At 46.4% G+C, this 50,716-nt stretch overlaps 2 protein-coding genes across 5 annotated transcripts; one reads left to right on the top strand and one right to left on the bottom strand.

Annotated features, from left to right (window-relative positions):
* Nucleotides 1-13,534: 13,534 nt before the first annotated feature.
* Nucleotides 13,535-19,700, bottom strand: LOC128782118 (serine/threonine-protein kinase PAK 1-like). Of its 3 annotated transcripts, XR_008428652.1 has the most exons (5): nt 18,814-19,695; nt 17,877-17,976; nt 17,234-17,430; nt 14,955-15,091; nt 13,535-13,594 (listed from the first exon to the last, which is right to left on the bottom strand). XR_008428652.1 is itself a non-coding variant. In XM_053932280.1 (4 exons), the coding sequence occupies exons 1-4, from the start codon at nt 18,967-18,969 to the stop codon at nt 15,080-15,082; spliced, it is 465 nt and encodes a 154-aa protein (XP_053788255.1). In that variant the 5' UTR covers nt 18,970-19,695; the 3' UTR covers nt 13,603-15,079. The 3 variants fall into 3 exon arrangements, 2 of the variants coding, with proteins under 2 accessions (XP_053788255.1, XP_053788254.1); XM_053932280.1 differs by lacking the exon at nt 13,535-13,594 and having other exon boundaries at nt 13,603-15,091; XM_053932279.1 differs by lacking the exons at nt 13,535-13,594; nt 14,955-15,091 and adding an exon at nt 16,729-17,100 and having other exon boundaries at nt 18,814-19,700.
* Nucleotides 19,701-38,965: 19,265 nt separating this feature from the next.
* LOC128782107 (serine/threonine-protein kinase PAK 3-like) lies at nt 38,966-48,879 on the top strand. Of its 2 annotated transcripts, none has more exons than XM_053932264.1 (11): nt 38,966-39,298; nt 39,717-39,833; nt 40,207-40,372; nt 40,673-40,736; nt 41,444-41,492; nt 42,222-42,334; nt 42,961-43,078; nt 43,916-44,015; nt 44,462-44,658; nt 47,138-47,275; nt 48,651-48,879. In XM_053932264.1, the coding sequence occupies exons 1-11, from the start codon at nt 39,044-39,046 to the stop codon at nt 48,738-48,740; spliced, it is 1,407 nt and encodes a 468-aa protein (XP_053788239.1). In that variant the 5' UTR covers nt 38,966-39,043; the 3' UTR covers nt 48,741-48,879. The 2 variants fall into 2 exon arrangements, with proteins under 2 accessions (XP_053788239.1, XP_053788240.1); XM_053932265.1 differs by having other exon boundaries at nt 39,717-39,824.
* Nucleotides 48,880-50,716: the final 1,837 nt, after the last annotated feature.

The raw sequence follows: 50,716 nt of genomic DNA on the forward strand, positions 1-50,716 counted from the left end.
TATGGTATACCCCAGAAACAGCGGGCTGATTGGACATAAAACCCTTTGAAGTAATGTTAAGGAATCCTGAAGTCCCAGTTAGAGTTAAGCAATACCCAATTCCAAATGAAGGAAGGAAAGGGGTCAAACCTGAAATCGAAAGATTAAAAACACAAGGGTTATTAGAACCCTGCATGTCCCCTTAATAATCCTATCCTTCCATCGTGTTAAAAAACCCAATGGGAAATACTTTTTCGTACGTGATTTACGAGAAATTAACAAAAGGGCTGTAGAAAGATTCCCGGTAGTAGCTAACCCTTATATTTTATTAAGTCAGTTAGGCCCCGAAAATCAGTGGTATAGTGCTATAGATTTAAAGGATGCATTTTGGGCATGTCCCCTCAAAGAGAGCTGTAGGGACTATTTTTGCCTTTGAATGGGAAGACCCAGACACCCACAGGGTACTCCCACAAGGGTTTACAGAGTCCCCTGATTTATTCGGCCAGGCACTGGAGCAGCTACTTACAGGTTTTCAATTGAGAGAAGGGGCTGTCCTGATTCAGTATGTAGATGACTTGTTAATAGCTGGAAAAGAAGAGGAAGTTGTCAGGGAAGAGAGTATGAGATTACTCAATTTTCTAAGTCTGAAAGGACTCAAAGTGTCAAAATCCAAACTACAATTTGTGGAAAAAGAGGTGAAGTATCTCAGACATAGACTGAGTCAAGGAATGAAGAAATTAGACCTGGAAAGGGTTAAGAGAATCTTGGCTATGCCAAAGCCAAGGACGAAGCGGGAGGTTAGACAGCTGCTAGGATTGTTTGGGTACTGTAGACAATGGATAGTGGGATTTAGCGGGAAAGTAAAATTCCTATATGAGAAACTAACTAAAGAAGGCTTGCTTAGGTGGACTCAGGAAGATGAGGAAAAACTACAGGACCTTAAGGCAGAATTAGTAAATGCACCGGTTCTCAGTCTTCCTGATTTAAAAAGGCCCTTTTATCTTTTTGTAAATATTAAGGGTGGTACAGCATACAGAGTATTAGCTCAAGATTGGGCAGGGAGTAAAAAACCGGTGGCTTCTTTATCAAAACTGCTAGACCCAGTATCTAGGGGTTGGCCCACTTGTTTACAAACAATAGTTGCAGCAGTACTGTTAGTAGAGGAAACAGTAAAAATAACCTTTGGAGGGGAATTACATGTACTATCTCCCCACAACATTCGAGGAGTGTTAAAGCAAAAAGCAGAGAAATGGATCACAGATGCTAGGCTCCTAAAATATGAGGGAATCCTGATTGCTTCACCAAAATTAAGCTTAGAAACCACTTCCCTCCAAAACCCTACTCAATTTCTGTACGGAGAACCTAACAAAAACTTGACACACGATTGCCTAAAAGTTCTTGAAGAACAGACAAAGATAAGGCCTGATTTGGAGGAAGAAGAACTAGAAGATGGTGAGAAATTATTTTTGGATGGGTCGTCTTGAGTAATGGATGGAAAAAGAAAATCAGGTTACTCTGTAATTGATGGAAAAAACTTGAAGGTAATAGAATCAGGGCCATTAAGCTCAGGGTGGCCGGCACAGGCCTGTGAGTTACATGCAGTATTACGGGCATTAGAGCAGTTGAAAGGAAAGGTTGGAACCATTTATACAGACTCAAAATATGCTTATGGGGTAATACACACATTTGGAAAGATATGGGAAGAAAGGGGCTTGATTAATTCACAGGGAAAGGAATTAATTAATGAAGATTTAATTGAGAGAGTACTGAGAGCTTTAAGGTTTCCTGAAGGAATCGCTGTAGTTCATGTAAAAGGCCACTAGAGGGGGATATGTAACCAAATAAGGGGAAACAATGTCGCTGATCAAGAGGCCAAAAATGCGGCTCTTAGAGTGTTAAAAGAAACTGTAATTACCAAAAGGGTTAGGGAAGACTGCCCCTATTGTGCAGCTGATTTAGAGAGCGAACCTTGTCACGACTGTTGGAAAGATTTTGGGATGTGTGGAATAAATTGTGCTTGCGAGAATCCCAACAAGAAGTATTGTATACTACACGGACCAATCCAGATATTGGTGTTCACCGAAAAGGAGCAGGAAAAACTAAGAGAAATGGGGATCATAGAAAAGGCAAATAGAAAAGAATTACCAGATGGCCGTGAGGTACTCCCCAAGTCAGTGGCTCGAAAAATCCTGGAAGCAATTCACACAAAAACACATTGGGGTACCCAGGCATTAACAGACCAATTTGCAATTAAGTACACTTGTATGGAGATGCACACCTTAGCTAAACAAATAACACAACAATGCCTAACCTGTCAACGGGTCAACAAGAGGCAATGGAGACAAAGGGAAATGGGGGGACGGGAATTGGCACATAGACCGTTTTCCCACATTCAAATCGATTTTACTGATTTGCCTGAAGTAGGAAGGTATAAACCCTTATTGGTGATAATAGATCACTTGACTCACTTTGTAGAGGCATTCCCTACCTCCAGGCCAACTACACAAACAGTAGTAAAAATACTATTAGAAGAGATAATCCCCCACTACAGACTAGCAGAAGTAATAGACTCAGACAGAGTGCCACACTTTGCCTCCAAAACAATTAAAGAAGTAGTTACAGCTCTAAGAACAAAGTGGCAATATCATACTCCCTGGCATCCAAAAAGCTCAAGTAAAGTGGGAAGGGTAAATGGGGAAATTAAGAAACAACTAACTAAATTGATGTGTGAAACACAGTTATCTTGGGTAAAATGTTTACCTTTAGCCTTGTTAAATATACTAACTCAGCCCAGAACCAATATTGGAATTTCTCCATTTGAAATGCTTTATGGGATGCCTTATGACATGGATTCTCCTATAGATCACCCTGAAATAAGTAATCAACAAATTAACCAGTATGTCATGCAACTTATGAAGGCTCGGGAAGGGCTTAGAAGAGCTGGGTTACTAGTGCAACAACCTCCTTTAGACCTAGCAATCCATAATAAAAACCGGGTGATAAGGTGTTAATAAAACCCTGGAAAGAAACCTCACTGACTCCAAATTGGGAAGGCCCCTATGTTGTTTTACTCATTACAGAAACTACATCGCGCGCCCCCCACGAACTGGCCAGTCGAGGGTCACCCTTCTGGACCGGAGCCACAGGTAGCGGCGCCAAAGTACAATTGGCACCTGAACACGCTGATCACTGCCCTGGCCAGTGAGAACGTCTCCTCAAAGCTCCCGGATCTTTGACTCGGATCTTCAGGATTTCAAGCATCATTTGGATCCAATTCCAGGAACAGTTCTACTTCTGTTCAGAGAAGACCTCTGCTTCCTGGCTTGGCCGACACCTTGTAGAGATCCTACTCTGCAGCTTCAGGGGAAGCTTTGGATTCTACAAGACTGGCAGAACTCCACCACCCTGCCAAGGCTCCCTTCTTTTTGCCTGTGTTTTTCTTCGGTGTGGTGAGTTTTAGCTGCTCTGTGATAGCAGCCGACACAGGCTCTTTGCTTTTCTTGTCTCCTTGGCTTTGGCTGGGATTTTTATCTGCAGTGGGAAACATGGGCAATCGGCTTTCCCCTGCGAGACGGGAGTTTTATTCCCAAGTTAAATCCTCCCTTGTACTGGGAAATATTCCTTATAACAAGAGGGTTCTTAAATCTTTTGTTAATTTTATTTTTCAGCATTTTCCGGATGTAACAAAGGAAGATGCTTTATCTGTTTCTTTTTGGGAAAAAGTTGGGAGACACATTTATGACATTCAAGTTTCGGGGAATTTTAAATTGGGATTTTTTTTCCTATTTACGATTCTATTTTTAATTTAGTAAAATCAAAGGGGAGGGTTGGGCCCCCGGTTCTCCTACCCCTCATTCCTCCTCCCTCATTCCTAATCCCATTTCCCCTAAGGGTGAGTTGGGAGACAGATCCTGCCACCAAGAGGCACAGGGCTGCTGCCGTCTCCCTGCTGCTTCCCGTCCCACTCTGTCCCTTTCTTGTGCTGGGACTGGTCACCCCAGCATGAGCTCTACCCACGCCCTCGCTCCAAAAACCCGTGATCCCAGTTCTATGCCCAGTTGTTCAGTTAGTTCTAATATGGTTCACCCGACTCAAAATGGTGAGGGCCGCGTGGCCGATTGCCATGGTCCACAAAATGGCGCCTGTACCTCATCATCATTCCCTCAAGTCCCCGCCACTTTAGTGTCACCTCCCTCCTCGCCAGTTGCCGCCCCTGCGTTGGGTCCCTCCCTCACCCTCGCATCGACTTCCATGTCGTCGGGACCCTCCAGTCCGACCTCCCTGACCACACCCCTGGGTGGGCCCCTGGTGGGTGGGACAGGCCTACCAAAGTCCACACCCCAGTGGGTAGGTCAGGCCACGCCCCCTCTCCTGCCACTTCCGGTTCCCACGCAACCAGAACCGGAAGTAGGCCTGGCCGGAAGCAGGCCATCTTGGCCTGCAGGGTCTCCCATCACCAGGACCCGCCGGTCAAGGAGAGGCTCCGTACCCTAGCCCGTCCTGCTTCATCTTTGGAAGAGGATGAGGGCAGTGACAGCCTCCGACCTACCACCAAGTCAGGAGGAAGCTGGGCTCGGATATGGGCTGAAGCCATCAAGGATAGGGACCTAGATCCCACAAGGGGTCTAGGATTGTTCGTGGCACCGGTCACCCATAGGAGGGGAAAAGGGCCGAGGTGGGAACAACTACCATACACTGAGGTGAAAGAACTAAGGAAGGCTGCCAAGGACTATGGGCAGAATTCACCATTTTTAAAAAATGTACTAGATTTGACTTTTTCCGGACATACCCTAGTTCAACATAACCTAAGATATATTGCCAAGGCCATGTTTTCTCCCATGGAATTTCTTCTGTGGGAGATGCATTGGAAAAAACTAATAAAGCCACTCCTACAAAAATATGATCTAAAAGAGGTACTGGGAGATGGCACTGAGGGCCTTGAAGCTCTAGCTGGCGAGGGGGAATTTAGTAAACTGGAAGATCAAATTTTACTGCCAGAAAACTTATTAATTGAAATCTGTGATGCCGGCAAGGAGGCATTGCTGAAGATACCAGATGGCACGATCCCTCTCCAGAACTTTTCATCTGTTCTTCAGGGCCCAGAGGAAATATTTATAAAATTTGTGGACAGACTAAAGGAGGCCATAGATAGACAAATAGATAACATTGAGGCTAGGGATGAACTCCTCCGAAAAATTGCCGTGATCAATACAAACATGGAGACAAAAAAGATTTTGCAAGCACTGCCTCAAGACCCTGAGCCCACCATTTTGAAAATGGTCGAGGCGTGCTCAAAAGCAACCTCTATGGAACAGACAGTGGCATTTGCGGTTAGCAAAGGGGTAGGGGAAACAGTGGTGGACTTAATCAACACCCTTTGTTTTGGATGCAGTCAGTTGGGCCACATACAAGCAAACTGCCCACACTGGCTGCCAGAACGGTTTTACCATCAGTATACCCCCTCCCCAAGACCCTTTTACAGGAATCTCCAGCACCTACAGCCATTTTGGTCAGGAAACGGACAGCGGAGTGACGACAGGCTGCACGATGACATCAAATGGTCTGTCCCAACATCCTGCGCTTCCTACCATCCCAGAAAACCACTGCCCCAGCGGCATGTTTCCCTGGATGGCTGCAGCCATGAGGACGGACTCCGGCTCCCCCGCAGGACAAAACATCTAAGTCATAACAACTGCCAAGTCCTCTGCAGTAACATCCACATCCTTTTCCCCAATGAGGACTTGGTCCGTGTCCCTGCGGGATTCCTTCTACCGCCCTACTGCCACCGATCCACCACTGTCCTCCTTCTTGGTGACACCACACACACGCTGGATGACATCACCATCATTCCAGAGGTTGTGTGTTTTGATCCAGGTACTGAGATTACTGTCTCCGTAGTTTGCACCAATCCACCGTTTACTCTGTGCAAGTGGTCTCCGTTCGCGTCACTTTACATCCTAGATGCGCAAGAGGACAATCAAACTGATAAGGACAAACACGTTTTCTTCACCCAGAACGTGTGTCACAAAAGGCCTTTAATAACATCAACCATCTCGTTTCAGGGGAAGTGTATCACATTGAAACTGATGGCAGACACCGGAGCGGACATTACCATCCTCCCTCAGACAGAGTGGCCCCGTGACTGGGAGTTGGTGTCCCCTTGCGGCACGATCTCCAGAGTGGGAGGAGCTGTCAATTTCCTTCGCAGTAAACAACTGGTATGTGTGGAGGGACCAGAGGGACAAGTAACAACAATTAGACCATTCGTTGTTTCTTCTAATATCATGTTGCTAGGAAGGGACGTTTTGTCCCAGTGGGGTGCCAGACTCAACATCCCTAATCCTGCATGGGATTTTTAGTATGGGCCACTGCAGAGCGCACCTCCCCGCCCTTGAATTGGACAACTGATACACTGGTGTGGGTGGACCGGTGGCCCCTACTGGTAGAGAAATTACATGTGCTCAATGAACTAGTAGAGGAGCAGGTGCGCCTGGGGCATTTAATACCTTCCACCAGCCCCTGGAACACACCTCTTTTTGTTATTAAAAAACCCGGCAAAGACAGGTGGCGCCTGCGCCAGGATCTCCGCAGGATCAATGACGTCATCAAAGATATGGGCCCCCTTCAACCAGGCCTTCCCTCCCCCTCCATGCTTCCCAGGGATTGGCAGCTTGCGGTCCTTGACATCAGAGACTGTTTTTTCAACATCCCACTGTATCCTGAAGATGCTCCCAGGTTCGCTTTCTCAGTTCCATCAATTAATCAAGGAGAACCTTATAAGAGATATCAGTGGACCACTCTGCCCCAGGGAATGAAGAATTCCCCGGTGCTTTGCCAAACATTTGTGGCCCAGGTTCTTTCCCCTATATGAACACTTTTCCCCGAGGCCATATTTCTTCACTATATGGATGACATTCTCATCTGTGCTGCTAATAACAACTATTTAAAAGCAGCCCTAGACAAGACCATTAAGACAATAAAAGCTGTGGGGTTCCAGATCATTGACGAGAAGATCCAGCTATCACCCCCCTGGAAGTACTTAGGTTTCCTAATAACTGGAAGGACCGTCATGCCCCAGACCCTTACCATCAAGGAAAACCCACAGACATTGCGGGACATACAACAGCTTTGCAGTACCATCACCTGGATTTGACTTCTCCTGGGACTCACTATGGAGGAGCTGTCGCCTCTGTTCAGCCTTCTCAAAGGCGATGGCGACTTGGCGTCACCCCGTGAGCTGACATCAGACACCTGTGGAGCCTTGGAGAGAGTCACAGACGCCCTCAAGTCCCACCAGGCGCATTGTGTGGTATGGTCCCTCCCACTTACCTGTGCCATCTTAGGTAAGTGCCCGGACCTACACAGCCTGATCTTCCAGTGGGATGCCAGCCAAAAAAACCCACTCATTATCATCGAGTGGCTGTTCCTGCCTCATCAGCCAGCAAAAACAGTAACAACCCCTGCAGAACTCATGTCCAAACTGATTATGAAAGCTCGCTAATGCCTCCAAACCCTCGCTGGGTGTGATCCGGCGTGCATTTTTCTTCCCTTAAATTTGGAACAATTGGAATCCTTACTGCAAACAAATGAAAACCTACAGATTGCGTTAGACAGCTATCCAGGCCAACTTTCCATACATTATCCTAAACACAAATTGTTTAAAGATGCACTAATTTGGCTCCAAAATCTTTTAAAAGCAAAATTCCCATAAAAAATGCTCTCACAGTCTTCACCAATGGTTTGGGTAAATCCCATAAATCGGTGATCACTTGGAAGGACCCAGACAGCCAGAGGTGGGAGTCTGACGTCCAGTTGGTTCAGGGTTCCCCCCAGAGAGCAGAACTTGCTGCGGTCATGAGAGAATTTAGAAAATTTCAACAGCCATTCAATTTGGTTACTGATTCAGCATATGTGGCCGGCATAGCAGAGTGGGCAGAGCATGCCCTGCTCAAAGAAATCCAAAATAAAACCTTATATGACTTGCTCTCGGAATTAATCTGGCTAATCTCCCACAGAGAGCAACTCTACCATATAATGCACATCCGATCACACACAGATTTACCAGGAGAAATCACAGAGGGTAACCGGAAGGCGGATATGTTGGCGATGATGGCCCATACCATAAATTCAACACTACTGAAACCTATGCTGCCATATGTACATACCCAGGCCAAGCTCAGTCACACATTCTCCCACCAGAATGCTCCAGCACTTAGCTGGCAATTTAAGATCTCCAGAGAGCAGGCCAGAGCTATAGTAGCTACATGCCCCAATTGCCAATCATTTGCACTACCAACAGTTGCTACTGGGGTTAATCCCCGAGGATTGAGGGCACTGGAGATCTGGCAGATGGATATCACCCACTTTAATTCATTTGGACGACTGAAATATATCCACGTGTCCGTTGATACATTCTCGGGAGTAGGTTTTGCTTCACTACATACAGGGGAGAAAACAAAAGATATTATTAAACACCTGTATATGGCTTTCTCCACCTTGGGTGTCCCAAAGTCACTAAAAACAGATAATGGATCAGGGTTCACATCCAAGCAGTTTAATGATTTTATGCAACAGTGGGGAATAGCCCATAACACCGGTATTCCCCACAACCCTACAGGGCAATCCCTTGTAGAAAGAACACACAAGGAAATAAAGAGACTATTAGAACAGCAACACGATTCAGCACTATGAGCCCTGTAGAAAGGTTATGCAAAGCCCTTTATGTTATTAATTTCATTAACTGCTCGGACAAAGAGCCAAATCCTCCCATCTTATATCATTTCCACAATAACACCAGAGCGCTGCTCAAAGAAAGACCTCCTGTGCTCTTTAGAGACCCTGAGTCCAAAGCCATCAAAGGTCCATATCATCTTGTAACCTGGGGGAGAGGGTATGGATGTGTTTCCACAGAATAGGGCCCCAAGTGGATCCCAGGAAAATACATCAAGCCATATCTGGACAACACCTCCAATGGAGACAACCCCCCAGACCACTGCCCCGAGTCCATTCCAGCAGAAGACACCGTAGCCTGGAGCCACAGAAAAAAGAAGAAAGGCGTGCCTGCCAACACCGCCATGCGTGCACTCTTCAATTACAAATATTTCCCACCAGCTAATACTCTACACCCCCTTACCCCATCCCCTTCTGTTCCCTATCCTTTTCCCTCTTACCACTTCCCTCGACCTTCTACCCCTCATCCTTAGCTCAAAGTTCTCATTTATTTTATAACCTTTAATAAAATGGGGGAGAAGGGAGCGAAGGAAAAGCCATTCTTTTTAATGCATGTTTTGTTTCATTGCTAAACCAGAACCACCAAAACAACAACCACCCAGATGTCACCAGCTGGAACACCCCACCACTACCAGATTGCCACAACCACCGTTGCTTTCATCATATGGATTCAAGCGGCAAGAAGCTGGATTGTACCACAGCCCAAAGAAAACATGTGGGTCATGCTGGCGAAATCCATCAACCAAGACCACTTTTGTATGGCCACGGGCAACATAGACAACCCATTGTCTACGTGTCTGGTGGGAGTCCCTCTGTCCGAAAATTAATATCCTTACGCAGGGATGAAACCTAACTCGGCAGACTCCTGGCTTTGGTGGGCGAGGACCCTTCCACAGGCACCACAGGAACCCCAGGAATTAGACCTACTGGGGTCCACAAGAGCCCATTTTTGTATCTGATTTTAATATAAGGCTCCACAAGTAAACCCTCATAACACCATTAGGGATATCTCTCCAACAGACGAAAGATACAAAGATGATTGGTGCAATTATACCAGTATTGTATGGTCCAAGTCCTACCCATATCCCAAGGAGTTTCCCAGGGGAGTGTTTCTGATCTGCGGGGACAGAGTGTGGGCTGGGATCCCCTCCAAGATCAAAGGGGGTCCCTGTAGCCTTGGCAAACTTACCACGCTGACACCCAACAAAACCCAAATTTTAGATTGGAAAAAAGAAAGTCAATTGGCTCACCAGAAACGATCATATGGAGAATTTGATCCAAACCATGATTCAGAAATTAACGACAGGGGTAAGGGCAAGAGGCTCACCGCATCCATTTTTCTACCATGGTATGCGGCAGCAAAGGCCCTTGGTGATTTCTCACCTGGGGTATTGGCTGAGTAAGCAAGCCAATGCTACGTCCGCCACCCTATCAGACCTGCTGGCAGATGAAGAAACCACCAGACACGCTACCCTACAAAACAGAGCAGCCATAGACTTTTTACTGCTCGCCCATGGCCACAGCTGTGAGGATTTCGAGGGATGTGCTGCTTCAACTTGTCATCTAGAAGCACATCCATCCAGGCAAACATCCAGTGGATCCAAGCGCAGGTCAAAGACCTGAAGACAGAGACTCGGGCTGTGGACACGGTGAACAAAATGCTTATGCAATGGGGCATTCCTGGATGGGTGGTTCCAATTTTAAAAGGGATAATTTGGATTCTGATTATTATTTTCATGATTTCACTAGCTTTAGCCATTTTTAAGAGGACATTGACTAAAACTTTAGGAAATGTTTATTTAATTAACAAAAAGGGGGGAGATGTGGGAGGGACCCCTGCACTCCCATGGGAGGTGATGTTGTACCCTCCCTTGTTAATGTAAATCAGTGTTTAATCTACCCCCTTGTTCTAGCAAGTTATTGATTTCTGTTACCTTCATTGGCTCCTTCTGTAAGACCACTCCTTCCCCATGCCCTCATTGGTTTTGTGTATATCACCCCATCCCTGCTCCTCCCCTTAGCTTTTTCCCTATTGGCTTGTTTATACCCCAACCACTCCCACTCCTCCACAGTTATAAACCCAGCCCCGCCTTTCCTCGGGGCTCTCAGAGCCTGCTCCCTTCCCAAGTGGTTGTCTCCCTGCACCTTTCTCTTCTCCCTCATCCTCTGCCTTACCCCCAATAAACCCTCGAGGATCATAGCAGCCTGAGCGTCCTCTCGTCCTTTTGGTGGAGCTACCTGTACCCCATTGTGAGCCCCCCGCAGACCGGCCAGTTGAGGGTCACCCTGCCGGACTGGAGCCGCGGGTAGCGGCGCCAAAATACAGACTATAAAAACAAAAAGGGCAAAGGGGAGAGCGCGCCGTGGTAGACCAGAGACTCTCCGGCCGCCCAGCGCTGTCTTTTGCTCACTACCGCTTGCTTAATAAATTCTTGTTAATTGATTTCTCTATAATTGGCCTCCCCAATTGAATTTGTCCATTAAACAATATGCTTTTCTTCATTCTCTTGTCAACCTGCTCAAAGATGGATCAAATATGGCAGGACCTTGGACACGACTCCAGTTCCTGACTCAGGCATTTGGGAAATATTCCATTCCTCAAAGTCTCCATTGCTGGTCAAGAGCCTCCTAAAAACACCTCCTTCCCTTTGAATGCATTCCAGCTACCTTCTTACCAGGACCACTCTCTTTATTCTCAAGGCTAAAACAGCCACTTGCACACACTAAGCACTGCAAGGGGGCAATACAGGGTTCAGTGCTGCCTGTTAAAGCTAAAGGAATTCACAAGACTAAGCCCTATTTGTTACACTTAACGCCTCTCCTTCCCATTCTTGGAATCAAACACAAGCCTTTCATCAATACACCCTGTGAGTACTCTTGCTGAGTGAAGCCACATTGCTGTGTCAATAAAGTAGACGGGACTCAGTTTCTTCATGCAGGGAAAGCCAACTCTTTATTCACATAACTCATTTTTATACCATTTTCACGGACCTCATATTCAACTCCAATTGCCTGGTCATTTTCTTGCCACACAATTCATTGCTGAGAAGGTGTTTTAGTGTGGAAGTGCTAAGACTCTCTCTTTTACTCAGGTGTTTACATTTTTCCTTTGTGGACTCTCATGGGACAGATTTCTTGTTTTTTCCAGATGCAAACTGTAATAACTGCAGTCATTTTTATGATTTTTCACATGGGAAGTTAGCTAGCTGCATGTAGAAGACATAACAGGCCAGCTGGTCATTTTAGCAGAGCAAAGCCTGATTTTTTTATAAGGCCTTTCTTTGACAATACCCCTACCTGTGTGCAACACATTGTGACTTTCTTTCAGAAATTAACGAAAAAAACACAGATTGCCTACTGCAATTATTCTGCTCTCTTTCAAATCAGTTCACTACTCAAGCAAAACCCTCTGGCACATCCCCAATTCCCTCTCTCCCAGCAGCTCAGAGCTGCATTGCACAGCGCTTGCTGTGCGCCAGACAGCACAAAGCAGGCTGGCCTGCTGGCCCTGAGTATTTCTGCAAAACACTCTGCATTTCCCACTTTTGCTCTGGCTCAGTGCAGAACTGCAGGACTGCAGGCGCTTCCTCCCAGAGCTGTGGGAGGCACCGGCTCCTGCAGACGGGAGCTGACAAGCTGTCACTGCCTCCCGCTGGCCTCGGCTCCCCTGGCAGAAGTGCCGTGCCTGAAGGACGCTGCCCTGGGCTCCAGCCTGCCCAGCAGCCCGGCTCCCTCCCCCGGTGCCCAGAGTGCTGCACATACTGCTAACCTTTCCCAGGAGTCACAGGGCAGCCGGCAGAAGAGTAGGAATGCTCAGCCAGGCCACCGGCCCTCGGCTGCCCTTCCCCTTTCTCTCGCCCGGGGCAGACTCCAGACGGCCAATGCCTCCGGGCTGGGCTGTGCCCAGCAGGGCTCCGCTTCCCCTCGGCAGCAGCCAGCTGCCGCTTGGCCTCTGAGAGCGGAGGATGCAGCCGGGGCCAGGAAGAGTCACGCAGGGCCGGGCTGCTGCCTCCTGCAGCTACAAGGGCCTCCTGGCAGCCTGCCTCTGCCGAGGCTCAGGCTGCTCCGGGCTCTGCCGGGGCTCTGCTGTGGCTCCAGCCCGGGCAGGGCCGGGCCCGCTCTCACCTCACAGTCGCTGACAGCTCTGCACCGCAGGAGACCTTTCAGAGCACCCTCTCTGATCTTGCTGCTTTCTCAGCTGAGCAAGGCTCTCCTCCAGCCAAAGACATTGCACTTAGGGATACAAATCCAAGTGCAGGCGCCCAAGTGCTCTGGAGTCACAGCTGAAGGCCTGCATCTGCACAGGATGTTTGGGCTTCCCCACTCCCCCTTTGGTTTTTCCTGCTAATGCCATTGCCCTTTCTGCCTCAACTAGAAGTGCCCCAGATGTGCCAAAAGGGACCAGTGTGCTGTATTCCAAAGGCAGTGTGGTCTGAAGAGGATGAATGAAGAAGAGCCTTCCCCACTTTCACACTGTGCCAAAGACTCTGTAAGTGTCACTTTCCACCTTCTGGAAACTGACAATTCAGAAGGAAATGTCGAGGTTATTCACAGAGTGAGGAAGAAGGGAATCTTCAAGGTGAGTTGTGGTTTCAGAAACTTTATTCATTTCCAATCCTACTGTTCCAAGTCCGATTAGACAATCCTACCTAAGGCTAAGCCTAAGCCTAAGCCTAAACCTAAGCCTAAGCCTAAGCCTAAACCTAACCCTAAGCCTAACCCTAATCCTAACCCTAACCCTAATCCTAACCCCTAACCCTAATCTACAGTCCTACTCTAAGTCAATGGTAATGGTCCTGATGTGATTATCACATTCTTGTCTCCTTCCTCTTCTTCACTGTGGCACCAGGCTGGACGCAGGCTCAGCAAGTGTTACAAATGGATGCTGCCCAAAGGAAAAGAAACCAACAAAAACCAATGAACCGTGACATTCCAAGCTCAGTATTTCAGAGGATTCCTCTGGCTCCTAGAAAGATGCAGAAAGAGGACCAATGGGACCATCTGCACCTCCATCTTTATGTGCAGGACCTTGCCATCACAGGCAAACCTGGCCCAGAATCCCATTCATCTCTTTATTGTGTTGTCTTCATCTAGCTGGGATTTTTGCCCTGCCAGTGCTCTAGAAATGGTGCTTTCTGTCCCTGCGGTTTCTTCCTTTCAGGAAACTCCAATGACCCACATAGGTCCCTGTCTTTGAGAGACAGGCACCGTGCTAATTTCCACAAGGAGACAGAGCAGTGTCTACCTTTCCATGCCCTGCCCCTCCGGTGCTGGATGGCACCTTCCTTCCCAGAAGGGCCAGCCGAGTGGCGCTGGCTGCTGCAGTTCCCTCTCTGCCACACAGCCTGGCAGTAAGCCTGGGCCAGTTCCCCTCTGCCTGAGCGTGCCAGGCAGCAGATGGGGCTGGGACAAGTGCCTCTCAGCTGCCACTGTCTGCGTGCCAGAAACCTCTAAGGGTGGGGAGCACAAACCGGGGCCCCTCAGAGGCTCACAGTGAGCCCCCCACAGCCCCTCCTGCCCACAGCCAAATCTCTCCAGACTGCTCTGCCAGGACTGGCTTCCTTGGGTTCCTCCACCACCATTTCATGGCTGTGTACCCTGCATTGCTGTACTTCAGTTCTTTTGCCATTAGATAAAACGGAACAACCCACCAAATTACAAAACAGGGTGACAGAAACAGCCAGAAAACAGAGCACCTGTCCTCTGAGGAAATGCGGAGAGAGGTGGAGTTATTCAGCTTTGTGAAGAACAGGCCCCAGGGGGACTTTATTGCCACTTTCCAAGACTTCAGAGTGGCTTTGAAGAAAATGGGGGACATCTTTTTTTAACATGGCCAATTACAATAGAATGTGGGCAAATATTTTTAAGCAAAATTGGGATTGAGTCAGATTAGTTCTAAGGAAGAACTTGTTTCCTCGGAGCATGGTCCAACACTGGCACAGGTTGTCCCAAGAGCTTGTAGGTGCCCCATCCCTGCAGGTATTCCAGGTCAGGTGGGAAAAGGCTCTGAGCAACCTGATCTCTTTAAAGATGTCCCTGCTCATTGCAGGACACTTGGACCAAATGACCTTTACAGGGCCCTCCCAGCCCAGCCCAGCCCAGACTAGAATTCCTCACTGTTTTCATTTGAAAAGCACCAGGAGTGGAGGTGAGGAGGAAGGGGGCTCATCTGATGCCTTGGACCTCAGTGGAGGAGGAGCCCATCCCTCAGACACTCTTTCACCTGCAGCCCCTTTGCATTTTACCTGCAGGAGCTCCTTGGCAGACCAGCGCCGCGCCTCGTCTGTCTGCAGGCAGCAGCTCAGGAAGTCACACAGGCAAGGCGAGAATCGGTTGGGCTGCTGCAGCTTTGGTGTCCCTTGTATGGCTATCAGGAGTTGTGCTGGGGAAAAAGGAAACATAAGGCTCCAGCTGCTTCTTTCCTACCTGTAGCTGCTCTCTCAGATCCCATTGTTTAAGCTCCACTCTGCAGGGCAGTTTCTGCCCTGGCAGAGACCCAGAGATTACTTTCCTTTACCAACCAAAAACCCAAACCCTAATGCAGCCACAGCTTTTCCAGCATTCATCAGATCTTGCCTTGGCAGCTGATTTCATTGACTGACCTAGTTAGTGGAACTACATCAGCAAAGGAAAAATGTTTCCTTCTTGGAGGATTCGCACCAGCTTGACGGGCTTTTGAGAAGACGGACTCTGCTATACTAACTAACTCTACTGTTTCCAAGGATTAGTACATGAAAGGCATCTCTGCAGTGCTTGTTGGTCCCTTAAGCACAGTGGTCATAAACCAAAACTCATCAAGCTTCTTGTCCTGTTCTAGAAAACAGCGGTACGTGGAAGGCAAGAAAGGAAATCTGCCAGGTATTCCTCAGGTAAGGAAACAAACATTTGGAATCTCATATTCAACACAGACAGTTTAAGATGCCTGCACAAATGTATTGGGATGGAAAGGCCTGTTTGGGCACACTGGAGCCACCTGCAGCTCTGTCTCTCAGCTGCAAGTTTCAACCAGTGTCAACCGCCCATGTTGGATCCCAGCCCCGGGCACCTGGCTGCGAGCTCATCAACTTGTTAAAGTACCCAGAAACAGCCAAGAGTTTAGTGTACAATTCTAACTGCACTCGGAGAAAAACACATCCTAAACTTATCCAGGCCACCCACACGCATGACAGATTATTTGAAAGTGTGAAAGTTCTGAAGACCCACAGGATTGGGAAAAGATGGTACAGTTTGGAGGAAAATTGATGTGCTGTGGTTAAAAAAAAGAACAAGAAAGCAAAACTGTTGGGGAAGATGAAACAGGAAAACCTTCTAAATATGATTACCTGGCAAAAGATTTTTAGAATATGGAAACTATACGTGAGATTGAAATGAAAGTAAGCTTTGAGATAGTTACTCGCCTTAGTTACTGAGCAACTGGAAAACAATGGTATGGCTGGCTGATGGTAATCCCCTTCAGGGTCCAAAGAGTAGTTTTTAGGATTTAAAATGTAACACAGTATGGTAATGTAATGATTCCTATAGGCTGTAGGTAAATGCTATAGGATCTGTATCTTGTACTAGATTGGTTAGTGACAATTAGAATTTTCAGCACAGAAGAAGATTTATTGGGTTGTAACGAGAACTTCCTCGCTCTTTCAGGTCTCTCTTTTGGGCTCCTCTTTCGGGTCTGCTCCGAGCTGTGGCTGGCAGCTCCAAACAGGGCCCCTGCAGCCACGCCCTTTGCAATAAACCAAAAGTTCCAAGACCTGGCTTCAAAGATCTCTCGTCTCCGTCCACCCTGACCGTCCTACCCACCATCGCTCCTACACAAAACTACTGGGGCATTGCTTTGGTGGTTGTTTTTTCTTTTTCTTTTTCTTTTTCTTTTTCTTTTTTTTTTTTTTTCTTTTTCTTTTTTCTTTTTCTTTTTCTTTTTCTTTTTCTTTTTCTTTTTCTTTTTCTTTTTCTCTTTTTCTTTTTCTTTTTCTTTTCCTTTTTTTTTCATTTTTCTTTTTCTTTCTTTTTCTCCCTTGTCCTTTTCCTTTTTTTCTTTTTATTTTCTCTTCCTTTTCCTCTTCCTTTCCCTTTTTCTCTTACTTTTTCTTTTTTTCTTTTCCCTTTTCTCTTCCTCTTCCTTTTCCATTTTCTTTTTTTCTTTTTTCTTTTTCTATAAAATTGAAACTAGGAAGATTCAATCTCCATTTTGAAGGATATTTATCACACATCCAACCATTCCACTGAAAAATTCCTTTTCTTCAGAGACAGAGCTCCAACATTGTTCAAAAAGCAAGTGAAAAATGTCAGGCACGGCTGGAGGCCAAAATGGCAGGTTTCTGAGCTGGTTACGTTTCTGAACTGGTTACCTTCCTCTTCCCTTCTGATGCAACCAAATCGACAGCAGATGCTGATGTGCTGCAGGGACATTTTTAGAAGGGGACCTTGGTGGAAGTGGTGCCAGCAGATGGCAATGGGATTTTGTCCAATGGCACACTGACCATGGGGCAGGTGAGAAAGACAGCGGGATCAGTGAGTATTTGCACCTTACCAAAACAGGAGTTTCATTCTGGTAAGGAACTTCTCGTTCCACCATTTCGATGCCCACGATTCCAACAGACCATATGTCCACTTTGGGGCCATATGGTTGACCTGTCACCACTTCAGGCGCCATCCACCCAGAAGTGCTGGCCACTGAGCTCCGTTGACTCTGCTCAGGGGTGAGCTGAGCAAAGAGGCCAGAGTCAGCTGTGGAGGAAAAAACATACCATGAAAGCCAGCTCAAGTTAGGAAATCAAGCAAAAGAATTCCCCACTCTCAGTCTAAGAATGTGCTGTTGAGTCTCCTGAAAATCTGTCCCTGCTCTGTTTCCTCAGGGCTTTAGACAGGAAAATATGGAATTGGCCACTTAAAAAAAAAAAAAAAAAGTCATTTTTTAGACTACCTCCAGCCTTTTATTTTTCTGATGCTTTAGATTTGTAGCTCCCTCCCTCTGGAATAGACACACACAGAGCAATGCCACTCTTGACTCCTTGTTCCTTTCATACTTCTGTGCATGTTGCAACTGTGCCCACAGTTTGTGGCAGGGTTCCCTGCACTGCCACCAGCACCATTTTTGGGGAGCTGGCAGTCACTCAAAGCAGCCCCACAGCCCACATCCTTGGAATGCTGCACCTGACCAAGAATATACTGACCCAGCTTGACAGAGCCGTCGGTTCTGAGAAGGATGTTGCTGCTCTTCACATCTCGGTGGATCACGAGGTTCGAGTGAAGAAATTCCAGGCCTTGCAGGCACTGAGAGAGAAAACAGAAACAGGAGGGCAAAAATTAGTGATGTGATTTCACCACACAAGAAAGGAAACAGCTCTAAAGATTGCCTCTGCAGGGGAATGGCAAGTAATGGCAGAACACAGTGCCATTGAGAGGAAGAGCTTGCTGCTCCACCACTTGCAGAGCAGGACCTTTCTAAGGAAAGACATGTCAGCTTTTGAAAAAGCAACAGCACCTGCTGTTGTTGTAGACTGTCCCCTGCAAACCAGCCAGGATGGCTGCTGCTGCTGTGGATGTGCTCTCTCCAAACTAGGGTTTGCCAAGAAAGAAAAAGTCCCTCCCTTTGGTGTGAAGTGGATCACTTTGGGGTGGGAGGCGGCATGACAAAGGTGCATGACAATTGGTGGCCTCAGCACGGGCTTGGAAGTATCATATCAGTTCCCTGCCTGAAGCAAACACTGTGTTGTGTGACTACTGTCCTTTTCAGCTAAGGACTGTGTGAAATGAGTCTCTTTTTCTTTGCCATTAGTTTCAAATCCTGCCACCAGCACCTTTGCTTTTACAAGCAAGGAATGCAGTGCAGACAGGCTCGAGGCAAATGTTTAGAGAGGCAAGGTGGAGAACAGCAAATACAAATACACAAGAGAGAGTGAGAATGCAACAGCAGAAGGTAAGAGTACAGGAACAGAGTACAGTGAGTGCAGGGGCACTGGCAGGCATTTCACTTGAGATGCTTTTGCTTGCCCATAGCATACCAGCAACACAGAAACAAAGCTTGGCACATGAAATCTCTCCAGGTCTGAGCCCTGTTCCCCAGACAATCCTGCCCAAGCCCTGGGCAGCACAGGTGGGATTGCTGACCTCCCGACTGATGGCTGCCATCTCTCTTTCAGACATGTGAGTCTCGCTGATGACATCGCTCAGAGTGCCTCTGTCCATGTACTCCATGACCAGCCAGAGCTGCTCATCCAAAAGGTAGCTGAAAGAAGGAAACAAGGGGTGGAGATGAACGTGCATGTTTGAAAACAACAACGTTGCTGTTGGAAAACACCAAGGGTTGTTTCCGGGTGCCTTTGTGACAAGGACAGAATAAAAGGAATAGACATTCTCTCTCAGCTGTGCCTTGTTTGCAATCTGTGCAGTCTCAAGGAGAAAGGTACAGCTGTGAAAAAGGAGATGTCTTAGATGGCCAGCAAGCAAAAAGTGCAGTTTAGTAACAGCCTAGATAAAAGACGTGTCACACATGCTATTTCTGGAAATAAACAGCTTATCTTCCTGGCATGCAAAGCAATGGAAAAGGGACAACAATCCAAGGGAAATCCTCTCTAGGATGGTTTATCAGAGTTAAAAGGTGCTGAGAAAAATTTGAAAAACTCAAGCCTCAAAACAATGTGGAGGCAGTGAACTTACAGGGTATTGAATTAGTAAGATAGGGCTGATCCAGGGTTTTGAAAAATTTTCAAACTGCATTTGCCAGGGTGGTTTAATGCAGACCAAATGCACTCTCTTCCCATCCACTGGAGAGAAGTAGAGAAATAATAATTAACCAATAATTACCAGCTCTATTTTCTGCCAATGACCAAAGTGGGTTTTTAACTTTGCATGCTTGCAGTATGTAAACAAACATTGCTGGGACAACAAAACAACAACCACTCACCTCTTTAAATAATTCACAATGTTTGGGTGCTTATTCATTTTCATGACCAGGAGTTCATTAAAGGTTACTTCCTTCCTGATCAGTCCTTGAAGATTTATTTTCTTTATGGCCACTTAAAATGATGTTGAAAATCAGTAACATTAAAAGCTGGTGGAGTGAGAACAATTTCTCACATGGAGTGAGTGATTTTGGAATAACACAGCCAAACTGTGCCAAACTGCCTTGTGATTAGACATTGGAATGGGAACAGAGTTCCAACAGCCCATTTCTCTGCTCCTTGGGGCCAGTTACAGGACATGTGGCCGCTGACATTTTGCCTTGACCATTTGGTAACAGTGATGTCTCAACTATCACCCACAAAGCTCTGAGCACACTCCCTGCTGCTTTGTATGGGATTCAGAAGAAGTAATCCATGCCTTAATACTCTGTGGATACATCTTGGGCTATGGGCAGGGCTTAGGGCTTTTAGGGACACCATGCAGATCTCTCCCTACGTGCAGTTCCCAAGTGCAGCACTGCAGGTGGCTAAGGAACTACCAGTAACTTTCAGATGCATTTGCTGGCAACCAGAAGTGAGAATTCTGAAGCTGTAGCTCCAAAGAGCAGTGAGATGCTCAAAGGCACCACCTTTGTTTTAGCAATGGAGGGCGAGTGAGCGCGTCCTTCTCTGAAAGGAACCGCTGCCCTCTGTGCCTTCCTTCTGGCAGCTGAGAAGGACAAAGACTGTCCCAGCTGCAATTTGCACACTGGCACCAGTCTGTGCTTCTTGTGCCTTTTCAGCACAGCTCTACGCAAAGCTCCAGCCCCAGCTTATCAAAACACAGGGGAGAGCCCTTGAGTGCAGCAGAGTCTGTGGCAGCTGTTGACATTTACCTCTCCTCCTGTGGCAGTGTCGAGCGCTCTACAAACATCTCCAAAAGTCCTAGAAACAAAATAGTAGCAAAGGAAGGAGAAGCCATTTAGATCTTGCAGTGAAAGCCAGCCCACAGAGATCTCTGCTGTAAATGCCTAAGACCTGCAGGACACTGGAAGCATAGACATGTCTTTGGCAATGCCTTCTGACCACACTTACAAATTCTGATCAGCACTGACAATCTAACCCCAGCGTCTGAATATGTTTGCAGCTTGTCTGACTTCACACTTGATGGATATTCTACCAGCAAGACACCTGGTGCATAGTTTTGTAAAATTAACATTGGTTGGACTCACACACTGCCAATATTTTCCAGTTCAATGTATTTTATAATGGGATTTTCCATCTTCACTGTTCTCCCTGAGGGAAAGAAAATGCAAGATGCTCACTTTAATGCAGAGATCCCAGCTTCCAGGAGATACAAAAGGCAGCCCCACTGTCTGGAGCTCTGAGCCCTTTGTGGTCAGCTGGCTGACGACAAGAACAACAACAGGAACAACAACAAGAAGAAAGGCAGCTCCGCAGCACAAGTGGCTGGCACAGAGACTGATTTTCTAGAGTCCTTTGAAGAGAGAGAGCTCTTGAGAGCAGATACACAGGGAAGTACAGGGAGAAACATTCAGAGACCCGAAGAGAACAGCTACTAAGGCAAGTAAGTTTGTCATCTAAAAACATTAAGGAGAGCTGGAAATAAGAGAGCCTTTGCTTTCTTGGGAATAAACACTGTGAGATTCAACAAAAGGTTTCCTACTTGCTAAGATGAAATGCACCTTGATGTCTAGAATCAATTCCTCTGAACAGATGCCAAGTTCAGAACAGGAGGAATATTGCCAAGTGTTCCCATCTTCTCCACCTTGCAGCAGTTTGCCAGAAGAATGCCTCTGTGTTTGTAAACCAGAGCAGCTCATGCTCTAACCAATCCCAATGGGGCTTTCAGGACCAGGACCCTCACTCTTTATGAGCAGGGTGAGTTCAAAGATGCCCTTGCCTGTGCCCCACATGAAGAACCACACTGCTTCTCTTCACCCTGACAGCAGGCATCAGTCACTCCCATTGGACTCGCCCTCTCGGCACCACACACGTCCCCATCTTCCCAACTCGGCACGGCAGGCAAGGGCAGAGAGGACAGCAGTGCTCCTCAGGTGCCAGTGTGACACAGACAGCTGCCCAGAGGAGATGCTGACCCTCTCGTGGGCCCAGGCCATGCGACGCAGAAACCGTCCCAGGCAAAGGGCTGCTGGCTCAGGCAGCTCCGCGCTGCAGTGGCTGGGCGGCATCGGGACTCTCCCGGCTAAGGAAGGCTCCAGCCTCTGCAGTCCCACCAGCCCTCAGGGCCAGGGCAGCTACCACAACAAGGCTGGCAAAGCCCAAGATGAGCACTGACAGGCACTGATGGGAAGAAGCCAGAGCGAGCCTTTTTGTCCCAACAGGTGATGACAGACACAGCATCAACTAGGCTGTGTTCTCAACCCTACCAGGTCTTATCTGAGAGCACAGCACTGGCAGCTGTTATGGGCAAGAAGCAGAATAAATGCCCTGTGCTGCAGAATCACAAAGGGCTTGATGTCTTCTCCTAGAGACTGCTCTGAGCAGGGGTTGTGCCAATGGCTAGGACTCAAGCGGTCACATCCTTCTGCTGATCCAGGAGCAATCCCTGCTTCTGCCTTTGGCACAGAGAAGCCCAGGCAAACTCCAGCCAGTCCAAGCTGCCCTCAGAGGTAGCAGGAACACCCAGAGTGCTCTCTCGCTGCCTCAGAGCATTGCCAGCACTTCCTGCAGGGAGTCCTAAATGTCCCTGTGACACCAAACTGAAGAGGACCATCTGGTAGAGCTGTGCTGACACGTGCACACATGACACTGTCCCTCAGGTAAGAAAGGCACCAGACGTACTCTGTTGCTCCAGGGAGGCATCGTCGATCTCCTGTTGCTGAGCAGCAGCTGGGTCAGCACGGGAGGTGAACCAAGTGCCCCGGCTCCACTTCTCCGGCTGGGGAGCAAAGGCTCCTTGGGATGGCGCCGCTGCTGCTGCAGCAGGTTCAGTGACAGAGCCTGTGTAAATCCGGGACAAGAAACGAGTTTGTGTCAGGAAGGTGGCTGGCAGAGATTGCCCTGAGATCCCATTTCAAATGCAAGCCCTTAGGAAGCTGCTGTCAGCCACATGCAGAGCTCTTCAACTGAACTGGTTTGGGTGTCCACTTGTGAAACCACATGGTCAAAACCAAAGGCTGGTTTTACTCGAGTTCATAGCCAGTTTCCTGTTCTGAAGGATGACTGCAGCAATGACCGCTCCACTTCCTCCCAAGGACTCTTTCCCTGCTTCTAGGCCTGCAGATGCCTTGCAGCTCCTCGTTCTAACATTCTCCCTCCTTCCATGGAATTCTCTTTTCCTGCACCATCCTCGGGATGTGCTTATCTGTGGAAATGCCCCTGTTCCTAAGAGACAGGAATTTGATCCTACCCCTCTTATGTTGCTCCCTCCCTTGACACGAACCCGAACTCCACCCCGCGATACCCTAGAAAAACCCCACGGTCCTGCCTTAGCCTGGTCTTTTCTCTCCATCCCATCCCTCCTTCTCAGGGGTAATAAATGGATTCTCAAGCTTTCTGAAACGACGATCCGTCTCGTTTGTTCCCATGGCCGGTGCCGGCAGCTGCACCCTCCCTGACACGAGGAACCCAGTTGCAACATACTGCAACAGTCCATATCAAATAATTCATAAATTTGAAAGAAGTCAACCAGAAAAGATGCCTTTTCTCCCCCTGAATTTACAAATTTTGCAAAAATGTAAAAAAAAAAAAAAAAAAACCTACAATAACTAAATAATTGTAATCTCTACATTCTCTGGCCTTTTTCATCCTTTATTCATGAATCTGTAGTTCCCACAGTTTAAGCTTTTCTCTGGTAGAACATCACCACCTAGCGATCATGTCTGCTTACAGAAGCTTCCTGAAAGCTGATTAGAACCTGAAAACAGAAGGCTAATAGGGAAGAGAAAAAGAAAATTTAAGTGAGGAAAAATCCTTTTTTTTAATTTACGTTGGAAACAGATCCTAAGGAAGATTAAATAGGATGTTCAATAGAAATGTAGGAAGATTTTTAAAGACTGATTAATTGATTAAGAATTAAGTAACAATATTATTTGGGTAAGAAAATTTATCCTTTTAATCGACATTCGCTCAGATCAATTTGTTTCATTGGTATCAGATAAAATTAGAATTAAATTTACATGTAAAATATTAAGAAAGAGGAAATTCAGACATTTTCAGGAAAACCCTCCCAGTAGAGAGAGCTATTAAGTGGAAATAGCGTCTTGATTACAGTTCTCTCCTAAAACTAGGCTAGTACACATCATAGAATTAAACCCCATATTTACCAGCATCTCATATAATCCAATGGATATGTTTCTTCAGAATTTTTTTTTCTTCTGATATACCTATGAATCAAGATGGAGGTCTCATTTGTAGATAAGCTTCTCCCAAACAAATCACTTAGTACTGCAATCACTATTAAATTGTCTCTTTCTGTAAGACCATGCCGCCACTCCAGTTATATTCTGTTGAAGTAATTTTATAAGGCAGAAACACAAAATAAAGACTAACTCAGTATATATTTTCTAAATATTAAAAAAAAAAAAGGAAACATACCAAATTTTTGAAGATGTGTTCAGAGACTTGTAAAATTAAATGCCATTACTATTTTGAGCGAAATGTAAGTAAAAGATAAGACACATTTAAAAGCCAGCCACATTGAACTGTTCCCTGGAACATTTCTCAAAAGTGGACATACCTGGAGTTTTCAGCTTGTTCAAACAATGAACACAGCTAAAACTAACACAGAGGAGCCACACAAATTGGTCTCAAAAGCAAGAAAGTATTCAGACAATGAAACTACATTGCAGTTAGTTTAACCAGGGAAGAGTCACCTCAAAAGAATTGTCTCTTTTCAGGAAGTTCACTTCAAAATATTCATAAATGCTTTGCCTCTTTAAATACTTGCTAAAACTTATTCTCCCAAATTCTTCTGCTTAGAAGTGCATTGGAAGGATCGTATTTATACCTGTCCTGCCAATAAAGTTCAGTTCCAGGCCTCATCCTGGAGTTCTGTCATTATATTTTCTACACCTGTAAAGGGGAATCTCAAGCAAGAGCTGTAGCAAGGGAAGGTTACAGAGTCCACGACTGTCCTAAGCAGGAGGTGACAAAGGACTGTCCAAAAGGGAAGACAAGACACACCATGCCAAGGTGCAAAGGGAGAGAGGGCAAAGCTTCCAGTACTGCTGCATGAGAGGGGCTCACCCCTTGTGAGGCATAGGCCTTTGGCAAGGTGCCAGTGCAGGGCTGCCAGAGGGCAGCCCATGGCCTCAGCAGGGCTCAGGCCGTCCTCCAGCCCACTTCAGGCAGGCACTCGGGGCTCTGAGGAAGGCCCCACTGCCAGCACTGGGTCAGGCCCCAGAGATGCTGGCTGGCCCTGAGCCTGCTCAGCATCCCACGGGAGCAACACAGGTGGAGAATGCCAGAGGAGAAGAGGCCAGCGTGTGTGTCTCAAACGCTGATAGCCGCGTGGCTGTGGAGGGCGCCAAGGACTCCTGGTAAAAACATGCCAGAGATGCTGGGAGGAACCCAGCACTGTTGGTAATAACTGCACATGAGAAAGAACAAGTTGTGACTGGAGAAGGGGACCATGCCGAGGCAGGACACCACTCCTCTGGGACAAACATCCTTGTTTAGTCACTGGAGGTAAACACAATGCAGTACAGCAAAAGGGCAGGAATGAAGCCAAGATGTGAGCACGGGCTGTAGAGCAGAGTCAAGACCATGCAAGAACCTACCACAAAGCCTCTGACCCATTTCCAGAAAGGTCTGAAAAAATGGACTGTGCATGACAACTAATTGGCATACAAAGCAAGAAACCTGGCTTCCGAGCAGGGAAACCCATCCATAAAAAGGAACCCCATTGAATCCTGGGCAGTGCTCCCAGGACCGTGGACATCTATCTCATCGTCTGCATCAACAATGGAACCAGGAATGACATCTCATCATCTGGATTGATGCGGAACCAGTACTGCTGATCTCTCTTTCTCTCCCCTTTTCTCTCTCTCTCCCTCCCTCTCTTTAACTCACCTCTCCTTTTCTCCCACCTCTTTCACCATACCCCTTTCTCCCAAACCCTCTGCCATGTGTACATAGGGTAGGCTAGGGACTGACGTAGCAATTTCCATGCCAAGTGTGTAGTTTAGAACCAGGGCTAGCAGTCTCTCATGCACTTTTTTTCCCCCTTTCTCTTTCTCTCCCTCTCTTTAATTCATGTTTTCTTTTCTCCTTTCCCTTTCACCCTGCCATTTCTCCCAAACCTTCTGCCTTGTGTGTATAGGGAAGGCTATGGACTAATACAGCACTTTACATGCCAAGTGTGTAGGTTATTAATAAAATTTGGCGAGGTCTTGCAGACTCTGTCACTTTTGCGGTTCCTTTTGATCACAAACATTTACGAGTCTTGGCTGCTTCCTTCCCCGTAACGGGGGATTCACAAGGGGGTGGTTTCACCGTGGACACACTAATATAAGTTCTGTCTCAAGAAGTTTTCCTGCCATTTTTGGTCATCTCCTGGACCAGTCCTGCAGGAGAGGACCACAGAGATGCCAGTGGAGGAGAAGATGATCCCCAGCTGTTGGGGCAACCGCAGTGAGCAGGGAAGAGCCACAAGCTCTCCGAGCTTGGGGGCTGCTCTGTGCCGCACCTCATCCCATGGCACATACACAGTGCACAGGAGCCGTATTCCTGTACGAGTCTCCCGTGTGGTCTCCACTGGGATCCAAAGGCCCAGCCAGCAGTCAGCTGCCACACAGGACCAGGCACAGAGCGTGCCTGTGGCAGTTCCCCTGGGCAAGAAGGACCCAGAAATGCCTTTGCCCAACGTGGAGGAGAACATCAGCAGGACACGTCTGCCAGGCCCTGAGAAGAATGAGAAGAATCTGAGTGTCATCTCCCAGACAGAACCTTCTCATGTGCTGAAGGCCAGCAGCCAGGTAGGCTGTTGTGCATCCCAGGAGACCTATATCAAATACTGGAGCTGTATCACAGAAAATATTCCTCACAAGAAACTACCAGGATCAAATTATTTGGACTACCTCCCAGACATTACTTCCCAGTTGGATCTGGCACCCTTTTCTACACCTGATACATCCTGAGGAACCTTTAGCAGGCATTTTTTAAGCTTTCACCACACCTCTCTAAGAAGGTCTGCTTGTTTTGCCTGACACAGTAGGCCACTTCTCACATTACACTTCATTTAGGCCTTGGATCACCACCAAATAGTAGACAGCTGATTTTTTTCCTCTAATTTAAGACCTCCAGAAGCAGTGTATCAGCCAGATTCACCCCTTCTGTATTTGGTACTAATTACCTGTAATCCAGCAAAACAGAGTATAAAAGCTCAGCTGCAGCAGGAGTCACAGACTACAGGCAGGGCAAGGAAAGACAGAGAAATCTATTTTAATGAACACAACAAGCAGGAACCATTGTGAAACTCAGCTTCTCTCCAGCTTGGATCTAGATCTTAGCTCCATGCTGTACTTATCCTCACTTGCAATTAAAGCAAGGAGGTCCTTATGATCTTCCAAATTCAGAGATACTATCTTGTTTTAGCTATGTTACTCAGCACCTTCTCTCCACCAGTAGATGTGAACCAAACCCAAACTTTAACGGTTGCCTTAAACAGTAAATAGATGCATCCCAGGTGTCCCAGAGGCACTGGGAAAGCGCCAGGAGACTGCAGAGTAACTGCAGAGCCACTTCAGGCAAGATCAATACAAAAGCTTATCTTTACTCTTTTTATATAAATTAGAGTGCTAAACAAGTAATAAATGGCTCCCAAGGAAAAAAAAAAAAGAGAGAGAGAGAGAGATGACTTTAAAGAACACTACTTGGTGCAAATGAGTCTTCAGTATTGGATTCAAGATGAAAACATATTTTATATATATATATATATATATATATATATATATATATATATATATATATATATATATATTTGAATGTTTGTTTGGTTTTTTTAATGCCTGAATATCCCTCTTCTTTTAAATCTCTGGCTACCTTTTTCATCTCCTCTTTCACAGCCATTCATATCCTTGGCAGCTTTTTTATTGACTGCACCAGGTCCTGCAGTAGCCTGTTTCAGGTCTAACTTAAATTTCTAGCGATGTTGTGCCAGAGTTAACAAACACATGGGATAGTCTGAACTATGAGAACAACCTGAGAGGACATGAGAAACCAAGCAGAAGCTCAGAAGCAGAAAAAGCTCTCGGTTTAACCTAAGAATGAGCAACATTGCTGACAGTGAGCAGACTGAATTTGTAACAGCCCTACATTACAGTATGTTAATGACTAAGGAAAAACCCAATAAACCAAAACAACAGTAGTACAGAAGAAAGACATGAACTTGAAAGATGACGTATGGAAAGAAAAATTGAAAACCACATGGAAAGATGAAGCAAGTTGTACTGGTAATTATTTTGTATTTTTTACAAAAGAAGTAGAAATCTTACAACAAGTTAGTGAACTATTAGAATACCATTTGGCCACAGGCCTTTGAAAGACTGTTTCAGCTTGTCAAAGTGTGAGTATTTTTATGGGAAAAAAAATTGAAACTTGAAATACCACTTGACCAATCCACACTCAAAAAGGTCTCATGCTTCTTTCCCTTCTGTATTTAAACTAGAATTAAAAAACTAGCCTTCTCCAGCTAATTCTTTGTAATTAACTACATCCTTCTCTCTTGTACTCTGCATACAGAAGTTCACCAAACAATTACGGAATCTCCCAACATATTTGGAGATATCTATTCTGAAATTATTTATTTGAATCAAACTGCAAGAATGATTAATTAACATTAAACTGGTTTCTTTCATACATTTACTGGATTGAGAATGCTTTAAATGTAAACTGTCTGCTGTGCTATTTTAAACCCACAAACAACTTACATGTGGTGCATTGCTTTAAACTTAGTTTAGAACTTTACCACACTTTCAAATATCTGCACATTACTGTAGAAAAAAGAATTCAGTCAAAAAAAGACTGGTGGATAACCTTATTGACATTTTTTACAACAAGGAAACACTGAAACAAACGTAAGTCCCTTTTTTTTTTTTTTCCCCCACTGCTAGCTAAGAGCTAGCATGACTAAGAGCTTCAGGAGTTAGTTTGTTGTGCCACCTTCTTCCTTATCTTGGTATTGTAGGCATGCTGCTGGTTCTAGTGGTTAGAGCTGATGTTTCAACAATGTCAGCTAGGAAAAATCAAAAGGAAGAATACATTTAGTTCTCTGTGTACCTGTTCTTCCACAAGCTACAAATGACAGTACTGTAATGATACAGTGTATGTTGATACCTCCTACTCTACCATAAAACCAGAATGCAATTCATGAAATAATAACTACCTCTATCTCATTATCTGACATGCTTAATTAGTTGAGTTTTTCCATTCCAAAGGAATATGGTCCCAAAGCTGCAGCAACTGCTCTCCAGCTGCTCTCCAGCTGTGGTTCCAGCTCGTAGAAGCGATCAGGAAATTAGAAAAGTTATTAGCACTGCTGCCATTGTGCATATAAAAACTGTTTATTACAAAATCCTTGGAAGAGGTTGCTGGTGGTCTTTCCAAAAGAATTGTTACTTTTGCTATTGTGACTTATATTAGAACTCTCCCTACTAGGGGTCAACAGCAGATTAGAAACTTTCGTAAGGAATCCTCGCCTACTCCTTGTCTGGGGTTTTTGTTTCAGGCAAGATGTCAGTTCTCAAAAAAGAATTTGTAATGAAGATGCCATCACTAGAACAGATGCACCATCCAATCTGGTCCTTCCACAGGTCACTTCCTTATTAACTAAAGATCATTACTCTCCACATCTTTTAGGTTTCATTCCATTAAATGCAGTGGAGAATGTGGAAAGGCAGATCACAGATAATGCTAGTGGCTCTTGGTGGAATCACAGACATTAATATAAATCACTTATTTTTGATAATGTTCAGATTCTTTACATCTTAAGAGCCACTTAGAGAATAAGCACTGTCAACTTCAATATGTGCTATTCCCTGTTCTTACAGCATGCTCCTTTCCTTATTCTTGCAACTGCGAAGGTTTTGGGGAAGCAGAGAGAAGACAATACAAAACGTTTAGCTCCAGAATCTTGTGTCAAGGAGATGTTTTGGGAGGAGACTGAGGAGAATGCAAAAACTGCCACAGAGAATTGTTGTGCAAATTATTTTCTGGCTTTTTGTAGTTGCATTTAGCTTTAATAAACTGGAGAACAGTACTAAGCTTTATTCTGCCTCAAATATCCAGATTCCCTTGAGGCTTTATGAGGAACGCAAACTTCTAATTATGAACAGTTATTTGGGTATGGCAGATTATTTTACCTCGGGGAACACAGCTGAATCAAACAGGAAACAAATCTCCAGAAATTATCACTTGTTTTTCCCACTTCAAATATACCTTCTAGAATTGGACCATAAAGGATGTCTTTTAATTAATCTCTCACAATTACCATTCAAGGGGCTTTTTTAAGGTTTGTAACAGAGTGTATTTGTTATGGTTTAGGGTAAATTTGGGAGAGAATTTTTAAAGGGGTTCTTTTAGAAGGTAGATTTAATTGGCTTTTCTTTTTAACTGGTTTGGGAAAAAATTATTTTGGAGAAAAGTGGAAAAAACCTGTTTATTAAATAAGAAAACATAAACAATATTAAATAATGAAACTTTTTGTTGTTTTAAAAGAGGGACAAACTTAGAAAAACGGTGCGTGCTGCCGTTGTCCTTTTTGGTGTTTAGTCCAGAGCAGGTTTGAGCAAGTCTAAAGAAAAGGAAAAGCTACAGTCTGGGGAACTTTGCCTCAGCTAGCTAAAACTAACTAAAAAAGCAAAGGAGATCTCTGTCTCGCTGTCTGTCCGTCCGCAGACAACAGAGTTGTCCTTCCTTCCTTCCTTCCTTCCTTCCTTCCTTCCTTCCTTCCTTCCTTCCTTCCTTCCTTCCTTCCTTCCTTCCTTCCTTCCTTCCTTCCTTCCTTCCTTCCTTCCTTCCTTCCTTCCTTCCTTCCTTCCTTCCTTCCTTCCTTCCTTCCTTCCTTCCTTCCTTCCTTCCTTCCTTCCTTCCTTCCTTCCTTCCTTCCTTCCTTCCTTCCTTCCTTCCTTCCTTCCTTCCTTCCTTCCTTCCTTCCTTCCTTCCTTCCTTCCTTCCTTCCTTCCTTCCTTCCTTCCTTCCTTCCTTCCTTCCTTCCTTCCTTCCTTCCTTCCTTCCTTCCTTCCTTCCTTCCTTCCTTCCTTCCTTCCTTCCTTCCGAAATTCCGAAATTCCGAAATTCCGAAATTCCGAAATTCCGAAATTCCGAAATTCCGAAATTCCTTCCTTCCTTCCTTCCTTCCTTCCGAAATTCCTTCCTTCCTTCCTTCCGAAATTCCTTCCTTCCGAAATTCCTTCCTTCCGAAATTCCTTCCTTCCGAAATTCCTTCCTTCCGAAATTCCTTCCTTCCGAAATTCCTTCCGAAATTCCTTCCGAAATTCCTTCCTTCCTTCCTTCCGAAATTCCTTCCTTCCGAAATTCCTTCCTTCCTTCCTTCCTTCCTTCCTTCCTTCCTTCCTTCCTTCCGAAATTCCTTCCTTCCGAAATTCCTTCCTTCCTTCCGAAATTCCTTCCGAAATTCCTTCCTTCCGAAATTCCTTCCTTCCGAAATTCCTTCCTTCCTTCCTTCCTTCCTTCCTTCCTTCCTTCCTTCCTTCCTTCCTTCCTTCCTTCCTTCCTTCCTTCCTTCCTTCCTTCTTCCTTCCTTCCTTCCTTCCTTCCTTCCTTCCTTCCTTCCTTCCTTCCTTCCTTCCTTCCTTCCTTCCTTCCTTCCTTCCTTCCTTCCTTCCTTCCTTCCTTCCTTCCTTCCTTCCTTCCTTCCTTCCTTCCTTCCTTCCTTCCTTCCTTCCTTCCTTCCTTCCTTCCTTCCTTCCTTCCTTCCTTCCTTCCTTCCTTCCTTCCTTCCTTCCTTCCTTCCTTCCTTCCTTCCTTCCTTCCTTCCTTCCTTCCTTCCTTCCTTCCTTCCTTCCTTCCTTCCTTCCTTCCTTCCTTCCTTCCTTCCTTCCTTCCTTCCTTCCTTCCTTCCTTCCTTCCTTCCTTCCTTCCTTCCTTCCTTCCTTCCTTCCTTCCTTCCTTCCTTCCTTCCTTCCTTCCTTCCTTCCTTCCTTCCTTCCTTCCGAAATTCCTTCCTTCCTTCCTTCCGAAATTCCTTCCGAAATTCCTTTTGTATTGATCTTGCCTGAAGTGGCTCTGCAGTTACTCTGCAGTCTCCTGGCGCTTTCCCAGTGCCTCTGGGACACCTGGGATGCATCTATTTACTGTTTAAGGCAACCGTTAAAGTTTGGGTTTGGTTCACATCTACTGGTGGAGAGAAGGTGCTGAGTAACATAGCTAAAACAAGATAGTATCTCTGAATTTGGAAGATCATAAGGACCTCCTTGCTTTAATTGCAAGTGAGGATAAGTACAGCATGGAGCTAAGATCTAGATCCAAGCTGGAGAGAAGCTGAGTTTCACAATGGTTCCAGCTTGTTGTGTTCATTAAAATAGATTTCTCTGTCTTTCCTTGCCCTGCCTGTAGTCTGTGACTCCTGCTGCAGCTGAGCTTTTATACTCTGTTTTGCTGGATTACAGGTAATTAGTACCAAATACAGAAGGGGTGAATCTGGCTGATACACTGCTTCTGGAGGTCTTAAATTAGAGGAAAAAAATCAGCTGTCTACTATTTGGTGGTGATCCAAGGCCTAAATGAAGTGTAATGTGAGAAGTGGCCTACTGTGTCAGGCAAAACAAGCAGACCTTCTTAGAGAGGTGTGGTGAAAGCTTAAAAAATGCCTGCTAAAGGTTCCTCAGGATGTATCAGGTGTAGAAAAGGGTGCCAGATCCAACTGGGAAGTAATGTCTGGGAGGTAGTCCAAATAATTTGATCCTGGTAGTTTCTTGTGAGGAATATTTTCTGTGATACAGCTCCAGTATTTGATATAGGTCTCCTGGGATGCACAACAGCCTACCTGGCTGCTGGCCTTCAGCACATGAGAAGGTTCTGTCTGGGAGATGACACTCAGATTCTTCTCATTCTTCTCAGGGCCTGGCAGACGTGTCCTGCTGATGTTCTCCTCCACGTTGGGCAAAGGCATTTCTGGGTCCTTCTTGCCCAGGGGAACTGCCACAGGCACGCTCTGTGCCTGGTCCTGTGTGGCAGCTGACTGCTGGCTGGGCCTTTGGATCCCAGTGGAGACCACACGGGAGACTCGTACAGGAATACGGCTCCTGTGCACTGTGTATGTGCCATGGGATGAGGTGCGGCACAGAGCAGCCCCCAAGCTCGGAGAGCTTGTGGCTCTTCCCTGCTCACTGCGGTTGCCCCAACAGCTGGGGATCATCTTCTCCTCCACTGGCATCTCTGTGGTCCTCTCCTGCAGGACTGGTCCAGGAGATGACCAAAAATGGCAGGAAAACTTCTTGAGACAGAACTTATATTAGTGTGTCCACGGTGAAACCACCCCCTTGTGAATCCCCCGTTACGGGGAAGGAAGCAGCCAAGACTCGTAAATGTTTGTGATCAAAAGGAACCGCAAAAGTGACAGAGTCTGCAAGACCTCGCCAAATTTTATTAATAACCTACACACTTGGCATGTAAAGTGCTGTATTAGTCCATAGCCTTCCCTATACACACAAGGCAGAAGGTTTGGGAGAAATGGCAGGGTGAAAGGGAAAGGAGAAAAGAAAACATGAATTAAAGAGAGGGAGAGAAAGAGAAAGGGGGAAAAAAAGTGCATGAGAGACTGCTAGCCCTGGTTCTAAACTACACACTTGGCATGGAAATTGCTACGTCAGTCCCTAGCCTACCCTATGTACACATGGCAGAGGGTTTGGGAGAAAGGGGTATGGTGAAAGAGGTGGGAGAAAAGGAGAGGTGAGTTAAAGAGAGGGAGGGAGAGAGAGAGAAAAGGGGAGAGAAAGAGAGATCAGCAGTACTGGTTCCGCATCAATCCAGATGATGAGATGTCATTCCTGGTTCCATTGTTGATGCAGACGATGAGATAGATGTCCACGGTCCTGGGAGCACTGCCCAGGATTCAATGGGGTTCCTTTTTATGGATGGGTTTCCCTGCTCGGAAGCCAGGTTTCTTGCTTTGTATGCCAATTAGTTGTCATGCACAGTCCATTTTTTCAGACCTTTCTGGAAATGGGTCAGAGGCTTTGTGGTAGGTTCTTGCATGGTCTTGACTCTGCTCTACAGCCCGTGCTCACATCTTGGCTTCATTCCTGCCCTTTTGCTGTACTGCATTGTGTTTACCTCCAGTGACTAAACAAGGATGTTTGTCCCAGAGGAGTGGTGTCCTGCCTCGGCATGGTCCCCTTCTCCAGTCACAACTTGTTCTTTCTCATGTGCAGTTATTACCAACAGTGCTGGGTTCCTCCCAGCATCTCTGGCATGTTTTTACCAGGAGTCCTTGGCGCCCTCCACAGCCACGCGGCTATCAGCGTTTGAGACACACACGCTGGCCTCTTCTCCTCTGGCATTCTCCACCTGTGTTGCTCCCGTGGGATGCTGAGCAGGCTCAGGGCCAGCCAGCATCTCTGGGGCCTGACCCAGTGCTGGCAGTGGGGCCTTCCTCAGAGCCCCGAGTGCCTGCCTGAAGTGGGCTGGAGGACGGCCTGAGCCCTGCTGAGGCCATGGGCTGCCCTCTGGCAGCCCTGCACTGGCACCTTGCCAAAGGCCTATGCCTCACAAGGGGTGAGCCCCTCTCATGCAGCAGTACTGGAAGCTTTGCCCTCTCTCCCTTTGCACCTTGGCATGGTGTGTCTTGTCTTCCCTTTTGGACAGTCCTTTGTCACCTCCTGCTTAGGACAGTCGTGGACTCTGTAACCTTCCCTTGCTACAGCTCTTGCTTGAGATTCCCCTTTACAGGTGTAGAAAATATAATGACAGAACTCCAGGATGAGGCCTGGAACTGAACTTTATTGGCAGGACAGGTATAAATACGATCCTTCCAATGCACTTCTAAGCAGAAGAATTTGGGAGAATAAGTTTTAGCAAGTATTTAAAGAGGCAAAGCATTTATGAATATTTTGAAGTGAACTTCCTGAAAAGAGACAATTCTTTTGAGGTGACTCTTCCCTGGTTAAACTAACTGCAATGTAGTTTCATTGTCTGAATACTTTCTTGCTTTTGAGACCAATTTGTGTGGCTCCTCTGTGTTAGTTTTAGCTGTGTTCATTGTTTGAACAAGCTGAAAACTCCAGGTATGTCCACTTTTGAGAAATGTTCCAGGGAACAGTTCAATGTGGCTGGCTTTTAAATGTGTCTTATCTTTTACTTACATTTCGCTCAAAATAGTAATGGCATTTAATTTTACAAGTCTCTGAACACATCTTCAAAAATTTGGTATGTTTCCTTTTTTTTTTTAATATTTAGAAAATATATACTGAGTTAGTCTTTATTTTGTGTTTCTGCCTTATAAAATTACTTCAACAGAATATAACTGGAGTGGCGGCATGGTCTTACAGAAAGAGACAATTTAATAGTGATTGCAGTACTAAGTGATTTGTTTGGGAGAAGCTTATCTACAAATGAGACCTCCATCTTGATTCATAGGTATATCAGAAGAAAAAAAAATTCTGAAGAAACATATCCATTGGATTATATGAGATGCTGGTAAATATGGGGTTTAATTCTATGATGTGTACTAGCCTAGTTTTAGGAGAGAACTGTAATCAAGACGCTATTTCCACTTAATAGCTCTCTCTACTGGGAGGGTTTTCCTGAAAATGTCTGAATTTCCTCTTTCTTAATATTTTACATGTAAATTTAATTCTAATTTTATCTGATACCAATGAAACAAATTGATCTGAGCGAATGTCGATTAAAAGGATAAATTTTCTTACCCAAATAATATTGTTACTTAATTCTTAATCAATTAATCAGTCTTTAAAAATCTTCCTACATTTCTATTGAACATCCTATTTAATCTTCCTTAGGATCTGTTTCCAACGTAAATTAAAAAAAAGGATTTTTCCTCACTTAAATTTTCTTTTTCTCTTCCCTATTAGCCTTCTGTTTTCAGGTTCTAATCAGCTTTCAGGAAGCTTCTGTAAGCAGACATGATCGCTAGGTGGTGATGTTCTACCAGAGAAAAGCTTAAACTGTGGGAACTACAGATTCATGAATAAAGGATGAAAAAGGCCAGAGAATGTAGAGATTACAATTATTTAGTTATTGTAGGTTTTTTTTTTTTTTTTTTTTACATTTTTGCAAAATTTGTAAATTCAGGGGGAGAAAAGGCATCTTTTCTGGTTGACTTCTTTCAAATTTATGAATTATTTGATATGGACTGTTGCAGTATGTTGCAACTGGGTTCCTCGTGTCAGGGAGGGTGCAGCTGCCGGCACCGGCCATGGGAACAAACGAGACGGATCGTCGTTTCAGAAAGCTTGAGAATCCATTTATTACCCCTGAGAAGGAGGGATGGGATGGAGAGAAAAGACCAGGCTAAGGCAGGACCGTGGGGTTTTTCTAGGGTATCGCGGGGTGGAGTTCGGGTTCGTGTCAAGGGAGGGAGCAACATAAGAGGGGTAGGATCAAATTCCTGTCTCTTAGGAACAGGGGCATTTCCACAGATAAGCACATCCCGAGGATGGTGCAGGAAAAGAGAATTCCATGGAAGGAGGGAGAATGTTAGAACGAGGAGCTGCAAGGCATCTGCAGGCCTAGAAGCAGGGAAAGAGTCCTGGTGTGTTTGTCTTGTGGAAGTGTTCTGCAGTTTTCTGGAGCAGTTCTTCACTTGTACAGTCTCGGATGACCCTGCGGTCTTTTGGCTTTTGATAAGCTGCAAGGAGATGATTGCGTTGTCCATGAAGCTGGGGCAGGCCATTCTTGTGGGGTGTGGCCAAAAAAAGCAAGTGCCTCGTTGGCAAGGCTTCTTGTCAGGCAAAAAGCAGAAGGGGCAAGTCTCTGTGGATGCCTTTTGGGATGAAGCCTGCAGCTTTGGAAATGGCATTAGTGCCTCGGGTGGGGGTGAAGCTGCAAGTCCTTGACTGCTGTCTTGTGTTGCTGAGAAGAGGAAGGGCATCTTGGAATTGTGGGTGCTGTATTTGAAGTCAAAGGGGCAACTTTGTGGTGGGGGAGCTGCGTGGGCCCAAAGGACCCAGGGGTGCCGGTCAAGAGCAGCTGAAGGTGGGCCAGCGCGTGGCCAGGGAGCCAAGAAGGCCAAGGGCGTCCTGGCCTGTGTCAGCAAGAGTGGGGCAGCAGGAGCAGGGCAGTGAGCGTCCCCCTGGGCTGGGCAGCGCTGCGGCCACAGCTGGCAGTGCTGTGCCCAGTTGTGGGCCCCTGTGATGCAGAAAGTCCTTGAGGGGCTGGAGCGTGTGCAGAGGAGGACACGGGAGCTGGGGAAGGCTGTGGAGCGCAAGGCCAAAGAGGAGGTGCTGGGGGAGCTTTAGCCTGGACAACGGGAGGCTCGTCAGGGCCCTTCAGGCACACTTCCATAAATCCCTGGAAGATAGTGCTCTCTATAAATGGAATTTTTCTGGAAATATCCTCTCACAGTTGACAAGTGCTTTTGACACTTGATTTGGTCACTCTTTCATCTTGTGGTTTCTTCCTTCATTAGGAGGAGAAGTCCTGTTCAGTTTCTCATTTTTCAGCAAGGGAAGGCCATTTTCCTCCATCTTTCCTGCCCTTTTCCAGCACTTGTTGAGATTCTGCTTGCTTTTTCTTTTGTAAGTTGACATTTCTGGAGGATGCAGTATTTTTGCATGAGAACACATTGTTTGGGGCTGTGAGCTTGGTGCAGAAGGAGCTGTTCTGGTGCCAGGCCAGTCAATAGGGCCTTGTACTTTGCGTTCGTATTGACAGTACCTCTGCCTTTTTGCAGCCCAGGGAATCAGTAAACGTGGTGTTTGGGAATTGAGCAGGAAATCAATGCTCTTGCATTCCAGCTGGTCCTCAGAGATCAGAGGAGCTGGGAGCGGCTGGGCTTTATTTCTGATTACAGCCCCTTTAGCACTCTCAGCCTCGTCAAGTCCAAGAGAAGCACTTGGCTGAGCACAGATGCTGCAAGAGTGCCATTCCCAGTGCAATGCTCTGGATCTGATTCCATTCTATAAGGACCTAAATGCTCCAGATTCCCTGCGAGTGTGGTTTATTGAAGCAGCAGGAGAGCAATCTCAGGATTGCTGCTGATCAGGGCAATGGCTACCAAGTGTGTGTAGGAACAGAAACGATAGTAAAGAGAGATTATAAGAGTGAGTTCTATCTTTCTCTCTCTCTCTCTCTCTCTCTCTCTCTCTCTCTCTATCTATCTATCTATCTATCTATCATTTGCATAATTGAATCTTCTTGGCTCTGGTCTAAAGCAGTTGGAGGTGCTAAGTTCACCTAAAGCATCCCTTTCAGGAGAGGATTAGAGACACGTTCTGTTGACTGATTCTGAGAGGCATAGCTGTTTCCCCTCCAGATATGGTTGTTTTTTCCCCTCAAAGCTGTTTTCCTCCCCCAGCCTCTTCTTCTTGAAGCCCCCAGTTAATTCTTTAATTTTCTGCCTGTCCCAGAGAGGTGGAAGAATTCCATGTTTTAGGTGGTGAAGAGAACATGAACTCCAGAAGTGTCCATCATAAAGGGTGAGCTCACCCAGGAAGCCACCTGCAGAGCCAGGATGGAGCTGTGGGACTGGGCTGGGTGTCAGTCACTACTGAAAGACAAACAGGACATGGCAGGAGCAGAGGGAGGCCCTCACCAGACCCTTGAGAAATGCCACACCTTCCCTGTCAGCTGCCTGAGAGGCTGTTGGAGCTTCAACCCCAGATGGCCCCTGATTGTAAAGTCAGGGTCACTTTGGAATCTGTGCCTCCCCACTGGCAGAGAATGACCCAGGAGAGCAGCAGCACAGTGCTTTGGGAACGTGTGAGCCCATCAGTCCTTGAATCTTGGCCCACAAATGTCATATGGAAAGTTGAAACCCATCTTCTCTTGCTTTCTGTGCAGATCCTTCCAGAGAAAGTGCAGGAACAGATTGCATTATCAGAGATGCCATGCCAGACTCAGGGAGAGCTGAGAGCCCGAGAGCAGGAAGAGCAGCTCAGGCAGCAGGTGGAAGAGCCACAGGAGAATGGCCAGGTAAGCCTGACTCGCCAGGTGTCAGAGGGAAAGGGCAGGAAGAGGGGCATAAAACAGAGCTCTTGGGACTGAGGAGGCCAGGAGTCCCAGAGGCACTGAAAGCACAGAGCCTTGGAATCTGCAGAGATCAGCACTGGGACAAGAGGGTTCCATTGGAAGCAGGTGTGGGTAGGGAAGCAGAAAGAAGTGGCTGAATAAATGTGATTTTGAGGCTGCAAGAGGAAAAAGCTGAGCCTTATGGCAGCTCCCAGTCACTTGCTCTGCATTTGTGTGTACAGAGCATCAAGGCAGAGCCACAGGCAGAGCTGCCCGAAGCTCAGAGTCCCATCACGGAAGTGAAGAAGAGGAATCAGGAAGACATGAGAAGAATTCAAGAGGAGATGAATCTCCATCAGCAGAGGGGCGATCAACAAAACCAGGTGAGTGAAAGAGTGGCAGCCACTCCACTCATGAAAGATCCTCTCTCTCGTATTTTACAGAATTTGAAGGAACAGCTGGACACAGAGTTTCAGAAAGCTCACGCTAAGATCAAGGCAAGGGCGAAGAGGCAGGAGGAAGAAATGAAAATTGTCAGAGAAAAACTTAATCCCCTCCCTCAGGCTCTACAAAAGCAAGTGAGTGAAAGAGGGATAGCCACTGCAGTCACCAAACTGGTGGTTTCTGCCCTTCTGGCCTTCCCAGTGCAGAGCAGCAGGGAGCGGGGTGATGCCTCTGAGTGCCATCCTGCTCTAGTGTGTATCACAGTCACTTGGAAGGACATTTCCTGGTGTGCTGAATCTCAGCTGCTGCCCTGGACAGTGGGACTTGTCCTTTGGCCTTTTGGCCAGCAGTCATCCAAATTGATTCCTGCAGGCCTGTTCCTGCTCTCCTTGTTTCTTGAGGTGTTTTTACAGGGGAATATGGTGACCCAGATGGAGGATTGAAACAAGCTGTCTGTATCCCTTGTAAATCTGTTCTTTCCTCACAGTCAGTGACTCTTGACTGACAGGGACAAGCTGTAGTCTCTGACTGCTTTGTTCTGTTTGACTTGAGGTGCAAGTGTTGACATCTCACCGGGCAGCCGGCAAAGACTTCTGGCAAATGAGTGGCAATGAAGAGCCCCGAGGCTGGTGTGAGGCAGAGGAACTGTCCCCACCAAAGGTGCTACAGGTTGAGCATGACCTGAAGATGGTGCAGGAAAAGAGGACACAGTGGGGGGAGGTAGAACATTTGAACAAGGAGCTGCAAGTGTGTCTGAAGCCCTTGGAGGGGGAAAGGAATCCTTGAGAGGAAGTAGAATGGTCATTGTGGCAGTGATCCTTCAGAAAATCCATGAAAATGGACCATGAATCTGGCCATCCATTCGAGTAGAACTAGCCTTTGGTTTTGACCCATCCAGTTTGAGAATTGACATCAGAAAACAACCCACTTAAGAGCCCTGCATGTTGCTGACAGCACCTTCCTAAGGGCTTGCATTTGAAATGGAATCTCAGGCTAATCTCTGCCAGCCACCTTTCTGACATAAACTCATTTCTTGTCCCAGATCTACAAGGGCTTTGTCACCAAACCTGCTGCAGCAGCAACATTGCCTAAAGGAGCCTTTGCTCTCCAACCTGAGAAGCGGAGCCGGGGCGGTTTGCTCATCTCCAGTGCTGACCCAGCTGCTGCTCAGCAACAGGAGATCAAGGATGACTCCCTGGAGCTACGGAGTACGTCTGCTGTATTTCTTGTCTGAGGGACAGTGTATTGTGTGCAGGTGTCAGCATAGCTGTACCAAATGTTTTTCCTGAGTTTGGTGTCCCAGGGACATTTAGAGACATTTCCCCACAGGAACTGCTGTAGAAAATCAGTCTCTGTGCTGGCCACCTGTGCTGCAGAGCTGTCTGTCTGGTTGTTGTTGTTACCCAGCCGACCACAAAGGGTTCAAAGCTCCAGGCTCTGCCTTTTGAATCTCCTGGAAGCTGGGATCTCTGCTTTAAAGTGAGCATCTTGCATTTTGTTTCCCTCAGGGAAAATAGTGAACATGGAAAACCCTGTGATGAAATACACGGAACTGGAATATATTGGCAGAGGGTGAGTCCAACCACAGTCACTTCTACATAACCATGGGCCAGGTGTTTTTCTGGTGGAATATCTATCCAGTGTGAAGTCAGAACAGCTGCAAACAGACATCTATCCCCATGTTCAGACACTGGGGATAGATTGTCCCATTCTCTCAGTGCTGCTCCAAATTCGTGAGTGTGCCCAGAAGGCATTGTCAGAGACACCTCCATGCTGCCAAGTTCTTGCCTGCAGCAAGGAACAGGACCTGGAAGATCTCTTTGTCTCTCAAGTGTAGGACAGTTCTGTGTTAATTTCCTGAGCATTTTTGTATATCTCCAAATCATACAGCCACACTAATAAAAGGGGAAGAAACTTGCTTGCCTGAAAGAGCAAGATACTCCCTGATAGCTGTCAGATAACAGTTCTCAGGAACATTCCTTTCCAGAAGATTGCAGAAGGAAATACTCCATGGTCAGGATAAAAACTGCACAGTTTAGAACCTGAAACCCAAGATGAAAGAAGGAGCTCTCCTTAGGAGCTGAGGCAGTAAACGGCAACGCTCAGGGACAGGCCCAGTGCCCATGCACTTGAGAGGAAAATGCATCATCTGCCTTTGGGCAGAGCCCGCCTGCATCCGGCAGGTTTTAGGCATTTGCAGCAGAGATCTCCTCTGTGGGCTGGCTTTCACTGCAAGATCTAAATGTCTTCTCCTTTCTTTGCTACTATTTTGTTTCTAGGACTTTTGGAGATGTTTGCAGAGCGCTTGACAATGCCACAGGAGAACAGGTAAATGTCAACATCTCCCGCAGATCCTCTGGTGCGAGCAGCTGTGGCTGAAGCTTTGAGTAGAGCTGTGCTGAAAAGGCACAAGAAGCACAGACTGCTACCAGCCTGCAAAATACATTTGGGACAGTCTTTGCCTTTCTCAGCTGCTAGAAGGAAGGCAAGGAGGGCAGCAGTTCCTTTCAGAGAAGGATGTGCTCATTTGCTCTCCATTGCTAAAACAAAGGTGGTGCCTTTGAGCGTCTCACTGCTCTTTGGGGCTACGGCTTCAGAGTCCTGAATTCTCACTTCTGCTTGCCAGCAAATGCATCTGAAAGTTACTGGGAGTTCCTTAGCCACCTGCAGTGCTGCACTTGGGAACTGCACGTAGAGAGAGATCTGCATGGTGTCCCTAAAAGCCCTAAGTCCTGCCCATAGCCCAAGATGTATCCACAGAGTATTAAGGCATGGATTACTTCTGAATCCCAGACAAAGCAGCAGGGAGTGTGCTCAGAGCTTTGTGGGTGATAGTTGAGACACCACAGTTACCAAGTGGACAAGGCAAAACCTCAGTGGCCACGTGTCCTGTAACTGGCCTCCAAGGGAGCAGAGAAATGGGCTGTTGCAATGTCAGTTCCTAATTACTGCAATTTGGCACAGCTCGGCTGTGTCACTGCAAAATCACTCGCTCCATGTGCCTTGTGGTCTTGTGCCGCCAACTTCTCAAGTTACTGATTTTCAATGTCATTTTAGGTGGCCATAAAGAAAATAAATCTCCAAGAACTGAGGAAGAAGGAGCTAAAAGTCAATGAACTCATGGTCATGAAGACAAATGAGAATCCCAACCTGGTCAACTATTTAGATAGGTGAGTTGTTGTGAATATTTGTTTACATATTGCAAACTTGCAAAGTAAAATTCCATTTTGTTCACTGGCAGAAAATAGAGCTGTAATTATTGGTTAATTATTATTGCTCTGCTCATCTCCAGTGGATGGGAAGAGAGTGCATCTTGTCTGCATGAGTGTTCCCTGGTACACAGAGTTTGAAATTTATTCAAAAACCTGCATCACTCATATCTTACTAAATCAATAGCCTGTAAGTTCACAACCACCACATTATTTTGGGGCTTGATTTTTTTCAAGAGTCCTCTTACGTCCAGATAAACTAACATGGATTTCCCTTGGATTGTGTCCCCTCTTTTCCATTGCTTTGCATGCCAGGAAGACCTGGTGCTTATTTCCAGAAATACACAGTTTGACAGGTTTTTGATCTGTTCCTAAACTGCAGTTTTTACTTGCTGGCTATTGAAGACATCTCCTTTTTTCACAGCTGTGCCTTTCTTCTTGAGACAGATTGCAAACAATGCACAGCCTAGAGGGAATGTCTATTCCTTTCATTCTGTCCTTGTCACAAAGGGACTTGGAAACAAGAATCAATCAAGAAAAGAACCTAGCCATGCATGTTTATCTCCATGCTCGTTTCCTTCTTTCAGCTACCGTGTGGATAAGCAATTCTGGCTGGTCATGGAGTACATGGATGGAGGCACTCTGAGCGATGTCATCAGCAAGACCTACCTGTCTGAAGACGAGATGGCAGCCATCAGTCGGGAGGTCAGCAATCCTACCTGTGCTGCCCAGGGCTTGAGCAGGATTGTCTGGGAAACAGGGCTCAGACCTGGAGTGATTTCATGTGCCAAGCTTTGTTTCTGTGTTGCTGGTATGCTATGGGCAAGTAAAAGCCTCTCAAGTGAAATGCCTGCCAGTGCCCCTGCACTCACAGTACTCAGTTCTTGTACTCATATCTCCTACTGTTGTATTCTCACTCTGTCTCTTGTATTTGTATTTGCTGTTCTCCACCTTGCCTCCCTAAACTTTAATCTCCAGCCTGTCTGCACTGCATTCCTTGCTTGTAAAAGCAAAGGTGCTGGTGGCAGGATTTGAAATGATCCGCAAAGAAAAAAGACTCATTTCTCACAGTCCTCAACTGAAAAGGACAGTAGTGCAGGCAAAATGCTCCTTGCTTCAGGAAGGTGACTGTTGTGATACTTCCAAGTCTGTGCTGAGGCCAGCAACAAAACCTTTGTCATGCAGCCTCCCACCCCAAAGTGATCCACTTCACACCAAAGGGAGGGACTTTTTCTTCCTTGGCAAAACCCTCCTTTGTCCTATGCATGGAGAAAGCACATCCACAGCAGCAGCAGCCATCCTGGCTGGTTTGCAGGGGACAGTCTACAACAGTGCTGTGTCTTTTTCAAAAGCTGACATGCCTTTCCTTAGAAAGGTCCTGCTCTGCAAGTGGTGGAGCAGCAAGCTCTTCCTCTCAATGGCACTGTGTTCTGCCATTACTCGCCATTCCCCTGCAGAGGCAATCTTTAGAGCTGTTTCCTTTCTTGTGTAATGAAATCACATCACTAATTTTTGCCCTCCTGTTTCTGTTTTCTCTCTCAGTGCCTGCAAGGCCTGGAATTTCTTCACTCAAACCTCGTGATCCACCGAGATGTGAAGAGCAGCAACATCCTTCTCAGAACCGACGGCTCTGTCAAGCTGGGTCAGTATATTCTTGGTCAGGTGCAGCATTCCAGGCATGTGGGCTGTGGGGCTGCTTTGAGTGACTTCCAGCTCCCCAAAAATGGTGCTGGTGGCAGTGCAGGGCACCCCACGGTGAGCTGATGACACAGTTGCAACGTGCACAGAGGTATGAGGAACCACGAGAATTCAAGAGTGGCATTGCTCTGTGTGTGTCTCTTCCAGAGGGAGGGAGCTACAATGTAAAGCTTCAGGGGAATGAAGGCCACTACTGTGAGCAGCCTTAAAACACCTGAGTTTTTTTTGAAGTGGTCAATTCCATTCTTCCTTGGCTAAAGCCCCAAGGAAACTGAGCGTGGACAGTTCTCCAGGAAACCCAACAGCACATTCTTAGACTGAGAGTGAGGAATTCTTTTGCTTGGTTTCCTAACTTGAGCTGGCTTTCATGGTATGTTTTTTCCTCCACAGCTGACTCTGGCCTCTTTGCTCAGCTCACCCCTGAGCAGAGTCAACGGAGCTCAGTGGCCAGCACTTCTGGGTGGATGGCACCTGAAGTGGTGACAGGTCAACCATATGGCCCCAAAGTGGACATATGGTCTGTTGGAATCGTGGGCATCGAAATGGTGGAACGAGAAGTTCCTTACCAGAATGAAACTCCTGTTTTGGTAAGGTGCAAATACTCACTGATCCTGCTTGTCTTTCTCACCTGTCCCATGGTCAGTGTGCCATTGGACAAAATCCCATTGCCATCTGCTGGCACCACTTCCACCAAGGTCCCCTTCTAAAAATGTCCCTGCAGCACATCAGCATCTGCTGTCGATTTGGTTGCATCAGAAGGGAAGAGGAAGGTAACCAGTTCAGAAATGTAACCAGCTCAGAAACCTGCCATTTTGGCCTCTAGCCATGCCTGACATTTTTCACTTGCTTTTTGAACAATGTTGGAGCTCTGTCTCTGAAGGACAAGAATTTTTCAGTGGAGAGGTTAGACATGTGATAAATAGCCTGAGAAATGGAGGTTAGACCTTCCCAGTTTCAATTTTATAGAAAAAGGAAAAGAAAAAGAAAAAGAAAAAGAAAAAGAAAAAGAAAAAGAAAAAGAAAAAGAAAAAACGAAATAACCACCAAAGCAATGCCCCAGTAGTTTTGTGTAGGAGCGATGGTGGGTAGGACGGTCAGGGTGGACGGAGACGAGAGATCTTTGAAGCCAGGTCTTGGAACTTTTGGTTTATTGCAAAGGGCGTGGCTGCAGGGGCCCTGTTTGGAGCTGCCAGCCACAGCTCGGAGCAGGCCCGAAAGAGGAGCCCAAAAGAGAGACCTGAAAGAGCGAGGAATTTCTCGTTACAACCCAATAAATCTTCTTCTGTGCTGAAAATTCTAATTTTCACTAACCAATCTAGTACAAGATACAGATCCTATAGCACTGACCTACAGCCTATAAGAATCATTACATTACCATACTGTGTTACATTTTAAACCCTAAAAACTACTCTTTGGACCCCTTCTGCCAAGCTAGTAGGGTCTGCTCTGACCCTTGGACCTGTCTGCAAGCAGAGGGTATTGTTTAATGAAAAGGGGATTACCTTCAGCCAGCTGCACCATTGTTTTCCAATTGCTCAGTAACTAAGGCGAGTAACTATCTCAAAGCTTACTTTCATTTCAATCTCGCTTATACTTTCCATATTCTAAAAACCTTTTGCCAGGCAATCATATTTAGAAGGTTTTCCTGTTTCATCTTCCCCAACAGTTTTGCTTTCTTGTTCTTTTTTTTAACCACAACACATCAATTTTCCTCCAAACTGTACCATCTTTTCCCAATCCTGTGGGTCTTCAAAACTTTCAGGCTTTCAAATCATCTGTACATTGTTCAGTCATGCGTGTGGGTGGCCTGGATAAGTTTAGGATGTGTTTTTCTCCAACTGCAGTTAGAATTGTACACTAAACTCTTGGCTGTTTCTGGGTACTTTAACAAGTTGATGAGCTCGCAGCCAGGTGCCCGGGGCTGGGATCCAACGTGGGCGGTTGACACCGGTGCTGTGTTCCTTTACCACAGGAGCAGGGCCATCCCTGGCTTGCACAGTTCTAAGGACAGTGAGGACTCCAGCTCCCCACCATGTCCAGTGGCTGAGCTCAGGTGCAGAGAGACAGGATAAAACTCTCTTTGTAACACCTGATGGTGTGGGAAAAGGAAAGAAAGCTGCCATCATTATTTATACTCAAGGGGAGTGTGTTTGCAGTTTTGGGCTTGGAAATTTCCTCTGGGTTGAAGAGGATAATAACAAAGTCTTTTTGGTCACCATCTATTTCAGTGCCACCAGCACAGAGCTGTTAGTATTGTGATGGGCATTTTTATGGAGACCAGGCCGCAGCCTGGTGTCATGGAGAGCCTGCCAAAACCTCCCATTTCTTACCCGACACTTTCTGTGATGGGGACACCATTAATGCATTGACTTGAGTATCCAAATGAGCAGAGGGTGACCATAGGGATGGCACTTCTTCTGACTTGACCTTGAAAAGGTTTCCTTTTGCCACATAAAGAAGCTGAAACTTGCAGCTGAGAGACAGAGCTGCAGGTAGCTCCTGTGTGCCCAAACAGGCATTTTCATCCCAATACATTTGTGCAGGCAATTTAAACTGTCTATGTTGAATATGAGATTCCAAATGTTTGTTTCCTTACCTGGCGAATTTCCTTTCTTGCCTTCCACGTACCACTGTTTTCTAGAAGAGGACAAGAAGCTTGATGAGTTTTGGTTTATGACCACTGTGCTTAAGGGACCAACAAGCACTGCAGAGATGCCTTTCATGTACTAATCCTTGGAAACAGTAGAGTTAGTTAGTATAGCAGAGTCCGTCTTCTCAAAAGCCCGTCAAGCTGGTGCGAATCCTCCAAGAAGGAAACATTTTTCCTTTGCTGATGTAGTTCCCACACACTAGCTCAGGCAATGAAATCAGCTGCAGGCAAGATCTGATGAATGTTGGAAAAGATGTGGCTGCATCGGGGTTTGGGTTTTTGGTTGGTAAAGGAAAGTCATCTCTGGGTCTCTGCCAAGGCAGTTTCTGCAGAGTGGAGCTTAAACAATGGGATCTGAGAGAGCAGCTACAGATGGGAAAGAAGCAGCTGGAGCCTGGTGTTTCCTTTTCCTGCAGGCTCAACTCCTGATAGCCATACGAGGGACACCAAAGCTGCAGCAGCCCAACCGATTCTCACCTTGGCTGCGTGACTTCCTGAGCTGCTGCCTGCAGACAGACGAGGCGCGGCGCTGGTCTGCCAAGGAGCTCCTGCAGGTAAAATGCAAAGGGGCTGCAGGTGAAAGAGTGTCTGAGGGATGGGCTCCTCCTCCACTGAGGTCCAAGGCATCAGATGAGCCCCCTTCCTCCTCACCTCCACTCCTGGTGCTTTTCAAATGAAAACGGTGAAGCACCCTAGACTGGGCTGGGCTGGGAGGGCCCTGTGAAGGTCATCTGGTCCAAGTGTCCTGCAATGAGCAGGGACATCTTTAAAGAGGTCAGGTTGCTCAGAGCCCTTTTCCCACCTGACCTGGAATACCTGCAGGGATGGGGCACCTACAAGCTCTTGGGACAACCTGTGCCGGTGTTGCACCATGCTCTGAGTAAACAAGTTCTTCCTCAGACTTACTCTGACTTGATCCCCATTTTGCTTAAAAATATTTGCCCACATTCTATTGTAATTGGCCATGTTAAAAAAGATGTCCCCCATTTTCTTCAAAGACACTGAAGTCTTGGAAAGTGGCAATAAAGTCCCCCTGGGGCCTGTTCTTCACAAAGCTGAATAACTCCACCTCTCTCCGCATTTCCTCAGAGGACAGGTGCTCTGTTTTCTGGCTGTTTCTGTCACCCTGTTTTGTAATTTGGTGGGTTGTTCCGTTTTATCTAATGGCAAAAGAACTGAAGTACAGCAATGCAGGGTACACAGCCATGAAATGGTGGTGGAGGAACCCAAGGAAGCCAGTCCTGGCAGAGCAGTCTGGAGAGATTTGGCTGTGGGCAGGAGGGGCTGTGGGGGGCTCACTGTGAGCCTCTGAGGGGCCCCGGTTTGTGCTCCCCACCCTTAGAGGTTTCTGGCACGCAGACAGTGGCAGCTGAGAGGCACTTGTCCCAGCCCCATCTGCTGCCTGGCACGCTCAGGCAGAGGGGAACTGGCCCAGGCTTACTGCCAGGCTGTGTGGCAGAGAGGGAACTGCAGCAGCCAGCGCCACTCGGCTGGCCCTGCTGGGAAGGAAGGTGCCATCCAGCACAGGAGGGGCAGGGCATGCAAAGGTAGACACTGCTCTGTCTCCTTGTGGAAATTAGCACGGTGCCTGTCTCTCAAAGACAGGGACCTATGTGGGTCATTGGAGTTTCCTGAAAGGAAGAAACCCCAGGGACAGAAAGCACCATTTCTAGAGCACTGGCAGGGCAAAAATCCCAGCAAGATGGAGAAACCAGAGTAAAGGGATAAGTGGGATTCTGGGCCAGGTTTGCCTGTGATGGCAAGGTCCTGCACAGGATGACAGGGGAGCAGATGTCCCCGTCACTCCTCTTTCTGGGTCTTTCTAAGTACCAGAGGAATCCTGATTGAGTCTGTGAAGCACTGAGCTTGGAAAGTCATGATTCACTGTTCTTTGTTGTTTGGTTTGGTTTTTTTTTTCCCTGTGGACAGCATCCATTTGTAACATCAGCCAAGCCAGCGTCCACCCTGGTACCACTCATCAACTCGGTGAAGAAGGAGAAGAAGAAGACAAGAATGTAACAATCAAGATATTATCTCCATAACCAAGTTAGAGTAGGGTTGTAGAGTAGGACTCTAGAGTAGGATTGTTGAGTAGTTTTGTAGTATAGGTTTATAGAGTAGGATTATAATTAAATAAAGTTTCTGAAGCATCAACTCATTTGGATGATTCCCCTCCTTCTGACCCCTTCAGAAAGCTCAACTCAATTTCCTTCTGAATTGCCAGTTGTTTTTTATTGGTTGCTAAGAAACACTTATGGCTTCTTTGGTATGGTTTGTAAGTGGAGAAGGCTCTCCTTCATTCATCCTCTCCAGACCACACTGCCTTTGGAATACAGCACACTGGTCCCTTTTGGCACATCTGGGGCACTTCTAGTTGAGGCAGAAATGGCAATGGCATTAACAGGAAAAAACAAAGTGGGAGTGGGGAAGCAAAAACATCCTGTGCAGATGCAGGCCTTCAGCTGTGACTCCAGAGCATTTGGGCGCCTGCACTTGGATTTGTATCCCTAAGTGCAATGTCTTTGGCTGGAGGAGAGCCTTGCTCAGCTGAGAAAGCAGAAAGATCAGAGAGGGTGCTCTGAAAGGTCTCCTGCATTGCAGAGCTGTCAGCGACTGTGAGGTGAGAGCGGGCCCGGCCCTGCCCGGGCTGGAGCCACAGCAGAGCCCCGGCAGAGCCCGGAGCAGCCTGAGCCTCGGCAGAGGCAGGCTGCCAGGAGGCCCTTGTAGCTGCAGGAGGCAGCAGCCCGGCCCTGCGTGCCTCTTCCTGGTGTCATGAATGAGGTGCCATATGTCAAGTTTAATAAACTGCAAGATTTAAAATTTAGCAGCAGTTTTAACTGAAGTATAAAAAATATAAAATAATAATAAAATCAAATATAATGAAGTAGTTACAAATAGAAATTTGGCAGTGGTTCTGATAAAGCATAAGCAAAACCAACCGGGGTATGGGGAGGACCCCTCAGCCTGCCGCACGTACAAAAGGCAAAAGAATCCAAGCACAACTTCTATACTGTGTGCTAATACATATTCATCAATAGTTCCTGTAAATCTCCTCCCAGTTTTGATTCTTGAAGTCTACGTCACTATATTACACAGCGCATGTTCCCGTTGTTGCTGGGGGGTCTTCTGGACTCTTCAGGGGTCTTCTTGGATGAAGGCCGATGGTCTTCCTGGCTGTCCTCTGAATAACCTGGCAGGTTGCGCATGCACATGGAGCTTGGTGTTATATAAGTAAGCATTATGTTCCTGTTTTGGGTTCTCTGTCTGGAATTATATCAACTTATTTGTCTTCAAGGCTGTTCTTGCCTAAGAAGAAGTTGCCTGGACTTTTATTTGTCTCAATGTCAATTCCGCTCTTGGAGTTTTTCCCAACTTTGTCCTTCCCAAGGCTGTTTGTGCTAAAATAGCTCAATACTCCATCCTGGATCTTATGAACATCTGTGAACATCTCTTTTGTGACACTAATTACATATCACTTTCCTCTATTACACAAATATTTTCTAAAATATCAATATGGTTACAATTATTAGCACAAATCATCTTAATTTATCGCATCTCTATCTGGCTGTGTTTGAAGGTATAGGGTCAAAGCAAACTCCCTTGGTTCCTTCCTGAGCCCTGCCCAAGAGGAGGATGAAACCAGGTGTTCCCGCACTAGAAGTTATGGTAGCTTGTTTATTCAACAGTATAAAATCTGGGCCCTCTCACAGCAAAGTTGGCAGCCTGGCCTGAGGGTGGGCGAACCACATAGGAATTCCCCGTTACTGGGAGTGCTTCTCCAATCCTTTGGTGTGACAGGGCATCCCCAGCTGACGTGTGCGTCAGGACAATGGTCAAGTATTAGGGTAACTGGTGATGTATCTTTCTTAATCCCTACAGGCAATCTTTTGTAGCAATAATCAGGTGCATTGCTTAGCTTATCCTTCTGTACTTCTCTGCTGCTTTGCCCTACAGGAAATGACACTTCTTCCTTAAGTTGGTGTGGGTGTCTTTGG

The sequence above is a fragment of the Vidua chalybeata genome, chromosome Z (genome assembly GCF_026979565.1).
Source record: "Vidua chalybeata isolate OUT-0048 chromosome Z, bVidCha1 merged haplotype, whole genome shotgun sequence".
Taxonomy (NCBI): domain Eukaryota; kingdom Metazoa; phylum Chordata; class Aves; order Passeriformes; family Viduidae; genus Vidua; species Vidua chalybeata.

Coding starts and splice junctions, on each gene's coding strand:
- LOC128782118 (XM_053932279.1), bottom strand. CDS start 18,969: ATGCACGTTCATCTCCACCCCTTGTTTCCTTCTTTCAGCTACCTTTTG. Junction 17,977..18,813: donor TGGCAGCCATCAGTCGGGAG/GTCAGCAATCCC, acceptor TTTCTCTCTCAG/TGCCTGCAAGGCCTGGAATT. Junction 17,101..17,233: donor AGAATGAAACTCCTGTTTTG/GTAAGGTGCAAA, acceptor ATGTCCCTGCAG/CACATCAGCATCTGCTGTCG.
- LOC128782107 (XM_053932264.1), top strand. CDS start 39,044: ATGAGAAGAATTCAAGAGGAGATGAATCTCCATCAGCAGAGGGGCGAT. Junction 40,373..40,672: donor TGACTCCCTGGAGCTACGGA/GTACGTCTGCTG, acceptor TGTTTCCCTCAG/GGAAAATAGTGAACATGGAA. Junction 42,335..42,960: donor CTGGTCAACTATTTAGATAG/GTGAGTTGTTGT, acceptor TCCTTCTTTCAG/CTACCGTGTGGATAAGCAAT.